A 71,203-nucleotide genomic window follows, 5' to 3' on the forward strand; every position below is an offset into this window, starting at 1 on the left:
GATTTGGAATCGACTTGAGGGCAATGGCTTTTTTTGTTGTTGTTGGTTATGTGATTTTTGACAAATATTTAATCTCATTTTAATTATACCAACTGCCTTGCATGGAAGGAATTTTTGTCTTATTTTACAAACAAGAAAAATACTTATATTATGAATACAACCTTTCAGCATACATACTACATTCACTAAAGAGTACTTTCTAAAGGATAAAGCTTCCTTGCTGACTAGAATGTCTTGGTAGTTTATCATGAAGAGGGAGTTAGACATACTGAACAATCATAGAAATGTACTGGATAGTTTATAAGGTAGCCCCAAAGTTTTACTTCTAGTTATTTAATCTACTAATTAAACCTAGATCATAGGAATTCCAGGCTGAAATGATCAGAAGGTAGAGATCATAAGTATCTCCAGATAGAGTTTATCTCCTATAGAAAGTGATGTCATCCTCTAAAAACCTTATTTTCCTGACTCCATTAATCCATTTCTTCAACCAGAAGGATGCTTCATTTATGTTTGTCTAGGCATTGTTTTGAGAATACACAATGTGACATGTTTGGCCTCAAGAAGTTTGTTTCATTCAACAATTATTAAGTATTAGGAGCTGAGAATATAAAGATGAAAGACAAACTCTCTTCTCTGACTGTCCATTCATTCTGTGATAACTGTTTAAAATAATGAATACAAACGTCTTCTTCTATGGACTTGAACAACACAACTATGGATCAAGAGACACACACGAGTGCACACAATAAACTCACAGGCAGAGTGGGGGAGAGGTGGCACTTATCATACTGTATTGGAATTGAGAATTTACGTCCCTCAGAGCTCAGCATAGGAGGTGCGGTAGAAGCTTAGATGACTAGTACCTCACTTAGCCTGGGGATGGGATGGGGGATAAGATAGAGCAGAGGTTTCCCATGAGGTGATCCTTGAAAGGTTAATAGAAATTTGTAAGGCAAAGATGGAGGAAGATGAAAGATGGAGCGGAGTAACTTTGTCAGATATCAGTTTTCTGATCCCATGGTCCACTTAGCTGAGACTATTACTGGACTCTCTCAATACCATAGCTAAGAACAAGTCTTACTGGATTGCATTCTTTCTTTTTTTTAACATCACTTTATGCATTAATAGGTTACCAGTGTCATCTATGATGCTGGGGCTACACTACAACCACACAACAGAACCCCCTGCCAGCTTCTTCCTTGTGGGTATTCCAGGGTTGCAGTCCTCACATCTTTGGCTGGCTATCTCACTGAGTGCCATGTACAGCACGGCCCTGTTGGGAAACATCCTCATCATGACTGTAATCTGGGTGGATTCCACTCTACAAGAGCCTATGTACTGGTTCCTGTATGTTCTGGCTGCTGTGGACATTGTTATGGCCTCCTCTGTAGTACCCAAGATGGTGAGCATCTTCTGCTCAGGAAATAGCTCCATCAGCTTTAATGCTTGTTTCACTCAGATGTATTTTGCTCACATGGCCACAGCTGTGGAGACAGGGCTGCTGCTGGCCATGGCTTTTGACCGCTATATAGCTATCTGCAAGCCCCTACATTACAAGAGAATTCTCACACCTCCAGTGATGCTGGGAATAAGCATGGTCATCATTATCAGAGCCATCATATTCATGACTCCACTGAGTTGGATGGTGAGTCATGGACCTTTCTGTGGCTCCCATGTGATCCTCCATTCCTACTGTGAGCACATAGCTGTGGCCAAGTTAGCATGTGCTGACCCCATGCCCAGCAGTCTCTATAGTCTGATTGGTTCTTCCATTATTGTGGGCTCTGATGCAGCCTTCATTGCTGCCTCCTATAACCTGATTCTCCGGGCTGTATTTAGTCTCTCCTCGAAGAATGCTCAGTTGAAAGCATTAAGCACATGTGGTTCCCACATGGGGGTTATGGCTCTGTACTACCTACCTGGGATGGCATCCATCTATGTGGCCTGGCTAGGGAAAGACAGAGTGCCCCTGCACACTCAAGTGCTGCTAGCTGACCTGTACCTGGTCATCCCACCCACCTTAAACCCCATCATCTATGGCTTGAGGACTAAACAAATGAGGGAGCGAATATGGGGTTTGCTGATGCACTGCCTTTTAGACCATTCCAACCTGGGCTGATGAATCCAAAATCTGTTCAGACTTTGAGCATTCCAGTCAGCTTTAAAGATGCCTTAGGGGTCTGTGGAACTGTTTGGTTCACTTAAGACATATAGGAATTCTAAGAGGAATCTCTTAAGGGTAATCTTGTATAACTTTTCAGTTTCTAGCAAGAGTGTGAATGAAATGATTCTGAATTTTTAACATCATTTTTTAATGGTTTTAACCAACTAGTGTCTGAATAAGAGAAAGGTCTGAGCAAAGAATGCAGATTTGGGGTTTTTCTTTCCTTAGCTTCTGACCCATATTTCCAACCTAATATTCTATCAGTCCCTCTGCAGAAGGAAACAATTGTTTGGTTGCCCCACATCTGGCTGCTTTCCTCAGAACTGCCCTTTTCTTCATGGAATTACAGAGAAGCTGTTACTATAGGACCCTGCTCACTGGCCCACTGCATCCACTCAGTTTGGGTCCTTCATGGACTTCAGTTTATCTGAGATATAAACTTGGGATCACTGATGATGGCCACTTTACAGTACGGGGACTTCGAAAAAGAAACCTGGTCCACAGCAAGAGAAGCTGATTAGCAAGATGGATGAAGGGATTTTGAGTTCTGCCTTGGATTCCAATTCATTCTGAACAGCCAGGTATATCCTGTCATTAAGTTTTGTACGATACCCCTATATTCTTTTAACTCACCCCAGTATCGCCAGGCTACTAGGAGTTAGTTTATTAGTCGTCAGCCTTTTGATTTTAAGCAACAGAAGCTAAATCAATACGAGTTTAGTTTTGGATCTTTCTCTTTGTTTCCTATTCCTGCTCTGTGTAACTCAACCTTAAAACAGAAAAGAGAGGAAACGAGTATCACACAGGTCTTTCTTCTTGTGGACACATCTAAGATGGAGTTGCCTGGGATGAAAAGGTAAATAGGAAACAATGTAAATGATGAAGGTGAAATGGTATTACTCTTCTTTTAGTCACCAGATATTTGTTTTCTGTTTTCATTTCCCCCTTTCAGAAAGTCTTAAATTGAATGGCAGGTATACGTTAAAAGAAAAAAATCACCTATGTGAGAGATAAATATATTCAACACTGGTACATTCTAAAATTTTAATAAAAAATAATTTTTTAAGAATGTTAAAATTCAAAGTGCAAGGAAAAACTGCATTGATTTGAGGATTAATATTTCCTTTCTACTGATGAGGGAAACAAGGTTAATTCACAGAAGGTATTGAAAATTAAATGAAATAATGGATGGAAAGCACTTGATGTGATATCTGACATATTGTATGCATTAAAAAAAATCCAACTAGTGATAAATTTCTAATTTCATAATTTTAAAGGGTTGCTTCCAGATACTAGTAAAACTGCAGTCTTGTGCAGATCGGTAGTCATGTGATAATATTTCCAAATAAATGTTTACTGTGACCCTCGAAAGTGGCCCAGAAAACAGACATTTCTTTCCAGCATTTCCAGCAGGGGGCCTGCTCTGCTGCCTTGGTTTCACTCACACTGGTACTCCCTGCATCTAGCTGGTGCCCACTGTTGGTACTCAAATATTTACTGAACTACATGCTTCCCAAAGTGTCCTGGTTTCCTGCAATGGCTACCCCAAAGAAAAAATCCTGTGCTTCAAATGAGGCCCTGGTCCGATCACACAAAGCAGTGTGTGCTTACTTAACAAATATCTGGTGGCCACAGTAGACTCTCAATATTTGGATTTTTAAGAGATTATAACCAATCCTGCCTGAAAAAAAATGGTGGCTTGATTTCCTGTGGAGATTTGTTGGCCCTAGAATTTGCCTGTTTCCTTCTCTTGCGGAACTCATGCATTTTACTTTTTGGTATCTTCTCCCCTACAAGGCTCAGGCATTGTACTTTTTGGTTTCTCTGCTATTAAAAAAAGGATGGGAGAAAGATGTGGCAGTCTGCTTCTGTAAAGATTACAGCCTTAGAAACCCTATGGGGCAGTTCTATTCTGTCCTATATGGTCGCTATGAGCTGGAACCAACTCGATGCCACACAACAACAACAACAACAACAAAACAAGGATGGGCAAAGCCTGTCCCTGCCTTGCAGTGAATGATCACCCTCATCAAGTCAGAGGTGTCATCTTAGACATGACAGGAGCAGAGCAGATGTTCTACCCTTGACACGGCTGCCTCTTCCCTTTCTGGGCCACTTTCGAGGGTCACAGTAAAATAAATTATCCATTGAATACGTTTTTGAATAGGATTATAATTAGTTACCTCCTGTTTTTCATGCCCCTATGAGGCAAGAAAAAATTATTTTTGTTTTGATTCTAGGCATATGAACGCAAGTTCTCCCATTTAACCAATATTTAGCAACAACATATATATACTTCAGCAAGTATATATATACATATATACCGTGTTAAACTGGGGCTATAATGGTGAATCAGACAAACAAGGTCCTTGTCTTCATGGGGTTCTTAGAAGAAAACTGTGAGCAACACCCTACAGCAAAACGTTTTCATACTCTTAAGAACTTTAATCTTGCCTACAGGTCTTAAAAAATTACCGTGAAATAAACGTGGCTTTGTTTAAACTCGTAATACTTCTAGCAAGTAATCCTACAGCAACTGAATGAGATTATGTCAACAAACAAACCAAAAAACAACCAACCAACCAACCAAACAACAACAAAAAAATAGTACATTACAAATGAGGCCATTCCACTCTTTAATTATTCCAGGTTTGAATGCATTTATCACCAAATAACCCTTTTTCTGTTAACCATCCAAGATTTGTTTTAATTAAACCATAGTAAAGAAAGATTGATTTAGCCCCTAGACTCTTTTACTATTTGTCCATAGTCATAACCAGAACTGCTTCCTAAGGATCTATTTCTCAGTTCTATAAAGAATCCTCCAGAGAACACACACACACAAAGACATATATAGTCCCTCTAATGTAGCTCAGGAAACCCTGGTGGCATAGTGGTTAAGTGCTACGGCTGCTAATCAAAGGGTCCACAGTTCGAATTCGCCAGGCGCTCCTTGGAAACTCTGTGGGGCAGCTCTACTCTGTCCTGTAGGGTCGTTATGAGTCGGAATCGACTCAACGGCACTGGGTTTGGTTTTTGGTAATGTAGCTCACCGCTTTCCAAGATTAAGTCCGTGAGACTTACCAGCTCATTTCCCTCCAAGCAGCTGACAGAAACTTCTCCCTTTTACTGGCAATGCTGGAAGAGCAACTTGGAAGCATGTGTCTAGGTAGAATGAGTTTATTGGCTCCTTTTTGGTTTATTTTACCTCCTTCATATGTGCACAGCCAAACAACTAAAGGTGAAAACCATTTCTGCTATCCCTTATTACAGATAATTTAAAGCTATTTTACTTTTGTGCATGCCTAACCTAGTATCTTGGAGCCCTGGTGGCACAATGGTTAAGTGCTCAGCTGCTAACCAAAAGGTTGGCAGTTTGACTCCACCAGCTGCTCCTTGGAAACCCTATGGGGCAGTTCTACTCTGTCCTATAGGGTTGCTATGAGTCGGAATCAATTTGAGGGTACCAGGTTTTTGGGTTTAACCTAGAATCTACTTTGCTATCCAATCCTAACCCACCAACCACTATCTTCAAGCTTAAACTACATGAGAGGTTGTATTATACAGTATCATGGTGACAGTATGTAATGTTCACACACTGAACCCTCACACAATAAGCAAAGCCAAAAATTATTGAGCACTTGCCTCGAAGTTTGTTTCTAGCCATGGTCATTCCCACATCACACTCTTAAGATCTGAGTGAACTGTTTTTGTACAACCTTCCCTACCACACACAGCAATCATCCTGTGGTCAACATCACAGATATGTAGTCTTAATCCCCTTTCATTATAATATATGGCTCCAAAAACTGATTTTTTACACCTAGTCCTGGTCTTTCTCCTGACACTTCCCTCCTCCTGTCAGAGATTTGGAGAAGAGAAAGGCAGAGAAAATACTATGTAGTTGCCAGAACCATGGAGATTCCCTTGCTGAACTCAAAAGATCCAAGCCTTTGCCAAATTGGCCTGAGCTTGAGTCTTCCTTCCTATTCATTTGTTTTCTTCTTCCCATTTTACTATTTTTGTTCTCCACCCTGAGGTTACATTCTAATCCAAAGACAAACACATATAATCAGATGCACAATATACTACTGTAGCCCAGGGTTTGCCACTGGTATGGGTACCTTTTTGTCTAAAGGGCTCTGGACTGTCAGGAGAGGCCCTAGGGAACAAAGGCACTGCTGTGAAGATGCTGACTCTACAATGGGGAGATGGGAAGGTTACCACATTCAAAATCCATGGTTTGCCTTCCTCTATCCCTGAGAAAGGAACAGAAGTATAGGATGAATCTGTGATCCTCACAACAACCCTGTGAGGTAGGGGAGTATGCAGTTATTATATTCATTTTTCCAATGAGGAAACCTAATAGCTTTCAAACAGGAAATGCTTGAGACCCAAAAGTGATGAATGATATTCAGATATGTGACCTAAGAAGAGAATCTGCCAATCTTATTTCATCTGAATGTGGAGAATGCTTTAAAATCATCTTCTTGAACAGCTTTGTGAAAAATAACTTGCTGCATTAAGGCCATTTCAGTTTCCTCATCCATGAAGAAAAAATAAAAACTAAGGCTCACAGGTTTTCTAATCCGGCCACTCACAGAAAGAGACGGGAATAGGAAACAGGTTTCCTTAGAGCCTGACATAAAATGATTTGTCCAGCTGGTGCTCAGAGAGTGGCCTGGAGAAGTCCTGGATTCTTTGCTGCATTGCGTTTCTGTAGTCAGGAAGTCAGAGAGCGAGGGTCAGGTATGGTTTGGTCAGGAGCAGCAAAACCCAGGTGAAGCAGCATCCTCTGGTATCAGCACAGCAGCCAGCTCTGAATATAAGCAATATTCCTTTAGCTTGTTGGTAAAAAAAAATCCGATCTCAAGGGTTTCCTGGAGATTGTATCCACTTCATCATCCTCACTGACTAATTATGGCACTGGATAGGGACCAGGCGAGAGGGGCATGAACTACAGAACGGACAAATCCCTGATCCTTACACCAACAAGTTATCTTAGAACTGCCCTGATCCACATCATCAGCCACAATCTGTTTACACTAGTAGTTTAGTGACAGACTTTGTCCTAAAAGCAAGAGACTGCTGGGTTACGCAGAGGAATCCCTGGATTCCAGGCTCAGCTCAGTTCGAGGGGACACTTATCAGTGGCAGGGTTCTCCAAGACCCTGCAGGCCAGGCAACGTGGCAAGGTCTCTGGCTAGGATGGTCAATGTCTTAATCCTCTCCGTCCAGGTTGCAGATGGCCAGAGGAGCGGTGTTGTTGGCTCCAATACTGTAGCAAGGACTAAAGTAGGGCAGGAGGCGCCCAGGGAACGGGTAGTGGGGGAAAGTGAAAATGTGGGAGCCATTGTCAGTTACATTGTAGAAGGAGATATCATGGGCCTCATAATCCAGGAAGACCCCCACCCGGCGTGGAGGTATGGACAGGGACAGGAGGGGGTATTCATCGGTGCCTGCCCGGTACTCATTTCCCTTCCTCAGCCTTATCACCCAGAATCCATAGTGGGGGGATAAATAGACCACTTCCTTGCGGTCTACGTTTTCCTTACACACTCCTAGGCCCCATTCCGACCGGTTTCCCACCTCCACCTCCCAGTAGTGCTGGCCTGAGGAGATGCACTGGCTGCCCAGGACGATATTGTAGCGGTAAAATCTCTCAGGATTGTCAGGCAGTTTCTGCTTGGTGTCTCCATAACGCACGCTTTTTCTGTCCTCGGACACAATGAGGCGGGAGTAAGCAGTGTCTGGATCCAGGCATACATCAGCTAGGGAAAAAGATCCTGGTTGGTAAGACTGATAAAGAGCTAGAGGGCATGGGCTAGATCTCTCAGATAAATACAGCCACCGATTTCTCAATGATGGGTAGGGTGTGGCCACATGGGGCATCCTGTGGACACCAAACCATTTTATCCAGGAGGGGCCCCTTCCATTGCCCATCACCATCTCTCCCAGCATCCATTACCTGCATACGTCTTTAGGATCTCTCTTAGTCCCAGTACACGGCACTCCGTCTTCAGCTCCAGGGAGACTGGTTCTGGCCGCTGCAGGCTCCAGGACTTGCACCTGGTAGAGGAAGGGTAGGGCTTGAGGCCTGAGGTCCTGGCTCTGCCACTTGGGCCTTCCTTTAGTATAGGGAAGAGGGGCTTGGCCAGCGACATGATCAGGGAGGTACTCCTCCCCAGCAATACAAGGCAAAACGGTCTGAGCCTCAGACCATTTGTAGCACAGATGTGAGGACATGTGCATGCACGCGACACAGGAAGGGTTAGAGGTGCATTTGGCATTGGGAGGAGGCGTGACACAAAGGACAAAGGCTGAGACCCAAAACTTAGAGCACAAATGGAGACATCTGCCATCCTTTTCTCCCCTTAGACGATATAATTGAAACTACATATTTTATAACTTTACCTGTAATTCTTACTGGTAATATCTGAAATGAATTTGGTCAAATATAAAGAAGAAAAAGGAAAGATGAACAAAGTTTCTTTACCTCCCACTATATCAGAGAGGGTCGCTATGAGTCAGGGTTGATTTGATGGCAACAGGTTTCTTTCTTTTTCTTTTTTAATGTAAGAGAACGAAGATTGTGGAACTGTGCCTGCTTTTCTATAGAAAGACTGGGTCTATATTCCCTCCCTATTCCTGGTCCTAGCCACGCACCACTATACCTTATAGGGCTGCCTAGAGGCTCCAATGATGGGAACATACCTGTTTAAGATTTCCTGAATACCCTAGAAGGAGAAAAAAATGCATCGCATGAGTATGTGCTGTTCCTCAGAGGGACCAGACACTGAGCTCTGGGAGGGGCTTACTTTAAGTGAGAAAGAAGCAGACATCAACGTTAGAGAAAAGGTGTGCAGAGGAGAACCCTGAGGGAGGGCAGCTGAGCAGGCTATTTTGCTGGACTGGAAGCTTTTAGCTTCCATTTCAAGACTCTCAGGCCAGAGGGGAGAGACTGGTATGATAGAAGAGCTGCCTGAGTACTGCACCACTTACTAGGATAGAATGGGCCAGATCATCCACCCAAATAGACATAGGGGAGCAGCAGGTATTAGCTGGGGATCTATGGGACCCACATCTCATGGAGCACAGCACTGAAAGGTCCTACTGAAAACTAGCTAATCCTCTCTCCTGAAATCCAAAGCCATTTTCAGCTCTCAGTCAGGGCTCCCAGGAAAACCTGCTACTCACCTGAAGCATCCACCGGACAGGTCTCTGAGACCTCTCTTCTAGCTCTGCAATCATCCTCCATAGCACCCGGCTCTGCTGGACTAGCTTATCATGATTCAGCTCTAGTTTCTGCATCGTTTCTCGCTCCTCCTGCTCAAGGCTGGCCAGAGCTGCAGCTGCCTCCACCTCTAGCCGTTGACTTGGCATCTGTTTTTGCTTCAGTAATCGCTGGTATTTCTCAAACTCCCAAATGATACTCTGTTTTCGTGTTTCCACTTGTATCTGCAGAGCCAACATCAGGAAATCAACACTGATATTGCTAGTGTCAGAGTCACGTGCATACACACATACTCTGGAATGTTTTGGTACCAACAATGCACCAGGCACTGTAGAGGCAAACATAAAGGACACTGCTTTCCTAGCCTTCTGTTCCCACAGCAACAATGCAAGCTTCTGGGTCCCCATTATTACTTTTTTTGATTTCTGTAGGATCCAGCCAGGATATTACTTTGGTACTGTATGCTGTAGACTATTTTCCATTTTCAGAATAATCACCAGACATGTCACATTTAATCCTCTAAGGCAGTTGTAGCTTTATACCATTAGGTGGTTTTGCTTCTTGATGGTATTATATCAATTCGATGTGCTGTTTTAGATCAGTTCAATGTTACTTCCTACTAAGAAAAAGTTCTGATGGTTTTGTAGTTATGGGCCTCAAATTTATTTCAGAGGTGATTTTCCAATGCTGTTTTAATAACTGAACTCTTACCAAATATGGACTAGTTTGGAAAAGTGGAACAGGAACTATGCTTTACTAAGCATTACACAAGACACACTATCAGCTAACATATGTGGGGCATGTATTTTTCCTTCCTCACATACGAGGACATAAAACCAGAGGCTATTCCTAAACCATCACCAAGAAACTGTAACTTAGAGGTTATGTGGTCTAAAGCCACACACCTGGAAAAGGTGGTATTCGAACCCTGGGTTCTCTAATTCCAAACCACATATTCTGTCTCACAGAGATGAGGGAGCCACCATGAGTTAGCGCTGCTACAACACAAGGATGACATAAACTCCTTTCCCCAGAGAGCAACCTGCCTTCCAGTTGGCAGTTCGTTTCCTCTCGCCAACTTCCAGCTTCCATGCGTCTTCTTGCTCTTTCCTCAGATGTTCCAGGGACTCATGGAGTTTCCACTGCAAGAGAGAAAAACCTCATGAGGCCACCTTCTGAGCATTGGTGGGTAAGATGAAAACCAGTGTCTCTCAGGCAATGTGGCAGAAGGAAAGCTGGGAGAAAAGAAGTACCACAGAGGGAGGATCCCTACTCAGATGACATGCAGGGGAGCTCTCGGAGTTAAGAACAACTTCTCAAAGTCTCTAAGTTTCTGAAAAGTAGAAGGGCCATTTCCAACCTTGCCAGAAAAGTACTTTGGACTTTTCTATCCATGCTTTTTAAAATCCTTATCTGCCTCATTATCCCAATGTATCCTAAAACCTTGTTATTCAACATGTGGTCCAAGCGTGTTAGGCAGCATCAACATCTCCTGGGAGCTTATTAGAACTGAAGAATCTCGGTCCTCACCCCAGACCACTGAATCAGAATCTGAATTCTAGCAATATCCCAAGGGGTTCATATATAAATTAACGGCCAAGAAGCATTTTCCCAGAATACTAACGCAAGAGATTACTATCGGAAAGCATTAAGGACTCTGATAGTATTACCCATTTTATTACTTACCAAGTACCAGGCATGGAAACCCTGGTGGCATAGTGGTTAAGTGCTATGGCTGCTAACCAAGAGGTCAGCAGTTCGAATCCACCAGGCACTCTTCGGAAACTCTATGGTGCAGTTCTACTCTGTCCTATAGGGTCGCTATGAGTCGGAATCGATTCAATGGCAGTGGGTACCAGGCATAGTTTTTAGCACTTAGCAAGCATTTAACACTCAGAATCCTGCGATACTGATATCACCCTCATTTTACAGATAAGAAAACTGAGGTTTAGAGAATGACCTACCCAAAGTCATTCAACTAGTAAATGGTTGGGCTGGGATTTGAACCTAGTTCTTAAGCATTATGCTACAGTGAAAACTGTGAGAGCTGGAACTCCACAGGACCTTGTTTTTTGGGTCTTGCAAGTCCCGCGTTTGACAGGGAGCAGTCTTACCACTTTTCTATCACTCTCTATTAGTGGAAAATATTTTAGTTTTCCTTCTTTGACAAGTTTCTCCCTTATGCAGACTCCGGCTTTCAAAGGTTTTACTGTAGATCTCCTTATCTCAATACTCTCAAAATAAGTAAATACTTCTTTATTAGTGGATTTTATTTTGTAGGGCATTTTTAGGTTTGCAGAGAAACTGCACAGAAACTACGGAGTTACCTATACCCCTTCCCCTGCCCCAGTTTCCTCTTTATTAACATTTTGCATTAGTGTGGTAATTTGTTACAATTGATGGCCAATATTGATACATTATTATTAATTAATGTCCACAGTTTACATTAAGCTTCACTTTCTGTGTTGCACTGTTCTATAGGTTTTTTTTTTAATAATTTTTATTGAGCTTTAAGTGAACGTTTACAAATCAAGTCAGTCTGTCACATATAAGCTTATATACACCTTACTCCATACTCCCACTTACTCTCCCTCTAATGAGTCAGCCCACTCCCTCCTTCCAGTCTCCTTTCGTGACCATTTTGCCAGTTTCTAACCCTCTGTACCCTCCTATCTCCCCTCCAGACAGGAGATGCCAACATAGGCTCAAGTGTCCACCTGATACAAGTAGCTCACTCTTCGTCAGCATCTCTCTCCAACCCATTGTCCAGTCCCTTCCATGTCTGATGAGTTGTCTTCGGGAATGGTTCCTGTCCTGGGTCAACAGAAGGTTTGGGGACCATGACCACCGGGATTCCTCTAGTCTCAGTCAGACCATTAAGTCTGGTCTTTTTATGAGAATTTGGGGTCTGCATCCCACTGATCTTCTGCTCCCTCAGGGGTTCTCTGTTGTGCTCCCTGTCAGGGCAGTCATCGGTTGTGGCCGGGCACCATCTAGTTCTTCTGGTCTCAGGATGATGTAAGTCTCTGGTTCATGTGGCCCCTTCTGTCTCTTGGGCTCATAGTTAGCAAGTGACCTTGGTGTTCTTCATTCTCCTTTGATCCAGGTGGGTTGAGACCAATTGATGCATCTTAGATGGCCACTTGTTAGCATTTAAGACCCCAGACGCCACATTTCAAAGTGGGATGCAGAATGTTTTCATACTAGAATTATTTTGTCAATTGACTTAGAAGTCCCCTTGAGCCATAGTCCCCAAACCCCCGCCGTTGCTCCGCTGACCTCTGAAGCATTCAGCTTATCCTGGAAACTTCTTTGCTTTTGGTCCAGTCCAGTTGAGCTGACCTTCCTTGTATTGAGTATTGTCCTTCCCTTCACCTAAAGTAGTTCTTATCTACTAACTAATCAGTAAATAACCCTCTCCCACCCTCCCTCCCTCCCCCCCCACAACCACAAAAGTATGTGTTCTTCTCAGATTATACTATTTCTCAAGATCTTATAATAGAGGTCTTATACAATATTTGTCCTTTTGCATCTGACTAATTTCACTCAGCATAATGCCTTCCAGGTTCCTCCATGTTATGAAATGTTTCACAGATTCGTCACTGTTCTTTATCGATGCGTAGTATTCCATTGTGTGAATATACCATAATTTATTTAACCACTCATCTGTTGATGGACACCTTGGTTGCTTCCAGCTTTTTGCTATTGTAAACAGAGCTGCAATAAACATGGGTGTGCAAATATCTGTTCGTGTAAAGGCTCTTATTTCTCTAGGGTATATCCCGAGGAGTGGGATTTCTGGGTTTTATGGTAGTTCTATTTCTAACTTTTTAAGAAAATGCCAGATAGATTTCCAAAGTGGTTGTACCATTTTACATTCCCACCAGCAGTGCATAAGAGTTTCAATCTCTCTGCAGCCTCTCTAACATTTATTGTGTTTTTTGGATTAATGCCAGCCTTGTTGGAGTGAGATGGAATCTCATCGTAGTTTTAATTTGCATTTCTCTAATGGCTAATGATCGAGAACATTTTCTCATGTATCTGTTAGCTGCCTGAATATCTTCTTTAGTGAAGGGCGTGTTCATATCCTTTGCCCACTTTTTGATTGGGTCGTCTTTTTGTGCTTGAGTTTTAACAGAATCATAGATTTTAGAGATCGGCGCTGGTTGGAGATGTCATAGCTGAAAATTCTTTCCCAATCTGTAGGTGGTCTTTTTACTCTTTTGGTGAGGTCTTTAGATGAGCATAGGTGTTTGATTTTTAGGAGCTCCCAGTTATCCAGTTTCTCTTTGTCATTTTTGGTAATGTTTTGTATTCTGTTTATGCCTTGTATTAGGGCTGCTAAGGTTGTCCCTATTTTTTCTTCCATGATCTTTATCGTTTTAGTCTTTATGTTTAGGTGTTTGATCCACTTGGAGTTAGTTTTTGTGCATGGTGTGAGGTATGGGTCCTGTTTCATTTTTTTGCAAATGGATATCCAGGTATGCCAGCACCATTTGTTAAAAAGACTATCTTTTCCCCAATTAACTGACACTGGGCCTTTGTCAAATATCAGCTGCTCATATATGGATGCATTTATATCTGGGTTCTCAATTCTGTTTCATTGGTCTATGTGCCTGTTGTTGTACCAGTACCAGGCTGTTTTGACTACTGTGGCTGTATAATATGTTCTAAAATCAGGTAGAGTGAGGCCTCCCACTTCCTTCTTTTTCAGTAATGCTTCACTTATCCAGGGCTTCTTTCCCTTCCATATGAAGTTGGTGATTTTTTCTCCAACACAATAAAAAATGTCAGTGGAATTTGGATCGGAAGTGCATTGTATGTATAAAAGGCTTTTGGTAGAATAGACATTTTTACTATGTTAAGTCTTCCTATCCATGAGCAAGGTATGTTTTTCCACTTAACTATGTCCTATTTAATTTCTTGTAGTAGAGCTTTGTAGTTTTCTTTGTATAGGTCTTTTACATCCTTGGTAAGATTTATTCCTAAGTATTTTATCTTCTTGGGTGCTACCGTGAATGGTATTGATTTGGTTATTTCCTCTTCGATGTTCTTTTTGTTGATGTAGAGGAATCCAAGTGATTTTCGTATGTTTATCTTATAACCTGAGACTCTGCCGAACTCTTCTATTAGTTTCAGTAGTTTTCTGCAGGATTCCTTAGCAGTGATAAAGGGCATCCTTGTCTGGTTCCCATTCTCAAGAGAAATGCTTTCAAGCTCTCTCCATTTAGAGTGATGTTGGCTGTTGGCTTTGTATAGATTGCCCTTTATTATGTTGAGGAATTTTCCTTCAATTCCTATTTTGGTGAGAGTTTTTATCATAAATGGCTGTTGGACTTTGTCAAATGCCTTTTCTGCATCAATTGATAAGACCGTGTGGCTTTTGTGTTTTGTTTTATTTATATGGTGGATTACATTAATGGTTTTTCTAATATTAAACCAGCCTTGCATACCTGGTATAAATCCCACTTGGTCGTGGTGGATTATTTTTTTGATATGTTGTTAAATTCTATTTGCCAGAATTTGGTTGAGAATTTTTGCATCTATGTTCATGAGGGATATAGGTCTGTAATTTTCTTTTTTTGTGATGTCTTTACCTGGTTTTGGTATCAGGGAAATGGTGGCTTCATAGAATGAGTTAGGTAGTATTCCGTCATTTTCTATGCTTTGAAATACCTTTAGTAGTAGTGGTGTTAACTCTTCTCTGAATGTTTGGTAGAACTGTGCAGTATAGCCGTCTGGGCCACGGCTTTTTTTTGTTGGGAGTTTTTTGATTACCATTTCAATCTCTTTTTTTGTTATGAGTCTATTTAGTTGTTCTACTTCTGATTGTGTTAGTTTAGGTAGGTAGTATTTTTTTAGAATTCATCCATTTCTTCTAGGTTTGCAAATTTGTTAGAGTACAATTTTTCATAATAATCTCATATGATTCTTTTAATCTCAGTTGGGTCTGTTGTGATGTGGCCCATCTCGTTTCTTACTCGGGCTATTTGTTTCCTTTCCTGTATTTCTTTAGTCAGTCTGGCCAATGGTTTATCAATTTTGTTAATTTTTCCAAAGAACCAGCTTTTGGCTTTGTTAATTCTTTCAATCGTTTTTCTGTTCTCTAATTCATTTAGTTCAGCTCTAATTTTTATGATTTGTTTTCTTCTGGTGCCTGATGGATTCTTTTGCTGCTCACGTCCTATTTGTTCAAGGTGTAGGGACAGTTCTCTGATTTTGGCTCTTTCTTCTTTTTGTATGTGTGCATTTATCGATATAAATTGACCTCTGAGCACTGCTTTTGCTGTGTCCCAGAGGTTTTGACAGGAAGGGCTTTCATTCTCATTGCATTCTATGAATTTCTTTATTCCCTCCTTAATGTCTTCTATAACCCAGTCTTTTTTCAGAAGGGTATTGTTCAGTTTCCAAGTATTTGATTTCTTTTCCCTAATTTTTCTGTTATTGATTTCCACTTTTATGGCCTTGTGGTCTGAGAAGATGCTTTGTAATATTTCGGTGTTTTGGATTCTGCAAAGGTTTGTTTTATGACCTAATATGTGGTCTATTCTAGAGAATGTTCCATGTGCACTAGAAAAAAAAGCATACTTTGCAGCAGTTGGGTGGAGAGTTCTGTATAAGTCAATGAGGTCAAGTTGGTTGACTGTTGTAATTAGGTCTTCCGTGTCTCTATTGAGCTTCTTACTGGATGTCCTGTTCTTCTCCGAAAGTGGTGTGTTGAAGTCTCCATAATTGTGGAGATGTCTATCTCACTTTTCAGTTCTGTTAAAATTTGATTTATGTATCTTGCAGCCCTGTCATTGGGTCCATAAATATTTAATATGGTTATGTCTTCCTGATCAATTGTCCCTTTTATCATTATGTAGTGTCCTTCTTTATCCTTTGTGGTGGATTTAAGTCTAAAGTCTATTTTGTCAGAAATTAATATTGCTACTCCTCTTCTTTTTTGCTTATTGTTTGCTCGATATATTTTTTTCCATCCTTTGAGTTTTAGTTTGTTTGTGTCTGTAAGTCTAAGGTGTGTCTCTTGTAGGCAGCATATAGACGGATCGTGTTTCTTTATCCAGTCTGAGACTCTCTGTCTCTTTATTGGTGCATTTAGTCCATTTACATTCAGTGTAATTATAGATAAGTATGTGTTTAGTGTTGTCATTTTGATGCCTTTTTATGCGTGTTGTTGACAATTTCATTTTTCCACTTACTTTTTTGTGCTGAGACGTTTTTCTTTGTGAATTGTGTGTTCCTCATTTTCATAGTATTTGACTTTATGTTTGCTGAGTCGTTACGTTTTTCTTGGGTTTTATTTTGAGTTATGGAGTTGTTATACGTCTTTGTGGTTACATTAATATTTACCCCTATTTTTCTAAGTAAAAACCTAACTTGTATTGTCCTATATCGCCTTGTATCCCCCTCCATATGGCAGTTCTATGTCACCTTTATTTAATCCCTCTTTTTGATTATTGTGATCTTTTACATATTGACTTCAATGATTCCGTGTTTTGAGCGTTTTTTTTTTTTTTAATTAATCTTAATTTGTTTTTGTGATTTCCCTATTTGAGTTGATATCAGGATATTCTGTTCTGTGACCTTATGTTGTGCTGGTATCTGATATTATTGGTTTTCTGACCAATTTCCTTTAGTATTTCTTGTAGCTTTGGTTTGGTTTTTGCAAATTCTCTAAGGTTGTGTTTATCTGTAAATGTTTTAACTTTGCCTTCATATTTGAGAGAGAGTTTTGCTGGATATATGATCCTTGCCTGGCAGTTTTTCTCCTTCAGTGCTCTGTATATGTCATCCCATTGCCTTCTTGACTGCATGGTTTCTGCTGAGTAGTCTGAACTTATTCTTATTGATTCTCCTTTGTAGGAGACCTTTCTTTTATCCCTGGCTGCTTTTAAAATTTTCTCTTTATCTTTGGTTTTGGCAAGTTTGATGATAATATGTCTTGGTGATTTTCTTTTTGGATCTTATATGGGTTTCAGTGAGCATCTTGGATAGATATCCTTTCGTCTTTCATGATGTCAGGGAAGTTTTCTGCCAACAGATCTTCAACTATTCTCTCTGTATTTTCTGTTATCCCTCCCTGTTCTGGGACTCCAATCACACGCAAGTTATTCTTCTTGATAGAGTCCCACATGATTCTTAGGGTTTCTTCATTTTTTTTAATTCTTTCATCTGATTTTTTTTAGCTATATTGGTGTCAATTCCCTTGTCCTCCAGATCCTCCACTCTGCATTCCAATTGCTCGAGTCTGCTCCTCTGACTTCCTATTGCGTTGTCTAATTCTGTAATTTTATTGTTAATCTTTTGGATTTCTAAATGCTGTTTCTCTACGGATTCTTGCAGCTTATTAATTTTTCCACTATGTTCTTGAATAATCTTTTTGAGTTCTTCAACTGCTTTATCAGTGTGTTCCTTGGCTTTTTCTGTAGATTGCCTTATTTCATTTCTGAGGTCATCCCTGATGTCTTGAAGCATTCTGTAAATTAGTTTTTTATATTCTGCATCTGGCAATTCCAGGATTGTATCTTCATTTGGGAAAGATTTTGATTCTTTAGTTTGGGGAGTTGTAGAAGCAGTCATGGTCTGCTTCTTTATGTGGTTTGATATCGACTGCTGTCTCCGAGCCATCTATAAGATATTGTAGTGATTTATTGTATATTTGCTCACTGAGTCTTACCTTGTTTTGTGTTCTTGCAGTATACATAGATGGGCTACTAGATTGTGCTGTCTTGATTGCTGTAGCCCTTGAATCACTTATGTCCTCTTACGAGCTGGTTTGGGCTGTTACCAGATATATAAGCCTAAGAGTCCATTCACTATTCTTGAGTAGAATCTGATTTTGGGTCATCAAGTGTGTGGTGCAGACTGTCACCTATCCACCTAGAGAAGTAGTGGTGATAGTTGTGTGCACCAGATTCTAGTAGCAGCAGGATTTCACACTCCGAGGGGGCAGGATGCTGACAGGCTTCCCCCAAGTGTCAGTGAGGTAGGTGTGTCTCTATTCCTAAAGCACTTTGGTGGGTGGGCTCTGCAGCTGTACCTTAGGCCCCCAATGCAAGTACCTCTACAGATTGGTAGGTGTCAGCCTCCTTAGACCCCTAAGTCAGGAGGCTAGGTGGTCTGGGGGGAGTCTCAGCCCTCAGTTCTCTGTTGTGGGTCAGTGAGGGCTCTGTTGAATACACAGAGATATCAGACCTGGGAAACTTGTCCTTCCAGTAATCTGCTAAAACAATTACAGTCAGATCCCTATCAGAAATGCCTTTGTATTATAACAGCCACCTTGTTCCCTGTAAGGATGAAAGCCCAAGACTGTGGATCACATATGTTTGGCTGGAGCTGGTTCTGTGTTTTTAGTCCAATTAGGGAAGGATTTTTGGTCCCTGGGTTTTTTGTAGTTGCTTCTCTCAGGCCAGGAGAATGGGCTAGGAAAGGAACAAAAAAACAAAAAAAAAAAGAAAGAAAGAAAGAAAAACCACAGCGCACTTCACTCTCTGGCTCAGGGAATTCCAATGTTAATGAAGCCACCTGGGAAGGGGAGGGGAGGGGTCAGATAAATAGGAGAGAGTAGCACCCCGGAATATAGACAAAGTTACTTATCTTGCTTGGGATGACTGTTTTATCTGAGACTCCCGAGGGGCGTGTTGACTGTGTGCCCTGGCTGGGTAGAGATTGCCCCCGAGGGTCAGGCCCGTGTCCTATGCTTGTGCTGTCTCAGAAGCCGTGGTCAGTTCCTCCGCTCCCAGTCTAAGGCCCAGCGCCAAGATTTCCCGGCTGGGACGCCGCACTCCAGGCTCCAAAACCAGTTGCTGCCTCCTGGTGACTTCTCCTCCTGTCAGCTGCGTTGCTGTGCTGCCTGCGTGCACTGGCTGGGCTTTCCCCGCGGTCACTTCTGGGGGCTAGGGCTGCATCCCGTGTTTGCGCCGTCTCAGGATGCTGTGCTCAGTTCCCCTGCGCCCAGTCCAAAGCCCGGCGCCAAGGTTTCCTGACTGGGACGCTGGCTCCGGGCTCTGAAAACAGTTGCTGCTTCCCCGTGGTTGTTCATTCTCAGTCTCTGTCACTCAGGTCAACTCTTTAGATCTGTGTTTGATGGTCAGGGTTCGTAGATTGTCATGTATGTGATTGATTCACTTGTTTTTCCGAGTCTTTGTTGCAAGAGGGATCCAAGGCAGCTTCTACCTAGTCAGCCATCTTGGCCCTGCGTCCCGTTCTATAGGTTTTGACATATGCATGTCATGTAACCACCATTACAGTATATCATAGTTTCACCACCTAAAAATGTCCTGTGCTCCACCTTTTCATCCTTCCACCCCCTTCACCTGGCAACCACTGATCTCTTTATTGTGTCTCTAGTTTTGTCTTTTCCAGAATGCCAGAAACAGTGAAACCCATGAAAGCCAAAATCTGTGTAACGCGGAAACCTGTCAGACAAGGAAAACTCAAATATTTTCCACTAATAGTGAGCAATACAAGAGTAGCAAGACTGGACACTGTCAAAGGTGGAAAACTTGCAAGACCCAGAAAAAACAAGGTAGTCTCTCACAGGTTTCATTATAATTGGAATCATACAGTATGTCTAGCCTCTTCAGACTGGCTTCTTCACTTAGAATATGCGTTAAAGTTTTCTCCATGTCTTTTCATGGCTTGATAGCTCATTTCTTTTTACTGCTAAGTGAGAGTCCCTTATATGGTTAAGAGCTCAGCTGCTGACCAAAAGGTTGGCAGTTTGAATCCATCAGCCGCTCCCTGGCAACCCTACAGAGTAGTTCTACTCTGTCCTATAGGGTTGCTTTGAGTTGGAATCAATCTGACAGCAATGAATTTGTTTTTTTGGTTTATTCCCTTATATGGATGTACCAGAGTTTATATGGATGTACCACAGTTTATCCATTTACCTATTGAAGGACATCTTTGTTACTCTCAATTTTTGGCAATTATGAATAAAGCTGCTATAAACATTCATTTGCAGGTTTCTGTGTGGACATAAGTTTTCAACTTGGGTAAAAACCTAGGAGTACAATTGCTGGATCTTATGGTAAGGGTACACTTAACTTTGTAAGAAACTGCCAAATGCCTTACAAAGCCTTACAAAGTACACGTATTGTTTTGATTTCCCATGAGCTCCCGTTGCTCCAGGATTTAACTGTCAGTGTTTTGGATTTTAGCCATTCTAATAGGTGTGTGGTGATATCTCATTGCTGTTTTAATCTTCATTTCCATAAATACATAAGATGTTGAGCATCTTTTTATTTACTACCTGTATGTCTTCTTTGGAAACCCTGGTGGCATAGTGGTTAAGTGCTACGGCTGCTAACCAATGGGTTGGCAGTTCGAATCCGCCAGGTGCTCCTTGGAAACTCTATGGGGCAGTTCTACTCTGGCCTATAGGGTTGCTGAGTCAGAATCGACTCGATTCTACTATCTAGAATGTGATTCCCCCTCTCCTCTGCCTTATCCCTGGTAACCCCACCCCTAGTAACAACCACCTATTCTTGTCTTTTTTAAAAAAGTAATATCATACAAAATTTGTCCTTTTGTGATTGACTTATTTCACTCAACATGTCTTCCAGATTCATCCTTGCTGTTTTGAGGACTCATCATTATTCTTTATGGCTGCGTAGTATTCAACTGTATGTATGTACCACATTTCATTTATCCATTCATCCCTTGATGGGCACTTATGGTACTTCCATTTTTTGCTCCTGTGAATAGTGCTGCCATGAACATAAGTGTGCATATGCATGCTCGTGTTTCTTCTATTAGATCTCTAGGGTATATACCTAGGAGCGGGACTGCTAGATCACAAGGTAGTTCTATTTCTAGTTTTTTGAAGAAGTGCCATACTGTTTTCCATAACCTGCTGCCGTTGAGATGATTTAGACTCATAGTGACCTGACAGGACAGAGTAGAACTGTCCCATAGGGTTTCCAAGGCTGTCATCTCTACGGAAGCAGACTGCCACATGTTTCTCCTGCAGAGTGGCTGGTGGTTCAAACCGCCAACCTTTACGTTAGCAGCCAAGTGCTTAACCACCGTGCCACCAGGGCTTTTCCTATTTTCCATAGGGGTTGTGTAATTTTATAATCCCACCAGCAGTGGACAAGAGTTCCAATATCCCCACATCCTTGCCAGTATTTGTTTTCTGTTTTTAAATCAGTGTGCCATTTTAGCCGGCATAAGATGATATCTCATTTTAGTTTTGATTTGCAGGTTTTTTTTTTTAATGGCTAATGGGAAACCCTGGTGGCATAGTGGTTAAGTGCTACGGCTGCTAACCAAGAGGTTGCAGTTTGAATCTGCCACGCGCTCCTTGAAACTCTATGGGGCAGTTCTACTCTAACCTATAGGGTTGCTATGAGTTGGAATCAACTCGACAGCAGTGGGTTTGGTTTTTTTGGTTAATGGCTAATGGGAAACCCTGGCAGTGTAGTGGTTAAGTGTTACAGCTACTAATCAAAAGGTCAGCAGTTCAAATCCACCATGCCCTCCTTGGCAGCTCTATGGGGCAGTTCTACTCTGACCTACAGGGTCGCTAAGAGTCAGAATCAACTCAATGGCAGCGGGTTTGGTTTCCGTTAATGGCTAATAATTTTGAACATCTTTTCATGTGTTTGTTGCCACTTGAATGTCCTTTTCGGTGAAGTGTCTGTTCATGTCCTTTGCTTACTTTTTAGTTTGGTTGTTTTTTTTGTTGTTGAGTTGTTAAAGTTGTCTACATATTTTAGAGATTAACCCTTACTGGACATGTCATTCCTGAAGATTTTTTCCCAGTGTGTAGTTTGTCTTTTTACTTTTTTGATAGTTTATTGATAAGCATAAGTATTTAATAGTCTTTAATTTTAATGAAGTTCAATTTATCAATTTTTTTTTTTTTTTAATGGATCTTGCATTTGGTATTGTATTTAAAAAGTTATCACCAAACTCAAGGTCACCTAGATTTTCTTCTATGTTCTTATAGGAGTTTCATAGTTTTGTGTTTTATTTTTAGATCCATGGTCCATTTTGAGGTAATTTTTATAAAAGGTTCATATTTTTGTATGTGGATGTCTACTTGCTCAGCACCATTTGTTGAAAAGACTTCACTTTTTCTATTGAATTGCCTTTGACTCTTTGTCAAAGCTGACTATATTTGTGTGGGCCTATTTCTGAGCTCTCTATGCTGTTTCATTGATCTATTTTGCCTATTCCTTCACCAATACCATACTGTCTTGGTCACTGCAGCTTATAATAAGTCTTGAAGTCAGGTTGTAATAGTGCCCTAACTTTGTTCTTCTTCAGTATTATGTTGGCTATTCTAGGTCTTTTGTTTTTCCACATAAACACCAGAATCAGCTTGTCAAAATCCACAAAATAACCTGCTGAGATTTTGATTGGGATTGCATTGAATCTATAGATCAAGTCAGGGAGAACTGACATTTTAACAATATCGAGTCTTTCTATCCATGAACATGGAAAAACTATTCATTTATTTATATCTTCTTTGATTTCTTTCAACATTTTTGTTTTCCTTATATAGATCTTGTACATATTTTGTCAGTTTTGTTTTTTTAATGCTAATGTAAATGTTGTGATGTTTTTAATTTCAAAGTCCAATTGCTCATTACTGGCATATAGGAAACACTTTTGTATTCAATATACAAAATGATTTTTGTCTATTAACCTTGTATCCTGCAATCTTATTAGTTCCAGGAGGGTTTTTCCCCCCTGTTGTTGATTCTTTGGGATTTTCTACATGGACAATCATACATCTGCAAAGAGTTTTATTTCTTCCTTCCCAATCTGAATACCTTTTATATCCTATTCTTGTCCTATTGCATTAGCTAGGACTTCCAGTATGATGTTGAATTGGAGTGGTCAAAGAGGACATCCTTGTCTTGTTCCTGATCTTAGGGAGAAAACATCTAGTTTTCTCCCCATTAAATATAATGTTTGCCATAGGTTTTTTGTAGATGTTCTTTATCAAGCTGAGGGAGTTCCCTTTTATTTTATTCCTAGTATTGAGAGTTTTGTTTGTTTTTATCATGAGTGGGTGTTTAAAACCAAAACCAAACCCATTGCTGTTGATTTTGACTCATAACGACCCTATAGGACAGAGCAGAATTGCCCCACAGGATTCCCAAGGTTGTAATCTTTATGGAAGCAGGCTGCTACATCTTTCTCCTACAGAGCAGTTGTTGGGTTTGAACCAATGACTTTTCAATTGGCAGCCGAGAGCCTAACCACTGTGCCACCAGGGCTTGAATGGCTATTTGATTTGTCAAATGCTTTTTCTGTATCTATTGATATGATCAAATGATTTTTCTTCTTTAGTCTGCTGTTGTGATGGATTACATTAAATTGATTTGCAAATGTTCAGCTATACTTGTATTCCTGAAAAAAATCTCACTTTGTCGTGGTATGTAATTCTTTTTACACATTGTTGGGGTTGATTTGCTAATAGTTTGTTGAGGATTCTTGCATGCATGTTCATGGGAGATATTAGCCTGAAATCTTCCTTTCTTTTAATGTCTTTGTCTGGTTTTGGTATTAAGGTAATGCTGATATCATAGCATGCTTCTATTTTTTGGAAGACATTATAGAGAACTTATATCATTTTTTTCCTTAAATGTTTGGTAGAATTCACAGTGAAATCATCAACAGGAGTCTGGTGCTTCCCGTTTTGAAAGGTTATTAATTGTTGATTCAATTTCTCAAATATATATATGTCTATTCAATTTATCTATTTCTCATTATTTAAGGTTTGATATATTGTGTCTTTCAAGGTATTGGTCCATCTCACCCAAGTTATCAAATTGTGGGCATACAGTTCTTTTATTATCTTTTTAATGTCCTTGGGATCAGTTGTGATGGCTTCTCTTTCATTACTGGTATTAGTCATTTGTGTCTTCTCTATTTTTTTTCTCCCCTTGGTTATTCTGGCTAAAGGTTTATCAATTTTATTGATCTTTCCAAGGAACCAGCTTTTGATTTTATTGGTATTCTCTATTAATTTCCTGTTTCTGATCTCACAGACTTCTACTATAATTTTCATTGTTTTCTTCCATCTGCTTCCTTCAGCTTCAGTTTGCTTTTTTTTCTAGTTTCTCAAAATTGAATGTTATATTACTGATTTTAGATATTTCTTTTTTTCTATGTATTCAGTACTATAAATTTCCCTCTAAGCACTGCTTCTGCTGCATCCCACAGCTTTTGTTGTGTTTCCTTTTCTTTAGTTCAAAATATTTTTAAATTTCTCTTGAGATTTCTTTGATCCATGTATTGAGAAGTGTGTTAAGTAAGCACTTTTAATTTCTTAGAAATTCTCTTATAGGAAATAATAATTCAGGTGATTTGTCTTATACTCCCGTCTTCTAATGTCAACTCCAAAAAAGGACTAATATTACCACTAGATTACTGGATCACAGAATCACTTGGGTAATGGTTCTGATAAAGGCATGCCACTGTAGACATGTGAAGAAAGAGCAAGAAGAGATCTGGAAGATGATGAGGGTAGCTATAAAAATGGCCTTGGTATCTCAGGGAAAGATGTTCATTAGGTGATTCATGACTTGTAAGGAGCAGAAGGTGCTTAGAAGTGGACAAATCACTTGTCAAAAAAAAGGGGGCGCTTGAGAGAGATGACGGAATGCTAGCTGAAGAGTGAGATGACTAGCCTTTGATCTTCTTCTAACCAAAAATCAAACACTCAAACCTACTGCTGTAGCGACCCTACGGGACAGATTAGAACCACACCATAGGGTTTACAAGGCTATAATCTTTATGGAAGCAGACTGCCATATCTTTTTCCCACGGAGTAGCTGGTAGGTTTCAAGCTGCTAACCTTTCAGATAGCAGGTGAGCAGCTTAACCACGGCACCACCAGGGCTCCTTTCTTCTAGCCAACTTACCCTAATGTCAAGAGGAACCTTAGAACATTAAACTCACTCAATCCTAAATGACTCACCTAAAGACCTTTCTAGCTGTAAAATAAGTTATTATGATTTCAAGTTTCTGAGCCTCAGTTTTGTTTATAAAATGTGTATTAAAGTGACTTACCCAATGTCAAATGACTACTTTGTAGCACTGCTAGGAAGAGTTTGTAGGTTCCAATACATGCAGCTTTGGCAACCTACAAAACAGCCTCATAGTCAAACTCATCCAAGGTACCAGAAACCCAGATGAAACCAAACTGGTCTCTTTTAAATTCCCAGTACTGAAATCATCTTTGGCTAGGCAGTGACCACAATGGATCCAGGGATGGAGTGTAGAAGAGGGAGTCAAAGGAGGTCACGGATACAAGGAAAAACATAGCTCAGTATGTCAGATCTCTGGGATATACGGGTATGAGAAGTCAAAAGATTTTAGTCTCTGTGATCCCTGGTCAAATCTTTGATCTAGAGACAACCAAGTGAGGGGCAGGGGAGAGGCTGGGGCATCCAGCCAAGCCTCCATCTCTCACCTTATACTCCCAGGCGACATCCTCCATGGGCACAACGCTGTGGGTCTTATGCTCTGGGGACTGGCTGCAGGCCTCACACATCATCAGGCCATCCTCTTTGCAGAACAACTTAAGCCATTCCCTGTGGAGCTCACACACATCACCTTTCAGTCCCATTCCTGGGTGAAGCCCTAGCAGACGGACTTTTTCCACAACATTGGCCAGCTGCCAATTAGGCCGCAGGTTCCCAGGCTGGACAGGAGCCCGGCAGAGTGGACAGGTGTAACCCCAGTTCTGGGATTCTCCTGGGACCTCCCAGAGTCCAGAGAGACAGCTGTGGCAGAAACTGTGACCACAGTCGATGTTCACAGGCTCCTTCAGGAACGTCATGCAGATGGGACAAGCCACTTCTTCCACAATGGCTTCCACCAAAGCTGCAGGATCCATGGTTCCTTCTCACAACCTCCTCAATAAAAGTAAAACCAGGGAGAGGTAGTGAAGGCTTGAGAAGAGGAAAAGAAAAACAAATAAGAGAAAAGGTAACAGAAGAACAGAAAGACCAGTAAAAAGAATAATGACTAAATAAACAACTTCCTTTGGGTCCTGTATTAATCTTATTTAATAAGCACTGGCCTTCTCAACTGAAGTTCTGACTGGGCCACGTGACTCATACCACAGAAGGAACATCTGGGGATATCTAAGTGAGTGGAAGTCAGGTGCTTTCAGTTTTCATTCATTTAGTCATCTCTGACCCTCCTCAGGGTTTGCTCTACCAGTTCATTCCACTCCACCTCAACTATGCTCTCCAAATGAGAACTGTCCCTCTTAAACTTGGATAGGGTCACATAAAATGTGGTGTTTCAGTGTCCTAAATAAGGTCTGAAATGCCTTCAGTCCCGCTTTATGGTATGTTAGTATGTCCATTTATATAATTCAAGGTGCAGAAAATATACAAAAAGCCTTATATATACAACTATAAGCACAATTTGTTTTCTTGTGTTACACACTGAAGTGTAAAATATAAGGTAAACAGTACTTTCCACATACTCTTCAAACTCCTGCCCACTTATCCAGCACTAATACACAGTTGTTATTTACATTATTCATCAAGATACCATGATACTCTCCCCAGCTTTCAGTGCTTGTTAGAGGCAGAGATGAAACACCACCCCTTACAAGAAAACAAAAACAAAACAAAGCACATCTGATGATAATCAAACCCATATTGATGAAGTCACTACTCTAGCAAGAAACCTGAGATTTCTGCCAAAGCCACATATAGGTATGGGTCTTGAATGGTCAATGGAAGGCTCTTGGCTCACCTATCAATATTTATTTATTCACTTTATAAGTCTGTCTTACCAGCTAGAGTCTGAATGGGTGATGCCATGTTGGCTTAAGCACTGCTATATCCTTAGCACCTAGAACATTGCCTGAGGTGTAGTTAGTGCTGAATAAGTATTTGTTGACTGAATAAACCAGCTAGACATATGAAATAGGTCCTAAACCACAACATGCTTTTATAATTTCTGTTAGGTAATTGCGAGCAGTATTATATACTAATATCAATAGCTATCATTCCTTGATGAACACATGTTTTGAGCACTTTATGTGGATTAACTTATTTCACAACCCCAGGTAGAAACCACTATTCTTATTTTACAGATGCTTGGTCCTGGGCTCTACCATTTTATCTTCGGAAAATTACTTAACATCTCTAAGCTTCAAGGTATAATAAAAATTCATGAGGCGAGAGAAATCACTGTGGTTTAGGATAGTCCAGCAAGGTCTTTTGAAGGAGATGAGGCAGTAATTAGATCTTACAGAACTCTGTTGCAGGCCATCTGCAGGTCATACCTTCCCAACTGGTTTCTCTGTCCCTTGCTTTTCTTCTTCCTATTATCACTACCACATTGTGGGATCCAGTACCCTAGTTTTGCTAAATCACTACCTACTCAAGAGCCTACCCTGGCTCCCCAGTGCCCAACCCAAACTCCTCACAGTCTGTACCACAGGGGTCTTAAAAAAATCACTCTCCTTTCACACCCAAAATGGCACCTATACTCAGCCAAGCAAAGAGAGAAGATTCCACACTTTCTTGTATACTCCATGTTCATTCGTCCTCCCCTACTTGAGTTCTTGCTGTTCTCCCAGCTGGAAATGATCTCCTCTGCTGTCTGTCTTATCCCAGGTACACTGTTTTTGGTTTTATTTCCCAAGTCAAAATCTGCCTGCCTTGAGTGGGGCTCCTGCCTGTCCTGAAGCTAGAAGACTTTCCTTCTCTGGTCTTCTGCATCCTGCCCCAGGGTTGTTTTACAGTCCCCGACACAGAGACTGTGATTGCAGATGCCATGTTGGGTCCTCTACAAAGAGCTTTCAGTTCATTAAATCCAGAGAGCCCTGGATTTAAGAGATGGAGGCTGAGTACCTTTTCTGGGTGTCTGTTGCCTCTTCTCTAAAGCAAAGATGACAGATTAAGCACAAGTGAGTTCCCCTCCTGTGGCAGGGAGAATAATGCTTGCCACCCACCTTTCCCAAACGTTCATATTCTAATTCCTGGAGCCTGAGAATGTATTATGTTACAGGGGAAAAGAGAACTAAGGTTGCACATTGAAGTCAGGTTGCTAATCAGCTGATCTTAAGATAGAGAGGCTACCCTAGATCAGCCAGGTGAGCTGATGCAATCACACGGGTCTTTAAAAGGAGGAGGTGGAGGAGGCAGAAGAATTCAGTCAGAGAAGGGCGTGATGGAAGAAGCAGGGTCAGAGTAATGTGATGTAAGAAGCACTTGATTTGCCACCACTGGCTTTGAAGATGGAGAAAGGGGCCACAGCCAAGGAATGCATGTGGCCCCTGGAAGCAGGAAAAGGCATAAAAACAGATTCTTCCTTGAAGCCTCCATAAGGAATGCAGCTCTGGATTTTGGTCCAGTGAAATCCGTGGTGAACTTCTAACACAGAGAACTGTAAGGTAATAAATTTGTGTTGTTGTAAAGCACCAAATCTGTGGCAATTTGTTATAGCAACAATAGGAAATACACCTCCCTTCTGAGACCCTCAATAAAATAATAGTAAAAGAACAGTAAAGCGAGTAGGAGGGATATCATCAGTGGATACATGATTTATCAACTTTCTGTTGAGAAATAAACTTGAGCAACAAAAGAATAGTCTGGAAATGCAGAAAAGGACTATAGCAGAGGACATAGTGGATTTGCTGCTATAATCTGAGCGGCTCCATGCTCAGTAGCATAGAACAGTAGAAGAAAACTTCCAAGACCTGAAGACAGAGATGCAAGTCTGTGACAGGGAGTTCTGCACAAAGAAAAGACTCACACTTATACACACCACCACGTCAAAATAATGACAGAAGTTCCTAAACACCTCCAGAGAAAAACACAAGGGGAGAGTGGAACACACACACGTGCATGCACAAATCAGTCATCTAAAAAAGAATAGTCAGACTAGCATCTTCCTTTTATCAGCAATACCAAGTACTAGAAATAGAAAGCCAATGTAATAACCCCTTTAAAGTTGTGACTGAAAGTGACTTTCAACCCAGTATTATTTATCCAACCAAACTAACAATACCAAGCCAAAAACCTAACCCGTTGCTGTTGAGTTGACTCAGATTCATACTGACCTTACAGGAGAGAACAGAACTGGCCTATAAGGTTTCCAAGGGGTGGCTGGTGGATTCAAACTGCTAACCTTTTGGTTAGCAGCCATACCTCTTAACCATTGTGATACCAGGGCTAACAATAAAAAGGTCAAAATGAAGACATTTTCACTGCACGTACTTAAAAGTCCACCTTCAACATACTCCTTCAAAGGAAGTTACTTGAAGATGTACCTACTCCAGCAAAAGAAGGATGAAAACCAAGAAAGAAAAAGGCATGACAAACATAGCAAAACAAAACCCAGGAGGACAGTGCATAAGAAACCCCAGGGTGAAAATAAGAGGACAGACTTAAAACAAATGCTTCAAACTGGAACAAGAAGTCAATGGATTCTCAGGATGTCTTCAAGAAAAGATTGGATTGGATTTCAAGTAAAAGAGAAATGGTAAAGAAGCTGGAAGGCATTAGTGACAAAGTGAAGAAAGCATGTTCCCAATCTCAATAAGACAAAAAAAAAAAAAAAGGAATGACAATTAGAAAAGCATGGGGAAAAACAAATAAAATCAAGGTTCCACTGTAAACCAAACTAAAGCATGAAATGCAACAAGGGTTACAAGAAGGAAATAAAATTCCAGCAAATTAATTTGCTCTGCAGTGAACAATGTTTTTATGGTCCTAAAGTAACCGCTAAGGAGCCCTGGTGGCACAGTGGCTAAGGGCTCAGCTGCTAACTGAAACTGCTGCCAGTTCGAACCCACCAGCTGCTCCTTGGGAGAAAGATATGGTAGTCTGTTTCCATAAAGATTACAGCCTTGGGAACCCTACAGGGCAGTTCTACTCTGTCCTATAAGGTCGCTATGAGTTGGAATTGACTTGACAGCAATGAGTTTGGTTTTTTAGTAAGGTACTCACTGCTTACTGGTTTTAGAATCAATCTATGGTCAAAAAAAGAGAAGAGTTTGCTTTTACATTGTCAGGGCTGATAAATGTTCCAGAACTTCCCCCCTCCCACTCTTCTAGACAACTATTTTGCCATTCTTCTCTATTCTCCAACCAATACCCTTCCCTCTATCAGCAGGGTCAGGTGATGATGACCTTGCTACCTATTTCACAGAAACAATCAGAAGAGAATGGCCACTCTGCCTTCCCTTCAGATAGCATGGATGAACTTTATGTCAACTTTTTTTTAGACCAACTCCTCCACTTGTTCACTAAATCCTTTACTCTCTCACCTATTCAAAAACAGTTGTGTCCTATCCTTCCTGCATTTCAAGTCTCCCCGCCACTAGATAATTTCCATCAGATTTAAAAAATGCTGAAATAGTTCCCAACTTAAATAAAATTCTCTCTTGACTGCACAATCCTCTTCAGCTAGGATCTATTTCTCTGCTTCCCTTTACGACAAAGCTTTTGAAAGAACTATCTTCACTTTTTCTCCTTTCATCCTCTCTCAAATTCGTTTCAAGACTTTGCCCCATCATTACTCCATCACAGTCTTGTCAAGTTCACCAGTGAATACTGCTAAATCCAATGGTCAATTCTCAGCCCTTACCTTACTTGCCCTGTCAGCATCATCTGATGCATCATTCTTGGCTTCTGAGAAGCTTGTCTATTGGTTCTCCTACTACTCCCTGGCTGCTCCTTCTCAATTTCTTTGGCTGGTTCCATCCTCTCCCTTTGGACCTTTTCTCTATCTATCCTCCTTCTATGGATGATCCCATCCAGTCTCACAGCTTTAAATATCATCTACATGTTGATGACTTCCATATTTATGTCTCTAGCCTGGACCTCTCCTTTGAACTCCAGACTCATATATCCCCATACATACTTGACATCTTCACTTGTAGGTCTAATTGATATCACAAACCTAACATGTCCAAAGCAACTTCTGAGTTCCCTCCTTCTTCCTCCCCTCAGTCTTCCTACAACCTGACCTTCCTATAAAGATAACCTCACCATGACCCTGCTCTGTTCTTCTTCATAGCACTTAATATCATTTGCCATGTATTTGTTTATTGTCTTACTTCCCATATTAGAAGTTTCATGAGGATAGGGACATTGTCCATTTTGTTCACTACTTTATCTCCAATGCCTAGAACAATGCTTCAAATATTTGCTGAATACCTGAGAATTGAACTTCAGTGCTGAGGCCCAGCTGGCAGTAGGTTGGAAGTGGAAGAAGTGTCAACATCCTCATCTAATAGTGGAGGCACCAAGAGCTACTGCCTAAAGTTGACAAGACAAGAAATGGAGGTTGGTATTTATTATTTATAGCTAGAAAAGGAAATCAACAGAACTAGAATAGCAAGCAAATATTGATGGTGGCAGTAGGAAAGTGAGGTAAAGAAATACTAAAACGATAAATCAAGAGATGCAGTGGAAGCATATTATTTAGATTTGTTGTTGTTGTTAGCTACTCTGGAGTTGGCTGGACTCATGGGGACCCATGTGTTACAGAGCAGAACTGCTCCATAGGGTTTTCTTTGTGACAATCTTTATTGAAACAGTTTGCCAGGCCTTTCTTCCTCGGAGCTGCTGGATAGGTTCAAATTGTCAACTTCTGGGTTAGCAGCAGATGGCAGACTGTTTGCACCACCCACTCTCCTTTATTTAGATTTAGGGTCATTAAAAAAAAGATGTAAATATGTGTAAATTAAAATGATGGTTTCTGCAAGAGGGATTTGGGGACAAGTGGCTATTGCTTTTCAATATAAGCCCTTTTTTATGCATAAATTACTTTAACCAAATTTAGAGAAATAAACGTTTAAGTGCCTCAGATAAATTACAGAATGCCGGAACGGAGTCTTCCACTGTGCCTTTCTTTGGCAGGGTGGGGAGCCGGTCCAGGAAAGACGCGAGAGTGGTGGGGCGGGGCAAAGGCTCCAGAAGGACCAGGGACCAGAGTGTGCATGAGTGTGCGTGTGTGTCTGTGTACGAGGGAAGGTTTGAAGGGGTAACCTTCAAGTTTCAGGAGCTGAGGAGGGTGGTAACCTCCCGCCACAGGCCGCAGGGCAGGGCCATTGGGCAGCTGGCGGGTCGGGGATGAGAAGGTGAACTTGCCGGGCCTCTGACTTACGCAGTACGGCTGTCTACCCACCTCCCTCCTCAGCCTGGACTAGCGATTCGCGGCGGAAACCGAAGGTGGAGACACCTGGTTCCCACGGCCGAATTCTGCAGGGTCGGGAGAGACAGGGCCCGTAAACGCAACACTTACCGGCCGGGCTCCGAAAGCCCAGCCACCAAGGCCGGGTCGCTTGCAGGCTCCTCGGCCCCTTTCGCAGAGCCCCGAGGCCCCGGAAACAATGAGCGGCGGGCAGAGCCCAGGCGGCGTATGTACCCGGTGGCTGCGTCTTTGTGGGAGCAGCCAATCAGAGATAGCGATCAGACCAACCCTAGCCAATCAGACGTGAGGACACGGGCTTGAAGTGGCAGTGTGTTTTCTCTGCTTCCTTAGTTTTTCCAACGTCTTTTCCCCACCCCGAGCCTCTTAACTGTAAAGTGGCCGAGGAGTTAAGAGTTGGGTGGTCGAAGGGTTGAGATTTCCGAATGAGGGCGTCCGGACCCTGCATTAGGAGGCACAAGCAGGCGCTCTAGCCGACGAACCGTTTGCTTCTCATGCTTGCTCTTTGGCTGACAAGTGTCTCCTTAGAAGCTAATCTTGTTCCTTCCAGGCAATAGCAGACCTAATGCTGTTCATTTGCCCGTTTTCCATGTGAAAGTCAGCAGTCTATGAGGTCAGCCAGGTCTGGTTCTGTGTGACCCAACTTTCTCTTTAGTCTTTCTAGAAGACAAGGCTGAACCCCCCCGCCCCCCGCCAGGGTTCAAAGTATGGGAAGTTAATGCCTCTTTTCCCCCAGATAAAAGTAATCTCACTTCAGAGCAGCAAAGCTGCAGGTATTTGTTATCACTTACCCTAGGCAGAGGAAGGGAGTTAGGGGTGGAAGGGGAGGTGAGTCCATAAGCTCAGACCTACAGTTCTGTCCAGAGGGGGTGGAGTACCTTTCTGCATGTGCCCCTGTGTTCCTCTGTGGTCAGAAAGTAGGGGTTCACCGCAAGTGTGTATTAGGGTTTAAGTGTTTGGAAAGACTGAGAGGCAGGGAGCAGAGAAGAGGGAGCAACTCCAGAAGCAGAGAAAAGGAGCAGTAGCAACAAGACCCTCAAGAATGTGGTAGGACAGCTTCTATGTGAGAGGCCATGAATTGGAATATATGCGACTGCTAAGCCAAAAGGTCGGAAGTTCAAATCCACCAGGTGCTCCTTGGAAACTCCATGGGACATTTCTACTCTGTCCTATAGGGTCGCTATGAGTTGGAATGGACTCGTGGCATCCAGTTTTTTTTTTTTTTTTTTTGATTTTATGTAGCTGCAACTGTTTTTGAATTATTTTCAGCAAAATTTTACTTGCCTGTGATAATTATGATACAGTCCGATAATTTCTGAATTCTGTTGGATCACCTTTCTCTGGAATGGTCACAAATATGGATCTCTTCCAGTCAGTAGGTCAGGTAGCTGTCTTCCACATTTCTTGGCATACCAAGTGCTTCCAGTGTTGAATCCATTTTTTGAAACATCTGAATTGGTATCCCATCAATTCCTGTAGCTTTGTTTTTCACCAGTGCCTTCAGTGCAGCTTGGAGTTCTTTCAGTACCATCAGTTCTTGATCATACACTACCCCCTGAAATGGTTGAACGTCGACCAACTCTTCTTGGTACAGTGACTGTGTATTCCTTTCATCTTCTTTTGTTGCTTCATGCATCATTCAATATTTTACCATATATATGTATATGGAATTGACTCAACGGCATTGGGTTTATATATATGGAAACTCTGATGGTGTAGTGGTTAAGAGTTTGACTGCTAACCAAAAGGTTGGCAGTTCGAATCCACCAGGCACTCCTTGGAAGCTCTATGGTGCAGTTCTATTCTATCCTATAGGGTCACTATGAGTTGGGATTGACTCAACTGCAACAAGTTTGGTTTGTTTTATATATATATATATACATATATATATATTTGTTGTTGTATGCCTTTGAGTCTCTTTTGACTCATAAGTGACCTTACAGGACAGAGTAGAACTGCCCATAGGTTTTCCTAGGCTGTAATCTTTACTGGAGCAGATTGCCAGGTCTTTTCTACCTCAGAGCCACTGGTGGCTTTAAACTGCCAACCTTTTGTTCAGCAGCCAAGCGCTTAACCATTATGCCACAAGGGCTCCTTATATACATATAAGCTTTTATATGTATTTCTCACATGTTGTTGTTAGGTGATGTTTAGTCGATTTTGACTCATAGTGACCCCATGTGACAGAGTAGAACTGCCCACAGGGTTTTCTAGGCTATAATCTTTAGGGGAGCAGATAGGCAGGTCTTATCTCCCATGGAACTGCCAACCTTTTGGTTAGCAATCGAATGCTTAGCCACTGAGATACCAAGGCTCCATTTATCTCAACTACATACATATATACCTCAGCAAGAAGAGGTCTTTGGGCTAAGGCAGGATTCAGGCATTACAGGGCTCTTGACTTGAAAACATCTTAAACCCTTAAAGTAAAACCTCAGATCTTGGTCTTTCCCTTAGAGGCTAACACTGGCTAGTCATTTTCCCATCTTAAATTATGCTTAGCTACTTTGTACAAACCATAGAGAAAGGTCTAATGAGATTAGCACCAGATAATAATAATAATAGCATGGTCCAAATTAATACATGTTAGCAATTAAAAATTTCTGAAAATTAAACAAGATGAACTTTCTCCTATTACTAATTATCTTCAAAGATACTGAAGTGCCCAGGTAAATTTACTTAACCTTGTTTCCACAGAGAAACTAAAATATCTCTTGTTTCCCATTTCTTTTTGTTTTGCTCAGTTGTAGCCAGAAAGGTCTTGCTTGGTTCAGAATTGAACTTGAGTTTCTCTTTTAATTCTATCATCTTGCAACTGAATAGGTGTCAGTTTTTTTTTTTCCCAACAAGTCCAGTGATGGATTAAGACCCAATGTTTCTTATTGGTCCACTTTGAAAAGTCTCAGAAAGTCCTTAAGGCAAGCTAGAACATTGAAAGCAAATACTGATTAATAACATAAATTGAAAACACCACACCTCTAGAAAAGCAAAACCAGTAAAGTGTATGAATATATGTAGAGAGATCTATATTAAGGAAGTGGCTCACGTGGTTTTAGAGGCTGGATTCTCTGGAGTCCATGGGTAAGGCTCGAGGTTTCTCCTAATTCACGCAGCTGCAGCAAAACCTATGGGTCATTTCTACTCTGTCCTGTAGGGTCTCTTATGAGTCAGAATAAACTCAATGGCACACAACAACAATGATATGGCAAAACATTGAATGGTGCAGGAAGCATCAAAAGAAGATGAAAGGAATACACAGTCACTGTACCAAAAAGAATTGGTCAACATTCAACCATTTCAGGAGGTGGTATATGATCAGGAACTGATGGTGCTGAAAGAAGTCCAAGTTGCACTGAAGGCACTGTTGAAGAACAAAGCTACAGGAACTTATGGAATATCAATTCAGATGTTTCAGAAAATGGATGCAATGCTGGAAGCACGTACTATGCCAAGAAATGTGGAAGACAGCTACCTGACCCACTGACTGGAAGAGATCCATGTTTGTGCCCATTCCAGAGAAAGGTGATCCAACAGAATTCACAAATTATTGAAGAAATTAGCAGGTCAGACAGCAGAGCTCTTGCTCACAGGCTGGAAAGTCCAACGAATTCCAAGATCAGTGGGCAAGACAGCAGGTAAGCTGCTAGCTCAAGTCCCAAGAACCGAAGGTCAGATGAACAGGAGGCAGCTGCAGGATCCAGAGTGAGCAAAAGCCCATGAGCCATGCCAGAAAGTCCACCTATACTGGATGCAGGCCACACCCCCAAGGAAACTCCCTTTCAACGATTGGCTACTCACAGCAGATCCCATCATGGAGGTGATCATATTACATCAAATCTCATGGAAGTGATCATATTATCATACCACTACCAAAATACGTCATAACTGCCAAACCACTGAGAATAATGGCCAGACAGGTTGACACACAACCTTAATGATCATGCATCATAAGCTTATTTTAAGCAGAAAAAAGACTTATTAAAGGATATTAGGTAGTTCGTTGATGGTGAAGGTTGGAACATAATCAATTTATCCTGTAGGTCCAGTCCAGTGGAGATACCACTGAGCACAGTAAAAGGTCATACACCTACGGACACTAGAAGCCACCACTAGAATCTCTGCCATTGGAGTCTCCGGAAGATGAATTTTTCTATCACCACTCCTCACCAGAACAATACAGTGTGGTATCTACTGTTTTATGGTCAAAGCTTCTGGATCAGCTTCCTGCAGATATATTTGATTGGCAAAACATAAGGCAAATACCTTCACCTGTGGTAGATTGTATTGTTGTATCCATCTATTTCATCTCTTCTTGTAAGAGGAATATACTTCCTAATTCATTGCCTTTTGATTTACAGTGTCTTCCTAAAAGTGGAATACTTCCTCGGTCCATCATCAGTTTTGGGAATGTGACCATCCTGGGTTATTGGGATGGGATTGGAGGTGAAGTGTTTCAGTTCCAAACAGAAACTTTATGAGACGTTGCATGCTTCACTACCTCTTGCTTTTTATTTTTTTTCCCCCTCTATGCCACAATAAAGATACGTCCCAAAGAGGGGCTCCTCCTTTGGCTTGGTCTCTGGATAAGAAGACACAGAGCAGAGTCCCAGCAATCTGCCTGCAATGAAGGACATGATGTGTGAGTGAGAAATGCTTATTGTAAGTCCCTGAAATTTTGTAGTTTTTTTTTTTGTTGTTGTTATGATGGCAAAGTTGATTAATTAGCCATGAAGAAGAGTTTCTAAACATAGGAAGATTATCAAAGTGCTAGGTGGCCGCAGTGAATGACAAATACCCACCACAAGCATCAACTCTACATTCACAAAACTTAGAAAACATAAATAAGTCCTCAAAACAAAATGTGACCTCCACACAGTTCAATAATATTTCCTCGGCAGAAGAAAGGCTCAAAATGTGAACCTCCACATTTTCATGTTACCACCACCGGCCTATAGAGGCCTTCAAGAGAAATAAAGTGCTATCTGGGGACTGGGGCAGAAATGAAAAAACAAAGGGAAAAAAGGAACAGTTGATGGTTTCAAGTTTTCAGAACTTCTCCTCTTTGTCAATCTGTCCCCGCTGTTTGTTTTCCAGAGTTTAGGGATAAAAACATGGGAGAATTGCTAATAAGAAGTTAGGAGTAACAATATGATTCCCACACAATGTGAGAAAAATATTCACCTATATAAATAGTCTCCTTTTGGTGGAAATGGCATATGAAATACTTCTGTTTTCTTGGGCAATTTAAAAATTTGCTGTCTGGTACAACTAGCTATTTCCTGAGGCATCGTTCTTCCCCTAAATGTTATTACATGCATATTATAAAGCCTCTGCATTTTCCTTTCCATCTCTTCTGTGTTTTCCCCTGTTTCATGCACCTCAGTGCATAACTGAGAGTATGCTTAGTTTAGGGAAACAGCATCTACACTGTTTTGAGCAGGATATGTTATATTCAACATAAACAAATGCAAAGCAAAGTTTAGGGCCCAGTATTTTCAACAGTCCTTATTTCCTGCTCTTCTCTTTGTTATTCTCTGCATCTTCAGCAGGATTCAATAGACTCCTTTGCTTTTTTTTTTTTTTTTTGCCAAAGTGGCTGCCACAGCTAACTTCTGTGCAAGAATTCCTGAGGTTTAGGAATCTGGCCTTCCAAGACAGGTTTCCTATTACTCTCAGCATTCACACAAGGTGGAAAATCGTAGTCAACAAACCCAAGCTGCTTCAAGAGTCTAAACCTTATGGGTTCAGAGAGGCCTATCATTGGCTATCTGTCTTCTCAGATTCTTGCTTTTCTTCACTTAACTTTTACATTTTCTGGGACTTGTATAAATATTTTAACTCTTTTCTTGAATGATAAAACATGACTCTAACTTCCTTTAGTATTCTTTAATCTCACAAACAATGTTGAATTCTATGGAACAAAGGGGAAGAGAGTTAGGTGGTCCTACTTAGGTTAGGAGTCAGGAAAGGTCTTTCTAAGAAAAGATATTTAAGCGGAGACCTGAAGTTAAGAACTGGATGGACAGGGAATAGAGTAGGTATTCTTACCATGGAGAAAAACAAAAGACAGCAGAAGGGCGAGAGAGAGAGCATGGCACATTGAAGTAATGGGTTAATTTCAGTGTGTTGGGCACTAAGAGTGCAGAAAGGGAGGTAGAATGTTGGAAATGGTGATGGAGAGGTAAGCAGGGACACTCATGAAGGACCTTATGATAGCTGGAGTAAAGACAGAGGAGATGGAGAAAAATTGACTAATTCACAAGAGATCTAGGAAGTAAAATAAAGAGGACTTGGTGACTGACTGGGTGTGGTGTGGGAAGGAGGTGAGAGAGAGAAAAATCAGGGATGATAACTTCCTGATTTCTGGCTTAGGTAACAGAATGATTTTCTGTGACAGAACAAGCAAAAAAACAGGGAACAGGGAATAGATTAGGGACCAGAGATCATGAACATAGTTGGTGGTGTTGATTTTGAGGTGCCTGAGGGACAGCTGGAGCCCTGGTGGTGCAGTGGTTAAGAGTTCAGGCTGCTAACCAAAGGTCACTGTTCAAATCCACCAGGTGCTCCTTGGAAACCCTATGGGGAAGCTCTGTTCTGTCCTACAGTATTGCTGTGAGTCGAAATTGATGGCTATGTTTGTTTGTTTGTTTTTGGTTGAGGACACGTAAGTGGTGATATTCAATAGACATTAAGCATGTCTGGAGCTCAGGAGGTTGGTCTGGCCTGATTTGCTTGTTTGGCGCCACAGGCGTAGGTAAAATTACTCATGGGTACTGTATAGACGGGGAGGGACAGGATCTAGCCCTGAAGAACCCCACCAGTAACGTGAGAAGTAAAAGACACAGAGTACCTGTACGAACTTCATACTGCCAGCATTAATTGTGTTCAAACTCTTCTAGTTTCGAAATAGAAATTTTAAAAACTTTCCTGGGAGCTTCAAGCAATGCCCATTTCTCTTCTCTGCACATACAAACTTCTTGAAAGAATTGTCTATGTTCATTTACCCCATTTCTTCCCAACCCACTCACTCCTCACTCAGCTACGTTTGGTGTGGCTCACCAATTCACCCCAATAGTTCTTCTCAAGGAAACCAGCCATTTTTTATTTCTAGTCCTTATAGTGCTTGACCTCTAAGGAGCTTTCTGCACTGTTGTCCATTCTTTCTTCCCAGCATGTTTTCTTCCTTTGTCTTGTAGCTGTCTCAGCTGGATTTCCTCCTACTTCATTGGCTCTTCCAGTTATTTTGACTAGTAATAATAAACACAAAAAAAAATCACTGGAAAATGGCTAGTATCTCATTTTATTTTTCACATTAAACTGATGCTTAGGGTGGTTTTACTTTTAGTAAGTGGTTGGGCTGGGAGTTGGACTCAAGTGTTTCCTGGCTGAGCCCTACATTTAAGCTAGTATATTAAACTGTTATTTCTGGAGATAGAGGAGAGTTATGATTAGCGGCCCAAGGAAGAAAGGGTTGGCTTAAGAGGGAGCGAGGAAGAGCTAAGGGGCAGCATGATGCAGTAGGAGGAACTCAGATTCAGAAATGAGATTCTTGGCCCTTGAGGCATCATCATCCTCAAAGCCGTTGCTCCGGGTCAAATACGAGGCCTGCAACTTCTCACGTGACCACAAGGAGGCAGCATCAATTAGCGGGAGGCAGTCCCCGGAAACAAGTTTGGGTCCCGTTGAGCGGTGTATTTTGAGCTGGCGCCACAGTTTCTGGGAAACCCTGGTGGCGTAGTGGTTATGGGCTACGGTTGTTAACCATAAAGGTTGGCAGTTCAAATCCACTATACGCTCCTTGGAAGCCGTGTGGGGCAGTTCTACTCCGTCCTATAGGGTGGCTATGAGTCGACATCCACGCGACAGCAACGGACTTGGTTTTTTTTTTTTTAACGAGTATTCGGGTCTGTAGCTCTTTTTACGCGCCCAAGTCTCCATTTCGGTAGCTCCTCTTTTCCAGCCCTGGTCATTCCTCTTAGCCTCTTCACCCCATGGCACTTGCCCTCTCCCTAGTCTTCTGAGCTGGCCTCAGAATAGTAACAGAACTCAGCTCCTTTGGGTAGGCAGCAGGGCTCAGCTTTCTGTAGGCGCCTGGGTTCCCAGGGAGCCCCGAGTTGCTCAGTCTTCATCGCTCCTCACGTTCCCTGGGGCCCCCAGACAGGCTATATATGTGAGGCGGCTTGAAGCTGGGGCACTGGTAGTGAGTGCTGCAGATTCAGCCTAGAGAACAAAGGCGAGGGGGAGGCTTGGTCCAGCGTTGGGGAAGTCTGTGGAGGCCGAGAAGGAAGGGCATGTTAAGTAAGGAAGGCGGTCTTCACTCAGACAGCCTGGCTGCCTGGAGAGGTAGAGTCTCCCAGCGAGCACCCTTCCCACCTTCTCAGATTAGAGTGGCCAGGGCCCAAAATTTGCTCAGCAATCTACTCAAGGAGGAATTTCTTCAAAACCTTGTGAGGTGCATTTCAAGCTTTGCCTATCCTCCTCCCAGGACAGCAGTCCCTGGTTCAAGCCTCCTACCCTTCAATGAAGGAACAAGGCAAGGGAAATGAATGTACCTAGAGAAGAATGTATGTGTGTGTGTGTGTGTGTGTGTGTGTGTTGTTGGTGGTGGGAATTGGTAATGAAAGAAACTGGAAAGCTAGAAAGTTAAATTGGGGGTCCAGTGAAGGGCCTTGACTTCTAGGCTACAGAATTCCGACTTAATCCTGAAGGCTATGGTAGCCACCTGTAACTTTCTAAACAGGAGCCTGACATGTCAGAAGGCTGACATGTCCAGTTTTACCGTGTAAATGGCAGCAGTGTGGAAGGTGGATTGAAATAGACTGGGTTTGGTGGCAGCGAGGCCAGTTCGGGGAATGATATAATAAGGCTGGGAGCAAGGCAGGCGGTGTCAAATGAGAGGAAAGTCTATAATAAATTAGTTAGAAAAGCAAATTCACATGTGGGGGTGAAAGAGCAGAGAAATCAGGATAGAATTAGATGCCCTGACTTAGATGACTTGGGTGACTGGGTGGTACAGATTCACTGAGATCAAGAAGGGGCAGAGACCCAGGTTTGGAAAGGGTCCCATTTGTGGCAAGATGAGTGTGGGGCCTATAGCCTATCAAGGTACAAATACCAAGCAGGCAGTAGGTTATATCAGGAAAGAGGCTAAAAACAGAGTGGTCTATGTAGAGAAAGGTAGTGAGCCTGGGTGTTGGGTGATCACTAGGGAGAGAAGGTGGAGGACAGGATGTGTGTCTCTGGATGCCCAGTATTGTGGAGTGGCATGGAATGATTTTGTTTCATGTCTCAGCTGCATCTGGTTTCTGTGTCACACCCAGCCATAACCTGGGTTTGACTGTTATGCGGGCCTTGAGACACCCCAAGGGCAGATCCTGTCCTATTCTTTGTTGGGGACTGAAGATTGTAGGCTCTCCCCTCACCCCCCAGAATACCAGAACCGCTCTTCTCAAATTTCTGTGATAAAAAAACAAAACAAAACAAAAAAACACCTTGGGACAAGGGACATAACTGTTTATTACATAGATTTCCAGGCTCCCTCCCTTGGGAATTCTGATTTTTGGGGCCCAGACTAGGATCAAGGGGATGAAGTTTTCAACAACTGCCCCAGATGGTCCTTATCAAGAAAATTTGAGAAATGCTGCTAATGTCTAAACAAAAACCTGCCTCTTGAAATCCAGTCCCAGGCGGAGCCCCTACTTTAACTTTGTGCTAAATCAGATTACAGTGAGTCTTAAAGGCAGCCACGGACTGAGCCCCTATCTCTGGACCCAGACTAACCCTAACTCCAATATGTACCAGGAATGCTGAGTAAATGTGGAAGGTTCTGTGCCAGCCTAGCTACTCTGTTGCAGAAATGGCTGAGAGCAGTGCCCTGACCAGCAACATTAGCTCCGAAAACGAAGGACTGTTGTACAAGTTCTCCTTGTGCGTCCTTGCACACTGAGATTGATGGGGCAATTATAAAATCTGCTGAAGCAGTGCTGGACACTTGGAGGGTAGAGGCAAATGCAGGGTGTACAGGCAGGTGTGTCCAAGGAGATTCAGAGCAGAGAGAGGCTAGGGTTCAGAATTATTAGAAGTACTCTATCCTTCTGTTTTGTATCATCACTTCTCCAGTGCCCTTACCTTATAGGTCCTCTCCCCTCTGAATCATGACTGAATGATATTCCTCCTTCTCTCTTTCATAGACACTGGATTCAGGATGCAGAAGCCCCAGCTCTTGTTCCCTGTCATGGCCACCCCAAATGGAACTCTAGTCCACCCAGAGTACTTTCTGCTGGTGGGCATCCCTGGCCTGGGGCCTAATGTACACTTTTGGCTGGCTTTCCCTCTGTGTTTGATGTATGCTTTGGCCAGCCTGGGAAACCTGGCCATCATCCTCATCATCCGTGTAGAAAGGTGCCTGCATGAGCCTATGTACCTCTTCCTGGCCATGCTTTCCACCATTGACCTAGTCCTTTCCTCCAGCACCATGCCCAAGATGGCTAGCCTTTTCCTAATGGGCATCCAGGAGATCGAGTTCAACGTTTGCCTGGCCCAGATGTTCCTTATCCATGCTTTGTCAGCCATGGAGTCAGCTGTCTTGTTGGCCATGGCTTTTGATCGCTTTGTGGCCATCTGCCATCCTCTGCACCATGCTTCTGTGCTCACAGGGCCCACTGTGGCCAAAATTGGGCTAGCTGCCCTAACCAGGGGATTTGTATTTTTCTTCCCACTGCCCTTTATCCTGAAGCGGTTGTCATACTGCCGAACACATACTGTCACACACTCCTTCTGTCTTCATCAAGATATTATGAAGCTGTCCTGTACTGACACCACAGTCAATGTAGTTCATGGACTCTTCATTATCCTCTTGATCATGGGCGTGGACTCCCTCTTCATTGGTTTTTCCTACATCCTCATCCTGCGGACTGTGTTGGCTCTGTCCTCTTGGGGAGCAGCACTCAAGGCTTTCAACACCTGCATCTCTCATCTCTGTGCTGTCCTGGTCTTTTATGTACCCCTCATTGGGCTCTCTGTGGTGCACAGACTGGGTGGTCCCACCTCCCTGCTCCATGTGGTTTTGGCTAATGTCTATCTATTGCTACCACTCGTGGTCAACCCCATTGTCTATGGAGCCAAGACCAAGGAGATCCATTCACGGGTCTTCCATATGTTCTTGCAAGATGGCAGGTGAGCAGGATAACCTCCTCAGTGTCCTTAATTCCTACCAAAGATGGGAGGATTGGGATCCTGTGTAATGTCTTAGTGATTGGGGCATCTAACTGACTGGACTGTGTGCACCCAGTTATCTAAATAGATCTTGAGTTCCTGTCTCCAACCTGTGTCAATATAGAACAGTTTGGACATGCCATCCTGGAGAAAGATCTATGTATGGTGTCTGCATGTATCTCGACTTTCTGCTATGCTGGCCTCATTTTCTTCCTCTCCTTCAATGAGAAAATACACATAGCCATCTTTTTGTGTATAGAAGAGAAGGCTGTAAATGCCACAACTCATGATTTGTTCCAGCATGGATGTATGATTTTAATTATTCTTGCATTTATGTATCCATGACAGTGGATCTATCTTGGATGAAAGAGGTCAGCTATATGAAGCTTCTTGTTTAAATCTCAAAGTGGCTAAGCAGTCATAATTGGGAGCTAATAAAGGTATTTGAGTAATCATAATTGGAGGGAGGAAAGGAAGAGGTGACCAGAGAGAAAGAGAAAGTTTACATGAAGTGTTTAAAATTCTGTATTTGCGTCTATGTATATTTATATGGAACCCGCCAATGTATGTGAGTGTGCATCTATGTGGCTGTACTAGCAACTGTTTACCCATGAGGGTGCTGAATCTTCTAGGCATGGTTACGAATGTGTAGGTTTATATTTTTGTGAGTATATATAATTTTTAGTGTGCATGTATGCGTGGGGTAAGTGCCAGCTGTGTTTTGGCGAGCGTGTGGTAGCTGTATCCTGGCATGCACATGTTTAATGAGTAATGTCTCTGGTTGTGTATTTATTGTATTTATGTGGCATCTGTTAGCTGGTATGTGATGTGCATCTATCTGAGTATGCTGATATCCTCATCTATACGGTGGATAATATCGTAACTTCCAGCTCTTGGAATCTGATAGGTCAAAAAAGGTTGCATAAAAGAATTATAGGTAAAAAACAATTGAGATTCATTTGAGGCAGAGGAAAGACTGCTAAAATAAGACTTATAAGGTTCAGATCCTGGAAATATCATAAAGCAGCATTACCTTATAATCTTTCTAGACCTCGTTTCCTTTCTGTAAAATGAGAAACTACAATACCAGTAATTTTGTAAACTTAAGTGTTGTGAATGTCCTTTGTAAACAGAAAAATGTTGTAAACAGGCAAGAAATTATCATTCCCAGTTGCCTCATTGCACAACTTTAAGAAACTCCATTCATATCATGGTCTATGTGTGTGGTGCTCCCCAGAACTGTGCAGCCCATCACCACTGTGGCCACCTGTAGCTGCCCTGATTTATTATTACTAGTGGATTAAAGCACCTCTTTATCTCATAATAAATTGTTTTCACAAAGCTTCAGTAAGGTTAATATGTATCACCCTCTGCTGGGATCTGATTTTAGAAATGAAATTCAAGCAAAACCCAGCATTACCAATATGTTCTTTTAGGTATGGTCAATATCTACATGAGGAAAAAGACATCATGGGGTTGAAATGAGATGGGATCTAGGTTTGGATCACTAGCATTGATTTTTGGGCCAGTTACTTAACCTACTATGCCTCAGTAATTTTGGAAACTATAAACACTGTTTACAGAATGCTAAAACAGAAATATAATCAACACCCTGTTGGATGATTTTGGGGATTAAATCAAATAACTGTTGTGAAACTACATGAGAAATGGAAAATGATCAATAAAAGTTGGTGACAATCATTGTAAATAATAAAACTAACAAAATGAGATATGATTATTGCAATCTAGGGGATAGTATTCAAAATATAGAAGTCTTCTACCTTTTGTACCCCCCTTTGCCAAGGCTAGAAGCTATTTCCTTGTCTATATTGAAATGTCACTGGTTTTAAGCCTACTTGTGGTCTTCTTTCTCAGGAGATCCTGAAATATCTCTGAGTCTTCCAGAATATCTTTATTTTGATAGCTGCTGGTGACTATAGTAATTGTCGCCTCTCTGGAAAACGTGGATAACTGCCAAACTAGATCAAGAGCTTCCCCTAGGCTCCCAGAGTCTCTAAAACAAAACAAAACACAAAATAAAAACCAAAACCTGTTGCTGTCAATTCGATTCCTACTCACAGTGATCCTATAGGACAGAGTAGAACTGACCCATAAGGTTTCCAAGGTTATAATCTTTATGGAAACAGGTTGCCACATCTTTCTCCTGTGGAGCAGCTGGTGGCTTCAAACTGCAGGCCTTTCACTTAGCAATCAAGTGCTTGACCACCGCACCACCATGCTTCTTTCTCCACAGTCTCTAGGCTTCCCTTTATCATGGATTTTACTGTGTTATTCCTTTATCATGGATTTTAATATATTTCAATTGTATATCTATCCCTCTGTCATAGAGCTTAAACAGTTATAAGATAACTGTCTGTTTATCCCTCTGTCATAGAATTAAGTAGCTGTATAGTAGTTGTCTATCTCCCTTGAGGAGAGGGACCAAATATTATTCATCTCTATGTTCTCAGGACTTGACACTGAATGTCTGTTTGTCTGGGGCCACTCAGAGAGAGGAAGAAGATGAGTATTTTCTGGTTCACTTGAGATAAACAAATTCACTTTTATTCATCCCAACCACCCTCATTTCTTGTTCCTTTCTCTAAAAGGTACAGTCCTAAATTTGGCCTGTGTTGTTTTATGAAGTCTGCAAAGTGATTTTCGCAGGTATTAAGGATCCATTATCCCCCATGCTATGAGTTGGAATCAACTCAACGGCACTGGGGTTATCCCCCATGCACCTGTCAGTTTGTCATATTGTGGTGGCTTGTGTGTTGCTGTGATGCTGGAAGCTATGCCACTGGCATTTCAGATTATCAGCAGGGTCATCCAAGGTGGACAGGTTTCAGTGGAGCTTCCAGACTAAGACAGACGAGGAAGAAGAACCTGGCGGTCTACTTCTGAAAAAATTGGCCAGTGAAAGACTTATGAATAGCAGGGGAATGTTGTCTGATATAGTGCAGGAAGATGAGCCCCTCAGGTTGGAAGGCACTGAAAATACTGCTGGAGAAGAATAACCTCCTCAAAGGAGAGTTGATCTTAATGACATGGATGGAGTAAAGCTTTTGGGACCTTCATTTGCTGAGGTGGCATGACTCAAAATGAGAAGAAACAGTTGCAAATATCCACTAATAATCAGAACATAGAATGTATGAATCAAGGAGAATTGGAAGTTGTTAAAAATGAAATGGAACACATAAAGATTGATATCCTAGGCATTCGTGAGCTGAGGTGGACTGGTATTGGCCATTTTGAATCAGACGATCATATGTTCTGCTATGCTGGAAATGACAAATTGAAGAGGAATGGTGTCACATTCATCATTGTCAAAAACAGTATTTCAAGATCTATCCTGAAGCACAATGTTTTCAGTGATAGGAAGGCCAGTTAATACAACTATTATTCAAATTTACACACCAACCACTAAAGCCAAAGATGAGGAAATTGAAGATTTTTACCAACTTCTGCAGTCTGAAATTGATCAAATGTACAATTAAGTTGTATTGATAATTACTGGTGATTGAAATTTGAAAGTTGGAAAAAAAAAAAGGATCAGTAGTTGAAATATATGGCCTTGGTGATAGAAACTACGCCAGAGATCGCATGATAGAATTTTGCAAGATGAATGACTTCTTCATTGCAAATACCTTTTTCCAACAACATAAATGGTGACTATATACATGGACCTTGCTGGATGGAAAACACAGGTATCAAATTGACTACATCTGTGGAAAGAGATGATGGAGAAGCTCAATATCATCAGTCAGAACAAGACCAGGGTGAACTATGGAACAGACCGTAAATTGCTCATATGCAAGTTCAAGTTGAAGCTGAAGAAAATTAGAACAAGTCCACAAGAACCAAAATATGACCTTGGGTATATACCACCCAATTTTGGAGACTCTCTGAAGAATAGATTTGATACATTGAACACTAATGACTAAAGACCAGATGATTTGTGGAATGAAGTCAAAGACATCAAAACATGAAGAAAACAAAAGGTCATTTAAAAGGCAGGAAATAAAGAAAAGACCAAAATGGATGTTAGGGGAGACTCTGAAACTTTCTTTTGAACGTAGAGGTGCTCAAGTGAATGGAAGAAATGATGAAGTAAAAAAGCTGAACAGAAGATTTCAAAGGGTGGTTCAAGAAGACAAAGTAAATTATTATAATGAAATGTGCAAAGACCTGGAGTTAGAAAACCAAAAGGGAAGAACATACTCAGCATTCCTCAAGCTGAAAGAACTGAAGAAAAATTCAAGCTTTGAGTTGCAATATTGAAGGATTGATTCTATGGGGAAAATATTGAATGACACAGAAAGCATCAAGAGTAGATGGAAGGAATGCACAGAGTTACTGTACCAAAGAGAATTAATTGTTTGATGTTCAGTCCTTTCAGGAGGTAGCATATGATTAAGAACTGATGGTACTAAAGGAAGAAGTCCAAGCTGCACTGAAGGGAATGGTGAAAAACAAGGCTCCAGGAATTGATGGAATACCAAGTGAGATGTTTCAACTAACAGATGCAGTGGTGGAGGTGCTCACTCGTCTATGCCATGAAATTTGGAAGACAGCTAGCTGGCCAACTGACTGGAAGATCTCCATATTTGTGCCCATTCCAAAGAAAGGTGAGTCAATAGAATGCAGAAATTATTGAACAATATCATTAATTTCACACACAAGTAAAATTTTTCTGAAGATAATTCAAACGTGGATACAGCAGTATATTGACAGGAAACTACCAGAAATTCCAGCTGGGTTCAGAAAAGGACGTGGATCAAGATGTTGACCTGTGTTTTATTGACTAGGCAAAGAAATTCAGCTCTGGCATCCTAACAAATTATGGATAACATTGTGAAGAAGGGGAATTCCAGAACACTTAATCGTGCTCATGCAGAACATGTGCATAGACCAAGAGAACAGAACAAGGGGATACTGTGTGGTTTAAAGCCAGGAAAGGTGTGTATCAGGGTTGTATCCTTTCACCATACTTATTCCATATGGATAGTGAGCAAATAGTATAAAAAGCTGGACTATATGAAGAAGAATGTGGCATCAAGATTGGTTGAAGACTCATTAATAACCTGCTTTATGCAGATGTCACAACTTTGCTTGTTGTAAGTGAAGAGGACTTGAAGCACTGATGAAGATCAAAGACCACAGCCTTCAGTATGGATTACACCTCAACATAAAGAAAACAAAAATCCTCACAACTGGACCAATGAGCAACATCATGATAAACAGAGAAAAGATTGAAGTTGTCAAGCATTTCTTTTTACTTGAATCCACAATCAATGCCGATGGTTTTAATAGTTAAGAAATCAAACAACATATTGCATTGGGCAAGTTTGCTGCAAAAGACTTCCTTAAAGTATTGAAAAGCAAAAATGTCCATTTGACTAACGTGCACCTGACTCAAGCCATGATATTTTCAATTGCCTCATATACCTGTAAAAGCTGGACAGTGAATAAGGAAGACCAAAGAAAAAGTAATGCATTTGAATTATGGTGTTGGCGAAGAATACTGAGTATATCATGGCCTGCCAGAAGAATGAACAAATCTGTCTTAGAAGAAGTACAGCCAGAATGCTCCTTAGAAACAAGGATGGGGAGACTTCCTCTCACAAACTTTGGACATGTTATTAGGAGGGACCAGCCCCAGGAGAAGGACATCATGCTTGATAAAGTAAAGGGTCAGCAAAAGAGAGGAAGACCTTCAACAAGATGGATTGACACAGTGGCTACAACGATGGGCTCAAGCATAGCAATGATTGTGAGATTGGGCGCACGACCTGGCAGTATTTCCTTCTGTTGTACATGGGGTCACTATGAGTTGGAACCAACTAGACGGCACCTAACAACAACAATAATGATCCATTATGATCTAAAAAATCCATTTTACTGTAGACAATATTTCTATTCCTATTTTACAGATGAAGAAACCAAGGCTCTGAGAAGTTAAGGACTAGCCTAAGATCATATGACTGAAAATAGGATAGTGACTCAATTCTAGAGCTCTCTTCCCCATACTACAACTCCTGAGTGTCAGAGATTTGAAATCTCTGATTTCTTATAGAGTTGTCAATTTGCGAGAAATATACAGAAATCAGTACTCAGCTGAATTCTTGAACTCTACAGATCTCTGGAGTTCTCTCTCTGTGTAGATCTCTCTTCTCTGATATTCTGCCTTCAAATTCTACCTGGCTTGGTCTTCCTGAACTCTCAGCTCTATCTCTTTCAATTAGGGTGTCCTGTGGACTCTGCCTGATCACCCTTCCCCGTGCAGCAACTTGGAAACTCAAATCAATAAGCTGAGGGAATTCTAGGGTTTGCCTCATTTATTTCCCTTTTCTCGAGGATCACTGGACTTCATTGCCTGATGTCCAGTGTCTTTCAAATCATTGTTTTTTATATATTGTTCGTATTTTGGCTTCTACAGGTGGATATTACTCCTTGTTACTCCATCTTGGCTGGAGGTAGAAGTCCCTGGGGTATATATATTTTAAAAAAGACTTCACATTGTTTAAGGCAAGGGGAGATTGAGGGAAGCACCAGAGATGGCTCAAGGGGGATGATAGCGAGTATCAATCTGCAGGCTCTGCAGGCACCAGGGCCTGTTGTAGTCAGTAGTTTTGATGAGAACTGAGTTACAAAGGCCTGATTTGACATTGTCTATTTTTCCATAGCTTGAGTTAGCATGCCCTGTGTTGTGAATTTACAACTTACATTGATCAGTCAAAAATAAGGAGAAACCACCTAAAAACTACTTGGCTTAATTTATAGCCATGGTTTTTACTTATTTGAAAATGTAACACATTTAGTTTCATTTTCAAGTTGTTCTAAACATTTCTCTTACTATTTTTGCCCTTAAGAGAGAAACCAAATGGCATTGGTCTTATATGGCTGGTGTTGGAGTTGGGGAGGGTTAAGGAAACCACATCCTCCTTCCTCAGCCAGAAGTTCGGTAATCCAAGGTCAGGGAATGGAAGGCAGAGGCTTTGTCCCTGGGGACCCTGTTATGATTTAGCCAGACACAGGACCCAGAGCCTGAGAGACAAAGAAGATGTAGCTGTAGGATTTTGGGAAGTAAGGATGGGCCCACTGGGTTCCAGGCTTGGAAAGAACCTGAGTAGGAGCCACAAAGGGAAAGAAGGAAGAGGGGAGAGAAAGCTGCAAGAGGGAGATGAGCTGGCACTTAACCATGGGTTCTTGCAAGCTTAGTCTGCTTTTCCTGCAGCTGAGTTTGATAAGCCTGGGGAGGAACTTTGAGAAAGGCACCTCACAAAGGCAGTGGCCACACAATGAGTTTCCTTTAGCATTTCCTCACTCATTCCCCATGTCACATAGGGAGCTAGCAAAGTATCCCAGCAGACACCAGTGCCCATTTCGGGAGGACTCTGGAGACCCCCTGTACCAATTCCCCTTCTTTCCCTATGCCCCCAGACACACCCTCCCAGGACACAGAAGCAAGAAGGAAACCAGAACCACAGTTGGCTAGTGACGGGTACCTGTTAATGGACCCTCTGGGCAGCACTTTGCCCCCAGCAGGGTGAAACAGAAGGAGGGAGGAAGTAAGACAGAACATAAATAACCCTGCATTGGGAAGGCCCAACGAAGGAGGCGGAGACTATACTTCAGTGCAGCCTGCCAGACTTCTTCATGAAGAGTAGTGGAAAAAGGGGCACACGTTCCTTCGGTGCAGTTGAGGTGAGTGCAGGAGAATGGGGGAGTATGTTCAGGTTTGTGGAGTCTTGTAGCTAGAGTTTCCCTATTATTCCCGGTGAGTGAATAAAAATCAGACTGTGATGAACTAGAAGCACAGGGGTGGGGGGGGGGAGATATGAAAGAGGCCCCTGGCTCAAAGGATAGACAGTTTTAGCAATTTCTATGTTTGTGTGGTGATGGGAAGCATTGGGGTGTTAGATGCTGGCTAAGGTTAGTTTTCAAGCAATTTTCTAGTTGACAGGTTTACTGGGATACCTGATAGGAATTGGCAAGAATCAATGTGAATGAGGGTAGAGAACAGACTAGTATGGGACTGGGTTGGGATTGGATTGTGGTTTGGTGTGTGAAGAGGGCCACTACCCAGGTTGATGATGTGATTAAAGCTCAGTCTGTGATTGGGGTTGGCCTGGGTGCTCTGACCAGGGTCGGAACTTATTCTGTACCCTGCATCAGAAGTCAGGTTGTGGCTGAAATGGGGACTTAGCAATCTTTCTGGGCTTAGTTCCAGGGTTTAGCCTTCCCTTCAGCCCAGGTATAAAGGGGGTTAGTATTCACACTGTGACTTTTCCTACCTTGTCCCTCTACCTCAGTCACACTGAACCATTTGCAGCTTTCCAAACAAGGTGTGCTCTCATTCTCTCTGGGTTTTTGCCTTTGCCAGAATGCATTTTAAAATACAAGTTAGATCAGATCTGTTGCTTAAATTCCTCCAAGTCACTCAGAATTAAATCAAAGCTCCTTGCCATCTCTTGCAAGCCACTGCCTGGACTGGCCCCTGCCTGCCTCTCTGACACCATCTTCTAAAGCTCCCCTGTTCTCTTTATGCTCCAGACACATTAACCCTCTTTCTGATCTGTGAACCCCAAACTCATTTATCAAGACCTTTTCTCTTGTGTTCTCTGCCTGGAATGCTCTTTCCCTAGGTCTTAGTATGCTGTTGTTGTGTGCCGTTGAGTTGATTCCAACTCATAGTGACCTCAAAGTACAGAGTAAAACTGCCCCATGGGATTTCCTAGGGTGAAATCTTTATGGGAGCAGATTGCCAGATCTTTTCTTCTGTGGAAAGGCTGGTGGGTTTGAACCATTGACCTTTCAGTTAGCTGCTGAGTGAGCATTTAACTGTTGTGCCGCTAGGGCTCCTTAGATCTTAGCATGGCTGGTGTTTTCTCATTACATAGCTCTCGGCTCGTATCTCACCTCCTCAGAGAGGCTTTCAGTGACTCCCTACCTCAAATATGGATGACCCTCACCTGTGATTCCCTATCTTGTTGTTTTCAGTGTACTTACCTTTATCGGAATTTTCCTTCCTTATTTATTTATTTTTGATGTCCTCTTTCTAGTGAGTGAGCTCCATGAGAACAGTGACCTTGTCTATTCTAGTCACTGCTTTATTTCCAGCTTTAGGCACATAGTAGGCACTCAATGCATTTTTGTTGTCTAACTGAATGCTGCTGTCCTCATGCTCCCCAAATTTGCCTGGTTAACTCCAACTGGTCCTTCAAGTCTTCGCTCAGACCTCCTCAGGGTAGCCTTTGAGCCTGCCACCTTGGTGAGCTATGGTGCTTCTTTCATACTCTACTTACAGTTTCTCCCCAACCCTTGAGGGCTAGAACTGTGTCTTATTTGCTCTCTATCTCAGTATCTCCAATGAATAGCACAATGTGTGGCACACAGTGGTCATTCAATCAATAGTTGTTGGAAAAATGAGTGTGTCAATCAAAAATTTATTCTGTGCCCTGGGTCAGGCTCTTCCTTTGTACCCTATTTTCCTGCATGCAGACATCAGCCAGAGTGGCTTTGGAGAGCACTGATAATTAGGTCCAGCTCTGCGGGTCTGTGGGACAGTTATTGGCTCTGGTCCCACTCAGAAGTGGTGGAGCAGGGATTTGACCCCCAGAAGTTCTACCTGGGAGGGATTTTGGGGGCTGGGCTGACTGGAGTGATTAGGTGGGGCCTGACTCTGCTTTTTGGGAGTGAGAAAATGCATTCTCTTATCTTCCTTCCTCTCTTTTCCAAAACCAGTGACTAAGACACTGAAAACATTTATCTACTTTATTAAATCCAAGGTATGGGGAGCAGGGGGTGCAGTAATTTGGAGTAGATGTGATTCTAAGACTACCACCCTTACTGGAGTATTAGTGAAAGAATTCTTCTCTATGAGTCAGGGTGATGAACTTCTACAGTCCCTGCTGGCCAGATCCATTTTCCTTGAGGTCTGTCTTCCCTCTCTGGGCCTAGAATGGGAAGCCAGAGGCTCCCAGGTATGTCTGGGCTTCCCTCCAAGGACATTCTCTTCTAGATGTTCCCACAGAGGCTATAAGTGGGGTCAGATCCCACTGTCACTGCTGCAGGTGTGGAACATTCTGTGCATTTAGTCCAGCTTATTGTATGGCCATGACCACAAATCCCCTCCATCATGTCCCTCCCTGTTCACTTACCCACAGAACCTAAATTGGGAGAGCTGGTCAGGTGCCATAAGCCTGAAAATGCCCTCTGGATTCATGGTCCTCGAAGTTTGTAGTCCTCAGAGATTAACATTAAAATAATTCTTACAAAGCACCAGTCTATTCTTAGGGAGACTTGGACAGGGTCAGTCAGTAGCCGGGCATATTGGAAATCATTTGGACCTTGGTATTGAGAGCTCTAACTAATGCTCAGTTTCCTGATCCATCAAATAAATAAATAATTCCTGCTTGACAGGTTGATAGGAGGCACTAATCCTATAAGAAGGAAGAACTTGATGGAAGATAAAGCTTTTAAATCTCCATTCAGGGGTCTATTCAAGTCACAGTCTGGGGAGTTGGGCTGAGGGTGGCGAGAGTGTCCCAAATCCTAGGCCAGGAGGGTCTTCTTTACTGCCCTTTTAGTTTCCCTTCCAGGGTATGCTTGGGCCAGGTATCCTACTTATGAAGCCCTTTTTCTGTCCTACTTCTTGGACAGATTTTTCTACCTTTCAGAAAGTGTGGCTCAATAAAAGGCAGCCTAGAATAAAGAGAAACATGTACAGTCCTTGGAATAAGAGCATCTATGTTAAGTGTCAGTTTTACCACACAGCTGATAAATCCTGGGAAATTTGCTTAACCACTCAGGGCCTTGGTTTTATCACCTATAATATAGAAGATAGATAGCAAATCCTATTATGCAGTTGTTCTTGGGTTTAGATTTAAATTTTGTACAGTGGTATATTGTAGGTACTCGCTAATCTCTTATTTTCATGAAATGACAAAATCAGTGTCGAGAGTGACCTCATTGTTTTCTTGGGTTGGAAGAGGTCGCCCTTGGCTCACATCCCTGGCTGCATTTTCCTGGTGCCTGGGTCTCTAAGAAGGAAAGAGCTCAGGGAGGTCTGGAGAAGAAGGTAAGGATGGCTGAGCTGACACTGAGGGACTTAGTCCTGGAAACCAAAGGGGTAGGACGAAGGAGACTTAAGGAACTCAAAGTGGATTTCTACTCTGTATAGCTTGGGGCTCCTGCCCCCCCTCCCCCTGCCCCATCCCAGAAAAGGGCTAAAAAACAGCCCTTCCTAATTCTCCAAGAAATATCCCTGGGACTTGCTAAGATAGCGTGACTTTTTCAGAGAACATCTCAAACACAGGGCTACTCCCTGTGGGGTCAGGGCAGTGGTTGTGGGCTTTCTATAATAAAAAAAAATAAAAAAAAAAAAAAAGAGGGAAAAGAAAATAAATTTCTTAGTTTATTTTACTTGATTGTGTTTTATTTTCAAAACAGAGTGATTTCATTCAACTTCCTTCAGTGCTCAAAGCCGTCTCTCTTGGAGTGCACACAAATGGTTCTAATTATGGCAGCCGCTTTGGCTGGCAAGACCACCAGGAAGTCATCTGGCCCCTCTGCCTGTCTCCTGGTGGGACTCTGGGGGACTGCTATGCTTCAGGGGTAGGAGGGCTGAAGGGAAATACTTGGGATCTCTGGCTAGGAAAGAAACTGACCATTCTCTGTTTGGGCTTCCTCCCCTTCATTTCTCTCCTGGCACAGTCTTCTGAGATCCACTCTGATATTTTACCCTCATCAATAGCTGCTGACATTATGCTGCCTGCGCACCTCGCCTCCAGGCTAACTGGGTCTTTCTTGTTTTGGTTTCTGGTAGCCCCATATCAGTACCCAGTCTTTGCCGTTGTGAGAAATGGACTGCTAGATAGTGTGTGCACTGAGGTGGAGTGATAATTAAGATGACAAATAGTGGGAAATGAAAAGTTTTTGGACTCCATAAATTTTGTTCCCTACTTTTATGAAAACATGAAAAAAAAAAAAAACAACAGAAAAACAACATAATTTTTGTACTGTGAAGCCTTTTTGACACCTTTTGACATGCTTTACCTCACACAATTCTCACTGCAGCACTGGTGAGTTTACTATTATCCTCTGCATTTATTGAGAGCCAAGATTTGCATTCCTAGTCCCAAGGATTTGCTCACCACATCACTATCCTCAGTGGCAATAAGTACGCATGTGCCAACCCACGACTCTTTCCCAATATGTTTACTAAGGCAGCCCATTCTTATCCTTGGAATTGCCCTGCTCTGTCTTATCTACTCATGTAGTATTTCAGGCTGGCATGGATACCTGGCCCTGCAGAGTGCCAGAGCCTACTGGTTCATCTCCCCAGGTGAGGGATGCTAGATCGCCACATCTCAGACACAAACTGTGCTGCATGTCCACTTTGCCTTTACTTAGATCCAGAATTTTGCAGCAACCCTGTTCTCCATGTATCCTCTCATGCCCTCTGACTCCTTAGATAAGGAAGAACTTTTCTGTCTGGCCCTAAAGATTCTTGTCCTGAGCTTAAGACCACCCCGCACTGACTTTATAAGCACTCTTTCACCCTTTTCAAAAGTCCCTTTCTACCCACTTGGTTATGTTATCTGCATTAGATGCTTGTTAAAGGATTCTTCCTTTTGATAAAACTCATTTTCATTTTCAACAAATCTTATTTGGACACTAATTAATAAATATGATAGAGTCCCTGCTATTAAGAAGTTCATAATTTGGGGGAAGACAAATAGGACAATAATTATAGTTCAGGATGCTAAATACATAAAAACATAAACAAAAGTCCTTGGGAGCACGGAACAGGAAACATTTAAATATACCCAGGAGAAAGGGGTTTAGGAAAAGTATCAGAGGAGAGAGACACTAAGCCAGGCTGTGAAAGATGGGTAAGATTTCTCCCAGTGGGAAGTCAAGGAGGGAGACCTGGGAGGAACAGTTTTTCCTGACAAATGAATGAGATGTAAAAAAGACACACAGGCATGGAAATCAATGCTCCATTCATGAAACAGCATATATTCCAATATGGATGGAGAATAGGGGTCATGATAAGTGGTGAGAAAGAAACCTAGGATCAGATGCTGAAAGAAGGACCTTTCACCACATCCTAAGAAGTTTAGTCTTTTTACTAGATTCGATTTGATCAGTTTGGAGCTTTATTTTCTAAAGATTTTATTATCATTATTTTAATAAGAGGTAGTGAGTAGACATCATCTGGTTAGAAGATTACTCAGACTGTCCAGATGAGGAAGGTTTACACTACAGGCATGACAGTCAGAATCAGAGTACCTAGCTTGTGTTATTGTTTAAATATCAAAACAAGAAAAGGTAAAACTGGAGAAAAATAGTTAACAGCAACAGATATAAGTTTTTGTATACTTACTATGTGCCAGGAATTGTGTTACATGTTTTACATTCATGTTCTCATTTATTCCTCATAGCGATCATTTTAGGTGAAGAAACTGAGGCTTAGAACTAGGTTAAATGACTTTCCCTAGACCACACAGTTAAGGAAATTGTACACTGGGATTTGAATCCATGGCTGGTTTAAAAGCTCAGGCTCTTAACAGCTATACAATATTGTCTCTGGAAGAGGACTTCATTTTTTAAATGCGGAGAGTTTCATGTGCTTGAGAGACAGCTGGCTGGACTCTTTAGTAAGTCTTTAGAGTCATGAAGCTAGATCACAAAAGAGATTTCAGGGCTTGCTAAGTAGATTTAGGAACCAATAACAAATTAATTTACTGGAGAGTGTGAGATGGCTGAAGAGAGGATATAGAACAAGAAAAGCACTGAGCATAAAATTCTAGACAGCATTATTATTTAAAGGCCAAGTGGAGGCTGGTGAAGATCCAGAAAAGAAACTAGTGATTAGAGAGTGATGAGGAGCAGCAGAAGGGGAAGAGAAAAGGATTAAGAAAAAGGGAACTGCTCACAGTGTCACATGCTACAGAGCGGTCAATAAGGGTGATTGAAGGGACATTGGTGGCATTAGCCTCTTTGCCTGAAGTTCTTGGTTAAATCTGACTTCTCTGCCTTATACATTCTCCCTACGGCTGTTTGAATTAAAATGTTCTCATTCTCGGTTCTAAAACTTATGCTCTCCATGTCTTCCCACTGAGCTCTGGGTCTGGTCTGAGGGAACCTCTGGGTAATTGCTCAGTGATGGAACAAAGATGATAAACTTAACCTGAGCCCAGTGCCACACAATCAACTGCTCTGTGGTAATATGTGCAGGAAGCCTCTACCCCAGCTGTTAAGAATCTAACCGTTCTTTTTTCTTTCCAAGATAAAATTATCTTAAATATAAGCAATAAGTGGCACAATGCCCACAACGGAAAGAGGAGATAGTTCTCCAATTATAGCTAAACATTTTTTTTAATATATGATGTATATTTAAACCTATTAAAAACTACAATTAGCATGATGCAATAAATTCAGCCCTGGAGGAGCAGTGGTTAAGAGCTCGGCCGCTAACCAAAAAGTTGGCAGTTCAAATTCACCAGCTGCTTCTTGGAAAACTATGGGGCAGTTCTACTCTGTCCTATAGGGTCACTGTGAGTTGGAATTGACTCAGTGGCGATGGGTAACAGGTAATAAATAGTAGAAACACATGGATATTTGAGGATCAAAGATACGAAGGGAGGGAGGAAGGAAGTTAGTAGCTCTATAATTGTTTCAACAGAGAGGTACCTTCTGAGATAACCCAAGCCTGACATATCCTTCCACAGCAATCTCTATTTAACATTTATTGATTTTGTAGCCAGATTCAGAGATATCTGAACCAATGTCTAGGATTGATTATTCCTTCAGTGTTTCCAGTGCCATTATCTCTTCGGGTTAGTCTGCCAATACCACTCTGCTAGGCTGGGTCCCTTAGAAGCAGATCCTGAGATGATGATTCTTGCTCAAATGGTATATTGAGGGAATTTTGTCATAAGAGGAGGAAAAAGCAGAATAGGGCAGGGAAGGAAAGCTAAGCGAGGTTGTGATCTCAGCTGAAAACCAGACTCAGCCTGGTGCCTGGTGAAGCTCTGAAGCGCTAATTGCATCACGGAGTTGATCGCACCTGGAGGGAGGTGGAATGACCCATGTCAGGCAGTCACTGGCCTCCAGATGCCCCTTAGGATGGGGGATAGCATAACCTCCTGGGTGGAGTGTCTCCTGTTTGACTGAGGACAATTCTCTGGAGAAAGGGAAACTGTGATCTCTTAGCAACCAACACCACAGATGGGAGATAGGTGCACTGGCTTGGAGAAGGGACACCAACATCCACTATTCCTATTGTTCCTCTTCTGGTATAAACTGGATAGTCTGGACAAGTGTAAGACTTTGGATGGACATTTGGACATGAGTGAAATATAGAGCTAGTGTTTCAGATAAATTTCGTGTCATGTTTTTACTGAATTAGGGTTCATTGTAATAAAGTATGTGTTGTTATTAGGTTTCACGTCAAAATTGAAGTGGTTATTAGGGTTAAGTTTTAGGTTAATGTTAGGGTTAAGGCCAGAGTTGATGAGACCAATCAGATTATTGATGAGGTTAGGTTTCAATTTTATTCTGAAGATTACTATAATTCTTCAAATTTGTACTGGAGTTAGTCTTAAAGATAGTCTAATATAATGCTAATAATAAAATTACAGTTAGTATTAAGTACAGGGGGATATAAGGGTAGAATCAAATAGAGGAAGTGATGAGACTTTTTCTTTTATAATCTAAGATTGATGTTATTGAGTATATAGCCTTTCTTTGGTGAACTAAATGATTTAAAATATTCTTAGAATTTTTGCCTTAGTATTTTACTTATTACCAGGATTGACTTTAGAGGCAGGGTTAGTAAGTAGGACTGGGTGAATTTACTTCTAGTCCTTGAGTGTTGAAGGGCAGTTACGTTGAGTTCAACATAGGATCAGGTAAGGAAGTTAAAATTTGGGTCAGGGAATGAGACATCAGGATGGAGGGAAAGAGGTATGGTTTTGGGATTCTGGAAGATCTGACAGTGGTTTTTCCTTTGCATTCCAGCTTCTACCTACCTGGCATTGGTCACAGTTCACCTTCTTCACTATGGTAGACCACAATGGCAATGAATCCAGTGCTACATATTTCATCCTAATAGGCCTCCCAGGTTTGGAGAGGGCACAGTTCTGGCTGGCCTTCCCATTGTGTTCCCTGTACCTTATTGCTGTGCTAGGTAACTTGACCATCATTTACATTGTGCGGACTGAGCACAGCCTACATGAGCCCATGTATATTTTCCTTTGCATGCTTTCTGGCCTTGACGTCCTCATCTCCACCTCATCCATGCCCAAAATGATGGCCATCTTCTGGTTCAATTCCACTACTATCCAGTTTGATGCTTGTCTGCTCCAGATGTTTGCCATCCATTCCCTATCTGGCATGGAGTCCACAGTGCTGCTGGCCATGGCCTTTGACCGCTATGTGGCCATCTGCCATCCACTACGCCATGCCACTGTGCTCACATTGCCTCGTGTTGCCAAGATTGGCATGGCTGCTGTGGTACGAGGTGCTGCACTCATGGCACCCCTGCCTGTCTTCATCAAGCGGCTGCCTTTCTGTGGCTCAAATATCCTCTCCCATTCATACTGCCTGCACCAAGATGTCATGAAGCTTGCCTGTGCTGACATCCATGTCAATATCATATATGGCCTTATTGTCATCGTCTCTGCCATTGGCCTAGACTCACTTCTTATCTCCTTATCATATCTGCTTATCCTCAAGACAGTGTTGGGCTTGACACGTGAAGCCCAGACAAAGGCATTTGGCACTTGTGTCTCTCATGTGTGTGCAGTTTTCATATTTTATGTACCTTTCATTGGATTGTCTATGGTGCACCGCTTTGGCAAGCAGCATGACTCACTCCTACCTGTCATCATGGCCAACATCTACCTGCTTGTTCCTCCAGTGCTCAATCCTATCGTCTATGGAGTGAAGACAAAGGAGATCCGGCAACGCATCCTTCGTCTTTTCCATGTGACCACCCAGACTTCAGACCCCTAGATGTCAGTGCTCCAACTTCTTTCCTATAAAAGTCCTTTGATTCAGATTTTAACATCAGCATTGTGGAAGACAGTATTAACAAAAACAAAGAAACAAAGAAAAAACTTCCTTAACAAAATACAACTCTAATTTTCATAGGTGAAACTGGATGCAGAATCTCCTGTGGAAAGAGGCAGCAGAACCACGTACTCTTAATTTCCATTTTTCAAGATTATTTTCCTTTTGGTTCTTCTTAATATATAATTACTAAAACCCTGAACTGGTTGTGGTTGGAGGGTTATTATTTCCCATTTAACCATCCAACTCAGCTATGTGAACTTTTTTTCACTGATAATGCACAGCACAAGATAGTGCACGGAAGATGAGTGATACATTTAAAGAACATTTATCAAAGTCTTACACATGACAAATGGGAAATAAACACAAGTCAAATAAAGCCAGATAATCTGGCTTAAAAATCATGACTTCCTCTTCAGAGCTCTCAACCATATTGGATCTCAGGGAAGGGGATGTACCTGGATTTCCTTCCTCAAAATGACCTCTACAAAGAATAAGTCTACAAAGAATAAGTAGATGATTGGAAATAAAGCCTTGAAGAGACTACATTTGCCTACATTAATAAAAGATAACGTTCTGTTATGAAAGTTTTCACAGCCCATGGACACTTTTTCTTTATTTAATTCTCTTATCAACCTTCTAATTTGGGCAGGAGTATGATTAGTACCCTCATTGAACCAATAAGGAAATTGATGTTCAGTGTGCATCAGTAAGTTGTATGAGGTCACATAAGCTCAAAAATAAAAATCGAGCCTTTTGATGCTCAATTTCATATTGTGAGAAAGAACTGTGAGGGAGACCTGTAGGGTAGTAGGTCAGGCGTTTCCAATTTTTCTTTCATTTTCCAGGGAAAATATTTAATTCCCTTTACAGCTCACCTAGTGGTGCATTTAGGAGCTTCTTGTCAATGCATCTCACAGCTTAATCCCATTAGCATCTGCTCTTTGTCCACCTGCCACTGTGCTTGTGTAGTGGGGAATGTGCTTGGAGTTCCAGAGAAGTGACTCATTTGGAAAATAGTGTGATTAGCAGTGGAAGTTCTTAGCATTAGTTCTTAGCACAAATTCTCATAGAGTATAACAATGGACAAATGTATGCAGAATGAATAATCAAGTGAAATGACAGAAATATGACTCCTCCATCAATGTGAAGGCCTTCCTTCTTTCCAACACTTTTATTTAGATACCCAGAGAATGGTTTTTCTCTCAAATTCTCATTTCTCCAACCTTGTAAAGGAGGGGAGACACAGACTCAATTATTCAGCCACAAGTTGCTTCACTGACCCACATCTTTTCTAGCCAAGGACTCCTCTGTTTCTAAGTGATAATCTTTTATTCCAAGGGTTGCAAACTAGGGCTGTTGGCCAAATATAGCCTGCCACCTGGTAGCATGCCCATAAGCTAAGAATAGCTTTTACATTTTAAATGGTCGAAAAGAAAAAGAATGATATTTTGTGACATATAAAAATTATAGGAAATTCAAATTTTAGTGTCCATAAATAAAATTCTGTTGGAACACAATCATGCTTGTTGTCTGTAGCTGCTTTCATGCTACAGTGGCAGAGTAGAGTGGTTATGACAGAGACCATATGACATGCAAAGCCTAAAATATTTATCTCGCCCTTTACAGAAAAAGTTTGCCAACTGCCTTTGTAACCTGCTGCAGTGTTGTGCCTCAGTAGAGAAGACTGATCTCAAGGAAGCGAGGCTCTTCTTCAAAGAGGAAATATCTTCTTAACCTTTATTGTCTGGGGTCTGGGGAAACTAAGAGTAGCTTATCCCACCCAACATCTTAAAAAATGTCCTCCCCAAGTTATTTTAGATGGTTCTAAGAAGGAGTTCAGTATCAGATACAGCAGCCTGTGCCTGACATGTGGTAAACACTCAATAAAAGAGAGTTTTTGTGGTCGTTGTTATTGTTATCATTGCTATTACTACCTGCCCCTTTCCTCCTACCCTGTCACAGTCATATGTTCCTAAGAAAGATTTCCACACAGCACCAAAACAAAACCCTTCTCTTTGGGGCTTTCTTATTATTTACAAGTGGGCTCCAGAAAGAAGCCTCTTCCTCTAACATCCAATCTAAGGGTGCCTCTAAGTTGTGCGTGACTCCACTGATTATCAGACTGGACAGTAGTTCTAATTCACCCACTGACTCTGCAGGACAAAAGACCTGACAATCTGCCACCAGAAAGATCACAGCTTAGGAAACCCTCTGGGGCAGTTCTAATCTGTAATATAAGTTTCTTATGAGTCAGAATCAGCTTGACAGCACATGATGACAATATCACACTGGAAAGTGTAACATAAAATTTACTAAAGTCTAGCGGATATCAAGGGGGAGGTAATGACAGGAAACGTGCAAGTAGATCATCTGATTTATAAGCTGCTATTGTTTAACACAAACAGCCCTGGTGGCACAGTGGTTAAGCTCTCGGCTGCTAATCGAATGGTTGGCACTTTGAACCCATCAGCTGCTCAGCAGGAGAAAGAGGTAACAGTCTTCTTCCATAAAGGTTATAAAAAAAAACAAACTTGTTACTGTTAATTCTGACTCATAACGACCCTAAAAGACAGAGTAGAACTGTCCCTTATGGATTTGAACTACCGACCTTTTAATTAGCAGCTGAGTTCTTATAACCACTGTACCAACAGGGCCCCCATAAAGATTACAGCCGTGGAAATTCTATGGGGTAGTTCTACTTTGTCCTATAGTGTCACATTTGACTCGATGGCAATGGGCTTGGTTTGTTTTTTTATTATTTAACAGGACTCATGGGATCTAGTCCAATTTCAGTGATCCTTATGAAACGGGGTGTTCGTGTAGAGTTTCCGCCTATTAACCCACTAAGTTGCTCTTCATGTGTACCTCAACACACACACACACACACACACCCTGTATAAGATACTAACCAAATTACCAGAGGGTCATTTCTTACGCAGTGGGAATTCACTGTTAGCTCTGCTGGGCATGTAAACTTCAGATTGTACTGCCAACACCACAGCCTTTGGGCACCAATGATACTGCTTAGTCTTCTGTTTCTGCTGCCTCAGGAAACTGAACGAAGCCTCTGGCACGCATCCTCATCACAATAATGCCATGCAATTAATTCTAGATTCTCTGGTACTGGGTGACTGACATTTTCATAGCCTATGCCATATTAATACCTGAGCCTGTTTCTAAGAAAACTTTAAAAATAAAAAAACTAATATTTAGCTTCTATAAAAGGTGGCTAGCTTTCTTAAAGTGTGGAAGAGATTGTTTCAAGGATTACAGGTGACATTTCTTTTTCCTTCACACACATGACCACTAATTTCATAGCTTCTTTTATAATTAATGTGGGGCAATGTATTTGTATTTTTGCCAATGGAATATGGGCAGAAATGATGCATATTACTTTCAGATCTTATCCCTGAAATGCTTTATGTGGTCTTTCATGCTCTCCTTAATAAGAGGCTGGCTGGAAGAAAATTACTCCAGAATGGTGGATCCACATGACAGCAAGGGCTGAGAGTCTATGCTTGGAGGAGAGCTGATCAGGAGGGCTATCTCAGCTCTGCACAAGTGAGAAACGTTTATGGAGTTAAGATATTGAGATTTGGAGCATTTATTCACTACTCTAGCTTAGTTTTATCCTCTTCTCACTTATAAAGTTAGGAATTCCCTAAACATTTGAAGGATGTTCAAAGCCACTCAGAAGCTGTCTTAGTTACCCAGTGCTGCTATAACACAAATACTACAAATGAGTGGTTTTAAAGAGCAGAAATCTATTTTCTCACAGTTCTGGAGACTGAGTCCAAATCAGCGTCACAGCTGTGTTGATTCCTTCCTTTTGGTTCCTTCACTTGTAGACAATTCTCACTTGGCATCTATCTTCCCTCATATGTGTCTCTGTGTCCATTCTAATCTTTTTATAATTCAGAATTGATTAGATTTAGAACCCACTCTACTTGGTAGGAAACCCTGGTGGTGTAGTGATTAAGGGCTACAGCTGCTAACCAAAAGGTCCACAGTTTGAATCCACCAGATGCTCCTTGAAACTCTATGGGGTAGTTCTACTCTGTCCTATAGCGTCGCTGTGAGTCGAGGTCGACTCAACGGCAACAGGTTTTGTTTTTTTTTTTTTGGTTTTCTGCTTGGGCATGACCTAATAAATAACATAACAAAGAAAATCCTATTTCTAAACAGGATTATATTTACAGGTATAGTGGTCAGGATTTCAATATATATTTTTGGGAGACAAAATTCAATCCATAACAGAAATCAAAAAGTATGGCAAATATTCATTACATTTAACATAGTTCGAATCATAATTTTCAAGCTGGGAAAAATGCTACAACCTCCTAAGAGAATTCTTGCTTCCACTCTTCCAGTCCATTCTTAATAGTGCCATTGGAGAAATATTAAACAAAGCAAAACGCTCTTGTTATATCCCTTCCGTTTCCTTCTCATTGCTCTTAGAGAAAGGTCCAAAGTATTTAATAGGTCCAACATAGCTTTTCACCATTTTGCCCTTGCCTATCTCAATGATCTCATCATGCTTCTCCTCTACCTTGGTTTCTATGATTTACTTCTGTTGGACCTCCTCGTTGTTGTTTTTGTTGCCAGGATCCGTCGAGTTGGTTTTGACTCATAGCGACCCTATCTATGCACAACAGAACAAAACATTGCCTAGTCCTGTGCCATCCTCACAATCACTGTTATGTTTGAGCCCATTGTTGCAGCCACTGTGTCAGTCCACCTTGTTGAGGGTTTTCTCTTTTTTGCTGACCCTGTACTTTACCAAGCATGATGTCCTTCTCCAGAGACTAGTCCCTCCTGATAACATATCCAAAATACGTGAGACAAAGTCTTGCCACCCTCGCTTCCAAGGAGCACTCTGGCTGTATTTCTTCAAAGACAAACTTGTTCATTCTTCTGGCAGCCCACGGTAAATTCAACATTCTTCACCAACACCATAATTCAAAGGCATTAAATCTTCTTTGGTCTTCCTTATTCATTGTCCAGCTTTCACATGCATATGAGGCGATTGAAAATATCATGGCTTGGATCAGGTGCACCTTATTCTTCACTTTTTAGAGCTCCTTAAACTTGCTATGTTTCTCTGATGAGTGCACGTTAACTCATGCTCCTCGTTTTTGCCTCGAATAGTTTTAATCTGATTCATTCCTCATTAATCCACTCTTCCTTCAGGCCTCAACTTGTTTTTCTCAGGAGCAGCTTCTTGGACTCCTTGAACAGGATCAGGTTCTCTGATAGGTACTCTCACAGAACATTTTCTTATCCTTTTGTAATTCACATCATTCTTGGAAATTCTTATTTAATATCTGTATTTGCTTCTGGATTGTAAAAGGATAAGGGCACAGACTGCATCTATCTCTGTTTGTCACTAAATTCCTACCGCTTAGCAAAGTGTTTGCAACATGGTAGATGCTTATGACAGAAACTTGCTACTATTCATCAAACATGATTCCTCTCAAGTATGGACACACAACTAGACTCCCCCGCTTCTTTTTGTGTTTGAAACTAGCCATTACTTTCAATGTGATAGGAAGTGATACGTGTCACTTCTGTGCCTGTCTCATAATACCCTCCAATGTGCAATCTTCTGTTATTTTCCAATCTTCTGGCTAGATGTTGACATTCAATGGACTTGGGAAGCCATATGTTGCATATGGAAAACCACTAGACCTCTGGCTTCCTGAAAACTTATGCAGAGCCAAATCTCTTCAACCTCCCACCAACCTGAATTTACACCAGGCTCTTAAATAAGTGAAAAATAAATTACTAATGTGTCAAACATCTGAAAACAGTTTTGTTGTTCTTAAAGGAGTATAGCTTAATAAATGACACATTAAATAATTATTTGTTGAAAAAATATATTAAAAACTAAAAGAAATAAAACCTGGGAAGTGAGGGGCTCAGAGAAGATGGCTTTTTATCCTTCCAGAATAGACATTGGAAGTATAAATATATCAAAGGAGGAGCTATTTTCTTATATTGGCCTTGTTGTTACAAAGTGTTTATTAATCATGGTGATGTTAGACTGGGTCTCTTTTGTAGAACAATTTTTTCTTTGGATCATATCCCCCACTTTCCAGGAAAGTTATAATATTGTCCCTTCTGCCTCTTGTTTATTCAATCTCGCCTTCTCAAACCAATCATCCTAGAACTTGCCGTGTTCAAGTCTCTCTCATACTGACACCAATGACAACGAGAAAAATAAGCCTTCCTAGACTCCATATTCCTCTTTTATTTATTCTCTTTCATTGTCAAGTTTCTTAGTAAAGTTATCTATAACTTATTATCCCCATTTCTGCATCTCTCAAATAACTCTTCCACCAGTCTAATATAGTTTTGGTAAAACTGCTAAAACAGCTTTTGCTATTATCACCAACACTTCTGCCTGCCTGAGGTTACAGTCCTTATCTTAGCTGATCTCTCAACAACATTCAACGCAGTTGATCATTCTTGCTTTGTTGACGTACTCTTTTCCTTTGGCCTCTATTGTGTCACACTCCAGATTTTTTTCTTATCTCTCTGGATACCTCATTTCAGTTTCCTGTGAACACTCATTCTACTCAGATGAGAAAACATGGTGGAAAAAGAAAAAAGGGTCTAGCATCTGGGCTTGAGAAATAGCAATTTTGAAATACTACTCAATTACACTTGGGCCAATGGCTTCTATTGCCATCTGCATGTAAATGACTTTTAGATTTTTTTTCTCTAGACTAGACCATTCTTATGAGCTCCAGACTTGTAGGTCTAACTGCCTGCGTAACAAACAGTCTTTGGATGATGCTTTCAAAGAAGTTAAGCTCAAAGTGTCCAAAGCCAAATTCGTGATATTCTCAACCTAAATATGTTCCTTTATTACATTTTGTATTTCAGTTAATAGCACTACCATCTATCCTGATGTGAAAGCCCTGCATCTACAAGTTATCCTTGACACTTCCCTCTTCGCTTAGCCTTCATGAAACATTTAGGAAACTTTGGAACCTATACATTTCCCTCTGCCTTTATCACCACTCCCCTATTTGTTTCCATGCATTCTAGTTTTAATTCGATTGGTTTTCTACAATGCCATATAAAATTATCTTTCCGAAAGTAAATGTGATCATTTCAGAACCACTCCACCTCAATCCCATACCCCACCATAATCCCTGCTTAAAAAGCTGTTTCTCATCGTTCTAGTTGGTCTCTATATTTTCAGCCTTATCTTGCACCATAGACTCTTTGCTCTTTGGCTTCCAGTCTCACTGCCTTTCATTCCATTTCTTTACCTCACTGAGTTCCCTTCTACAACAAGCTCTTTGGTGACATGACACTCTCTGCCCGAGATACCTTCCCTTATGCACTACTTCGTTTTTCTCTTTTAATTTCTTTTTAACATTCAGACCTCAGCTTACCCATCAATTCCTGAAAAAAGCTATTTCTGAGCTTCCAGAGCAGGTCAGATCTCCTTATTGTACAGTCATAGAACTTTCCATTCACTAATCAATTTTCACAAAAACATTTACTTCTTCAAAACTTGGGACTTATTTTTCGTTAGATATTTCTCTTTCTTGCCCAACTTCTACTCTGCCTAGAAAAATTCTACAAGGTAAAATAAAAGGTATTTTCTACTTTATGGAGGTTTGCCCAATCTTCCCAGGCAAGTTCTGCCAACTACAGATTTGCAGTCCCTAGAAATTTCTTGCACATAATCTATTATGATACTTATTAGTTAATTTCTGATTGTTTACGTGCCTTCTTCCTGACACTAATTTGTGAACTTCTGGAGAGAAAAGACTGTGTTTAAACATTTCTCTGTCTTTAATCCAGAATATTGCTTCCAGCACAAAGTAAATGTTGAATATAAGTTTGTAACATGAATAAGCCTGATGATATTCCAAATGCCTCAGCATAAACCAGGGATTTTCAGGGTTTGTTGAATCTAGCAGGTTTCTGCAACACTATTTTTTTTTTATAGCAGTCACTTTTATGGTACACAGACTTTGCCTTTATTTCATGGTTTCATCAGCCTTAGCCTTTCTGCCTTAGCATCCTGAGCATGGCTTCTCTGATGGGCTTGGATTTAATACTATAGATGATGGGGTTGAACACAGGGGGCACAACCAAGTATACATAGGCAACAAGAGCACGTACTGTGTGAGGCAAATGCTTCCCAAAGCGGTGAATCATGGACGTGGTGATACCTGGAATAAAGAAGACAAACACAGCCCGGATGTGGGAGACACAGGTATTGAGAGCCCGCAGTTGCTCCTGGGGAGATGCCAGCCCCAGGGCTGTGCACAGGATGAGGGTATAGGACAGGAAAATGAATAGGGAGTCTATGCCCCCAGTGGACACAACCACATAGAGCCCATAGTGTATATTGATGGTGATATCTTCACAAGCTCTTCTCATAACATCAGGGTGGAAACAGAAGGAGTGGGATAAGAGGATCTTGCGAGGGCAGAAGTTAAGACGTTTAATCAAAAATGGCACAGGGAAGAGACACAAGGTGGCACGGGCCACAATAGCCAGCCCAATCCTGATGATGACATTATTTGTGAGGACAGCTACATAACGCAAGGGGTTGGAGATAGCCACAAAGCAATCAAAAGACATGGCCAGGAGCACTGAGGACTCCACCACAGAGAAGGAGTGGAGGAAGAACATTTGGACCAGGCAGGCACTGAAGCCAATAAGACGTTGGTCAAACCAGAGCACAGCCAGGGTGGTGGGCAGTGTGGATAAGGCGAGGCCCACATCAGTGAGGGCCAGCATGGACAGGAAGTAGTACATAGGCTGGTGCAGGCTGGGTGTCCTCCTCACGGCCAGGAGGATCAGGCAGTTTCCAGTGAGGACCACTGCATACATGGAGGAGAAGGGGATGGAGATCCAGCCATGAATGGTCTCCATTCCTGGGATGCCAATCATCAGGAAAGCAGGTGGCTGGAAGAAGGAGATGTTTTCATAGGACTGTGAGGGGTGCATGCTTGGAAGGCAGGTGAGATCTCCAAAAGGATGTGATTTCTTCAATATGTGCAGACAGTTAGTGGAGCCAGGATGATAGGAAAGAGCATCTAGTATTGAATCAAAAGTCTAAAAATCAAGTTCCATGACTGGTTCTATAATTTACTGATATGTATAAAAATAATAATGAGAACAATTAAATTATTAATGCACTATCTATTACAGATTTCAGGTACTTTGCTAATTTTTTGCCCAGATTTCTCATTTCATTGTAAAAATCATACTTTATTTCCTAAAACCTGCTCCTATTAATCACAGGATTGGGCCCTGAGAGTTCTGTCAATACTACATAATCTTACCCATCCTGCAAAAGCTCATTATCCCAAAGGTTGAAACCTGCTCTGAGATGATAGCATGAGATTCTATCTGCCAGGAAATAGTAACCAGGAATTAGAACATCTAGTCAGTGTCTACTTGTTGCCCAAATTGAGGATGCATTATTTCCTCGAGCATAGGGAGAAATGGAGAACGTCTGTTTGGAAAGAGACAGAGAGAATTGAATCAGATATCATATAGAGAAAGCCAAGGGTGTGAGTTTATGCAGCCCCATAAAGAGAGAGAGGTCGAGAGACTGAGAGCTGTTGTATTTTCGCAACAGAGATGGCTTTGCACTTACTTAAGTCAGTTCTTTCTGAGGTCACCTGTTTTTCTTCTCTTGACTTTTGTGTGATATATTTAAAAAAATTTTTTTTTTTCTTTTTTTTATTGCACTTTAGATGAAGGTTTACAGAACAAACTAGTTTCTCATCAAATAGTAAACACATTGTTCTATGGCATTGGTTAACAACCCCATGACATGTCAACACCCTCGCTTCTCAACCCTGGGTTCCCTATTACCAGGTTTCCTGTTCCCTCCTGGCTTCCAGTTCCTTTACTGGTACGCCCCTTTACTCTTGTTTTGTTCCATGGGCCTATCCAATCTTTGGCTGAAGGGTGAACCTCAGGAGTGACCTCTACTGAGCTGAAAGGGTGTCCAGGGGCCATACTCGCAGGGTATCTCCAGTCTCCGACAGGCCAGCAAGTCTGGTCTTTCTTTTTGAGTTAGAATTCTGTTCTACATTTTTCTCCAACTCTGTCTGGGACCCTCTATCATGATCCTTGTCAGAGCAGTTAGTGGTGGTAGCCGGGCACCATCTAGTTGTACTGGACTCAGTCTGGTGGAGTCTGTGGTAGATGTGGTTTATTAGTCCTTCAGACTGATCTTTCCCTTGTATCTTTAGTTTTCTTCATTCTTCTTTGCTCCTGAAGGGGTGAGACCAGTGGAGTATCCTAGATGGCCACTCACAGGCTTTTAAGACCCCAGATGCTACTCACTGAAGTAGAATGTA

The 71,203-nt window shown here is 41.6% G+C and overlaps 5 protein-coding genes across 6 annotated transcripts; 3 read left to right on the forward strand and 2 right to left on the reverse strand.

Annotated features, from left to right (window-relative positions):
- The first annotated feature begins 1,077 nt into the window (after window positions 1-1,077).
- On the forward strand, window positions 1,078-2,122 carry LOC126079165 (olfactory receptor 52I1-like). The gene has a single exon (XM_049890081.1). It carries the CDS (start codon window positions 1,148-1,150, stop codon window positions 2,120-2,122), a length of 975 nt encoding a protein of 324 aa, XP_049746038.1. The 5' UTR covers window positions 1,078-1,147.
- Window positions 2,123-3,554: 1,432 nt separating this feature from the next.
- TRIM68 (tripartite motif containing 68) lies at window positions 3,555-32,750 on the reverse strand. 2 transcript variants are annotated; one of them, XM_049890027.1, is made up of 8 exons: window positions 32,649-32,750; window positions 31,559-31,660; window positions 25,840-26,320; window positions 10,448-10,543; window positions 9,365-9,625; window positions 8,882-8,904; window positions 8,136-8,236; window positions 3,555-7,938 (listed from the first exon to the last, which is right to left on the reverse strand). In XM_049890027.1, the coding sequence occupies exons 3-8, from the start codon at window positions 26,263-26,265 to the stop codon at window positions 7,388-7,390; spliced, it is 1,458 nt and encodes a 485-aa protein (XP_049745984.1). In that variant the 5' UTR covers window positions 26,266-26,320; window positions 31,559-31,660; window positions 32,649-32,750; the 3' UTR covers window positions 3,555-7,387. The 2 variants fall into 2 exon arrangements, with proteins under 2 accessions (XP_049745984.1, XP_049745985.1); XM_049890028.1 differs by lacking the exon at window positions 31,559-31,660 and having other exon boundaries at window positions 32,649-32,741.
- Window positions 32,751-42,759: 10,009 nt separating this feature from the next.
- On the forward strand, window positions 42,760-43,734 carry LOC126079105 (olfactory receptor 51D1). Its single transcript, XM_049890038.1, has one exon. The coding sequence runs from the start codon at window positions 42,760-42,762 to the stop codon at window positions 43,732-43,734; it is 975 nt and encodes a 324-aa protein (XP_049745995.1).
- Window positions 43,735-51,404: 7,670 nt separating this feature from the next.
- LOC126079102 (olfactory receptor 51E1) lies at window positions 51,405-62,051 on the forward strand. Its single transcript, XM_049890036.1, has 2 exons — window positions 51,405-51,476; window positions 59,802-62,051. Exons 1-2 carry the CDS (start codon window positions 51,429-51,431, stop codon window positions 60,795-60,797), a joined length of 1,044 nt encoding a protein of 347 aa, XP_049745993.1. The 5' UTR covers window positions 51,405-51,428; the 3' UTR covers window positions 60,798-62,051.
- A 6,828-nt stretch (window positions 62,052-68,879) lies between these two features.
- LOC126079111 (olfactory receptor 51I2-like) lies at window positions 68,880-69,836 on the reverse strand. Its single transcript, XM_049890044.1, has one exon. It carries the CDS (start codon window positions 69,834-69,836, stop codon window positions 68,880-68,882), a length of 957 nt encoding a protein of 318 aa, XP_049746001.1.
- Window positions 69,837-71,203: the final 1,367 nt, after the last annotated feature.

Source organism: Elephas maximus, chromosome 7 (assembly GCF_024166365.1).
Source record: "Elephas maximus indicus isolate mEleMax1 chromosome 7, mEleMax1 primary haplotype, whole genome shotgun sequence".
Taxonomy (NCBI): Eukaryota; Metazoa; Chordata; class Mammalia; order Proboscidea; family Elephantidae; genus Elephas; species Elephas maximus.

Coding starts and splice junctions, on each gene's coding strand:
- LOC126079165 (XM_049890081.1), top strand. CDS start 1,148: ATGATGCTGGGGCTACACTACAACCACACAACAGAACCCCCTGCCAGC.
- TRIM68 (XM_049890027.1), bottom strand. CDS start 26,265: ATGGATCCTGCAGCTTTGGTGGAAGCCATTGTGGAAGAAGTGGCTTGT. Junction 10,544..25,839: donor ATGTCGCCTGGGAGTATAAG/GTGAGAGATGGA, acceptor TCTCTCTTGCAG/TGGAAACTCCATGAGTCCCT. Junction 8,905..9,364: donor CTGTCCGGTGGATGCTTCAG/GTGAGTAGCAGG, acceptor TTCTCCTTCTAG/GGTATTCAGGAAATCTTAAA.
- LOC126079105 (XM_049890038.1), top strand. CDS start 42,760: ATGCAGAAGCCCCAGCTCTTGTTCCCTGTCATGGCCACCCCAAATGGA.
- LOC126079102 (XM_049890036.1), top strand. CDS start 51,429: ATGAAGAGTAGTGGAAAAAGGGGCACACGTTCCTTCGGTGCAGTTGAG. Junction 51,477..59,801: donor GTTCCTTCGGTGCAGTTGAG/GTGAGTGCAGGA, acceptor TTTGCATTCCAG/CTTCTACCTACCTGGCATTG.
- LOC126079111 (XM_049890044.1), bottom strand. CDS start 69,836: ATGCACCCCTCACAGTCCTATGAAAACATCTCCTTCTTCCAGCCACCT.